Source organism: Apteryx mantelli, chromosome 4, assembly GCF_036417845.1.
Source record: "Apteryx mantelli isolate bAptMan1 chromosome 4, bAptMan1.hap1, whole genome shotgun sequence".
Taxonomy (NCBI): Eukaryota; Metazoa; Chordata; class Aves; order Apterygiformes; family Apterygidae; genus Apteryx; species Apteryx mantelli.
The window spans coordinates 15,607,817-15,679,594 of record NC_089981.1 but is presented as its reverse complement, the minus strand read 5'-3'; the positions used below and the strand labels follow the sequence as shown (position 1 = coordinate 15,679,594).

Below are 71,778 nucleotides of genomic sequence, written 5' to 3'. Positions count from 1 at the left end.
CCCCCGGTGGCGCCATGGGACCGAGTGAGAGCGCGGCAACAGTAACATTCTAGTTCCACATTGTCCTGAAATGATGTTTTGCTAAATTTAAGTCTAGTTTTAAATACAAACAGACTTTATCTCTGTTATTTCTGTTTTGTGTAACAGAGATGGTCTCTTTCCAAAATGTTGAGAAGATTTGGATTTATTCCTCTCTTGGTAATACCCAGCACTCTGAAAAAGAAGGAGATCTGAAAAGGCTTTCATCTGGTTAATGATGGAGCTTCTATATGTATGCATAGACATCTGGAGATCAAGGGTCTATAAGCAAATATGGTAAATAATCCAGTCCTTACCGAGAAAAAAAAAAAAAAAAGTCTTACAAGCAATTACATAGCAACTTATGCTTGGATCATACAAGAACTTCTGAAATGAACACAGATGTTACTTCCCAGTTGAGAAAGCAAGCAACTCCACCTGTGTTGAAATCCAGTGTTATAGCAGGCAGGATTAAGCAGTGGGTGTAAGAAAATGAATGGCCATCCTTCATAGCAAAGAAACTAGAGATGGGAAATAGATCTTTCAACCACTAATTTCTAAGGCCAGGAAAACGCAAATTTCATACTATCCAGTGTAACTAGTAAATCCCCTCCTACATAATGTAAGAGTTAGAAAAAAGAAAAAGAGAAGTACTTTTTTTTTTTTAATTTGATCTTAGTATGTAATGTGGCTCAGATATCTTTCTCAGCTCCAATATTTCAGGATACATGAGAAAGTAACCGGGTTATAATTACACTCTCTGACTTGGATTCCCCAGTTGGAAGGACAAGATGTGAGGTTTTTGCTGTCTGCACTTTGGCTGTCTATGGTGTAAGATATATGATCTCAGAAGTAATTGACTTCACCTAAGCTGTTCATCTTGTGTTCTTCATAGTTTACAAAGAAGATTCATGGATCCCGGGGTGTGAAGATGTCTCTTCTAAGAAAAGATGAACAATGCCCAAGAAGTGCCTTTTTTTTAAATTAACCTTAAAGGAAGATTAGATTGACGAGGTCAGATGAACTCAAATCTGCTGCAGAGGTTTAAATTTGGGTAAGATAAATCAATATGCTCAGCTATGACTGGAATAAGCTGGGACAGCCTTTTGCTCAAGCCTATGACTAGATGCATAGTCAACTATCTGAAAAGAGCATGTCGGATATTTTTGTGCCACAACACTCAGATATGATGCAATGCAATGTTGTTCAGTACAGTATAATACAAGATAATACATTAAAACAAGTAGCAGCAGTAAACAATAGGTATCACCTATTTACAAAATAGAAGCTCTCCAAATGATGTCTATATATAACTGATGGTATTATCAATAAACGTTGAAAAACGGAAACTTCCTCAACAATCTTACTTATTCATTTAGAATCCTCCTTTTCAAACAAATAGATAGGGTCCAAAAACTTTCTCAGCTCTGTGGACACGCTATGATCGTGCTTTGCCACCAGATGGCGAGGGCACAAACCTGAGTTTGTATAAATGTGTATAGACTGGTGCTGATGTTTTCCGGTAAGTTGAAGATGGCTATTTTATTTGCTGGATTTTCTTTAGCCATAGTAGGGAACTATTTTTTTAAAAAACTTTTCTGAAAATTGTCATAATTCTCCTGCACAAGTTAATTATGAAAAGTCATACAAGGGGACATCCATAGGTAAAGGAGGAAGTGACACAATCCAGTATTATATCTGGGGAGGCAGCACAAGTATTTTGGGAAGCAGAGTAAAGGGAAGACAAGAGGATTTTCTTCTGTGAGGTGAACTGAATAACTGTGAAACTTCCACCTTGCAGGAATTAAGTTACTGTGCTCCTTCAGCAAATTATCCATTATGAACGTATTAATTATGTCACCAAATACATCAAAAGTTCAACATCTGCCACCAAGAGAAATACAGGGAGTTACATTATCTGTTTGTGTTAGAGTAACTGACTCTTAGGATTCAGTTCATCTCACCTAAATTCAGGCATCCTACTGAAGTACCTCATGCTGGTGCCTGGGTGGTTTGAGATCTCTCAGTAGAGATAAAAGGGAGAAATTAGGGAGGATTGTGGGAGAAAATGCTCATGTCATCTACCAGTAAGCATGTAGAAGCTTTGTCTGAATCTAATCTAGTCATCTAAACCCCCTCTGGACTCAACGGAGAGAGACAGGCAGTTCCTGGAGATGATTCAACCCATCCTAAGGAAGAAGGGCTCTGTGAAGATGCTAACTTCTTTCTCTCTGATGAACACAGAGGAAGCCTGATTAGCTTTAAATAGGTCACCTGCATACAGCTAAAGCTCAGTAAGGAAGTCTTCCTGTATGTTTTCCCCAAGTATTTCACACCTATGAGCATTTGAAAGAGTAATCATGGAGCCTGGCCTCCTGCATTGCTGTGGTATGGAAATACAGTGTGATGGCATGGCGCAGAACTGCAGGCTTGGGAGGGTAAGGCTGGTGGATTTCCAGGGAAGGAGGTTTTTTTTTGTTTTTACACATGCATGTGCAATTTCACACATGCTTTCTCCATGTCATGTTGATTAGGCTCAATGCATCCCAGATTTCGGGATGTGCATAGTTTACTGTGCACATAAAGACAGCCAGAACAGCACACGGTGCAGCTCAGTGTGATATTTCAGAGAATGTGAAATGCATCTCCTGGACAGAGCTGTGCAGTAGATCCAGACCCATCATGGATCTTGAGCACGTCACATGTCTATACAGCAGATGGGATTCATCTCCCTGCAGTTAAGCTATTTAAAAGTTAGGTGACTGAATCTAATCTAGTTGTCCAAGGTGCCTTTGTAGTGAAAGAAGGAGACAGGCCATTCAAGAAGATAATTCATCATCTCTCTCTTGCAAACTCATCTTACAGGGAAGTGGGACATTTTCCATTTCCACTAATTTTCTGCTGGTATTTTAAATGCTATTTTAAATTTGCCCTCACTCCCACACCTGCAGAAAGAGAAGGAAGGTCAGAAGCAGTGGGGGAGTCATTGATATTCCTGGTGGAGGCTGCTCTCCAAAGATCTCCCATCTTTGGGCAAATAGTGTTTCTCTTCAATGGTGAATTTCTACTTCTCTAATCTTCCTTTTGCATGAGAGAGCAGTGTTGAAACATTGAAATGTCTTCTGGGTCAATTATGCTAAATTTCAATTGAGAAAAATCAAAATGCTTCATTTTGATCGTTTTGAATCATTTAATTTCAATAAAGAAATTATTAGATATTTCAGAATGTATATCATAGACATTGTGATACAGTCATATAATATGTAATAATAGAGTGTGTTTTGAATTAAATGAAACTGGACAAGAAAGTAGGTATGAAAAATGCTTTGGAAACTGGAAGTGCTTCTCCATCTCAAACGTAACAATGGATCAAAGTCAAACTACACCAGCTGACTAGCTGGGCAGTTGGTTTAAAAGGAAGTGCTAAAAACCTGGGAATAGGAGCACTTACAGAGATGATTTATTTATTTATTTATTTTTCCTTAGGAGGTGCTGTGCTGGAAGCAGGAAGGGGACCTGTGGGAAGACGAAGACACTGTGGGATGCGTGGAGGAATACCGGGGCTATTAAGGTAGTGGTAATTCTGCATGTGTGTCCATCGCATGCATCTCTAAGCACATGAGGTTTATCAACTGGAAATAACTGAGTTTGTAATTACCTCACAGGAACAGCTTTTGGGAAAGAGGTCTTCAGATATGCATGGGGGTGAGGGCAGACTGACATAGCAGCAGGTGGCTATGGTGCAAAAGTGAAGGGGCTCAGCTGGACTTCAGGGAGAAATAACAGAATGGTGGAAACAGTGAATTTAGGAGCAGAGTTAGCCATCTACAAATGAGGGACATGTCTGCAGAGGATGCCTAAATGACTTTTTTGCAGTTTCTGATCACCTCACAGCCTGTCATTGCTTGAAACAAGGTAAACCCTGGCCTCAGCTCAGTTCTGCCATTACGAGCATTCACAGTCTGTGTCGTTACCTGTGGAGGCTAGGTTGAGTGCCAGTCTGGACTTCCAGCTGCTTGAGCTTATCTAGGTAGTGCCCTAAACTGCGCTTCTCACGCTCACTTCTGTCACTTGCTCCAATTACTCATTTCTTCTCCTCCTGCTACGCTGAGCCATGTCTCCTTTTAGTCCTCTCCTCCCTTCCTTTGCCTTCCCTCCATCCAGAGTCAGTGTCCTCACGCACAACCTAACCAGGCCACCACAGCAGGACCATTCTTTCCCCAAACAGCCCCTGGAGTCCTCCTCAGCTGAGTCCCTTGCTCCATGAGCTCAGCCAGACCTTGGCACTTACTTCACAGACCCCCTCGGTGTTGGCTGTAGCCTGTGCGGCCACCAACACATACAGGTTCCCCCACCCCCTGGACTCTACCTTCTTCAGCCATGGCCTTGCAACAGCAGCCAGCTTATCCTCAGTGCTGAGTTCTTCAGTTTGAAAGGCATTGCACTACAATAAGTTTAGAGCCCATGTACACAGGTGGGGGCAAGTGGTATGTCTGCATGGTCTGACATTGTGTGAAAATCGTCTGGGATGCCAAAGGTCTTTGCAGGACAGAAGACTCAACTCTCTATTTCCAAGTCTGTAGGTAGCAGCCCTCGCTTGGGTCTGTGAGTTGACACATGGCAGAGGTGGGCTGGAGGTATTCTTGATCTTTGATCTCATAGGGAACATGGCAGTGGAAAATAGGATTTGGGATCCTTAATGGAACTATGGGGTGCTTGTCAGGTAGGGTTTAGGATAAGAGTTGCACTGGCAGACTTGAAGGGTTGGCTGACAGGCTTCTCGGCAGTTGAATTTTGTTGCCAAACCTGAAAGGAGGCCACAGAGTTGTGCAGGGACAGCCCTGAAGAGCTGAAATTTACTACCCGCTGCTAAGGATACAGAAAAAACCAAGGACACAATTGCCAGTTTGGGGAGGGGGCTGTTCTTCCTTCCCTGCCCCACCCCTTCAGTGACCACCTCCATTTATGCCCCACTGAAATTTTCCAGGATTCTGCTGTGTTGGGGTCTTGGCAATTTTGCTGCCATTACTTAGAAACTCAATCTTTCATTTAATTTTAGAATAAAGAACATTCTGAGGGAGCCTAGCAGGGAGGATGGAGCCCACCTGCAATGTGAGCTGCAGGGAGGGATTATTCCCTTGCAACAGAACTACCTCAGAGCATCTTATCTCTATGTCTGAAGCACAAATGGCCATGAAAGAAAAAAGGATCGTTTTCAGCCCCATGTCTAAAGGCAGCAGCTAAGTCTGTAATTGGCCTGGGGTCATAACGAGCATCCTTAGTTGGACAGCTCAAGACCTGACAAAGCTCATTAATCCCACTATTAGTCAAAATCAGATTGCTTTGATCGCATTACTCCAGGAACATAGTCCTGGTGTGGCATGAGAGGATTGAACAAAGCCCTTCTCCAGCCAAACAGTTGCCCCTCTGATGCCTACATAAACCCCATAGTGACGGCTCCTCAGGTATAAGGCCGACGACCCTCGGTGGAAGCAACAGTCTGCAGGGTTACACAATGCAGTAGCATGCACAGTGCAAAGAAGAGACCTAAACAAATCTTAACAGCAGTATGGCATGCTTAAAAAGACTTTTCCTCTCCTTCTGAGCTCTCTATTTGCTTTGAGATCCAAAGCTAGGATGAAACGAGGCAGGGGCTGCCTGACACAAAGCTTCATTAAGCCAAAAGGCATCCTCCCAGGACTCCCTTTGGCTCCTGCATCTACAGAGCTCTGGGGATTACCCATGAACGGACAAGCTCTGCTGTGAACACTGAGGCTCTCCAGATTTCATATGGGCAGCCCCCTTTGCCCACAACACTCCTTGCCTGCTATTCAGGAGCAATGAACTGCTAAGAGGAACAGTGCTGGCTGGTGCTCAAATGGGTGTAAAGGTTGCCAGGTGAAAGCCAGTCTGCTGGTTTTGGAGACCACAAGTCATCACTTTGACTGGGGGCTGAAGGACACAGAAGTGCACCCCTGCACACTGGCGCCATCTGGTCCCAGCTGTCTACACGCTCACCTCTCAGCCCCACTCCCCCCTGCAAACCTGGCCTTGCTCATGTCACGCTGCACACTCCCTGCACGGGCTTTTCACAGAGGCCACAGTGGCAATGCAGTAGGCAATGCGGGCATGCCTGAAAACCGAGGGGTGCCTCTCCTTCCACTTCCCACCCCCGGGCTGGAGCCTGCCATTCCCAACAAGCATGAAGCCTGAGCACTGTGCCATAACGGCCAACTCTGCCATGTGACATGTCCCCACGACTCACCAGCAAGTGTCAACACACATGCCGGTGGGCCAGAGGAGGATGAGGCAATTCCTGCTTTTGGGGCACAATTCCTCCTCCGCCAGCTTCTTCATGCCCAGGCACCTCCTTCTCACCGCAGAGCATCTGCAGCTCCTGGGGCCCCAGCCAGTGCTTCAGGCAGAAGGTCCTGCCTCCTCTGCAGAGAGGAACAGCAGGGGCTGACGTGGAGGCTGCTTTCTTGGGGGCTGTGCTGGGAATCCCCCCAGCAGAGTCTGGGGAACAGAGGCCAGAGTGCATGGTGGTCGAAATCTGCCACAGTCACTGCCCCTGTGGGCACCTGCTGTGGAGGTTCGAGCTGGAGCCATGGGGCAGGAGGTCTGGGCTGGGGCTGGGGGGGCAGGGGGAAAGAGCTGGCCGGGGCTCCATGGGGGCCAGGGGCCACATCTCTGCAGGCTGAGCCATGGTGCCCCATAGCAGCCGTGCTCCCAGCATGCCGTGGGGATGCCCCAAGGCATGCTGGGAGTGTGGCTGCCACCAGCCCAGCCCTGGTGTGGCAGAGCCGAGGTGCTGGCACCCTGAGGGCGCTGCCTTCCTGGGATCTTAAAGCCATGGGCTCTATGCAGCCAGTGCGTCGCTGTCTGCTGTCCGGGGGCGTGCAGTCGTGTGCCTTGCAACACCTCGATCGCCTCCTTGGCGTACTCCAGGCTCCTTTGTGTGACCTTAGATCCCTTCTCCATGCATGCGCTGATGCTCTGGTCCCCTCACACCTGCTAAAGTCTCCTCCAGTCCTCTCCCTGCATCCTCAGGTTCCTTCCATTTCCGTCTGTGAGCACCCTGAGCCCTCTGGTTTCCCCACCCTCAGCACTCTCCTCCCTTCCATTTCCCACAACACTTGCTCTGATCCCCTCCGTTGCTCACCATGCGCACCCTCAGCCCCTCCGTTTCCTTCCCTCTGTGCTCCCGTCCCCTCCATTCACCTCCCGGCACACTCGCATCCCCTCCCTTTCCCCCACTCACAATCACTTCCCCTCTACAGCTTCTCTCTTCTGCAGTCAGTGCTGCTACCGAAGGGACAGTGCCCCTCCCACAGACCTCTGCAGCTGTAGAGTTGGGGCGGGGGGGGTCAATAGGAACTCAGCTCTGCTCCCACTGTCTTGCTCACTCCATTGCTTCCTTTGAAGCTCCCTCAGATTTGCAGGGTGGAAAATAATGTGCAGGGGATGCCTTTCAGGCACTCGGTGTAAAGCCACTCTGCTTTCCATGCAGCCATCTCAGCTATCTATTCTGCTCCTGCAAGGGGTCTCTCAGCCTGCAGTGCTTACCAAGCAGGTGAGAAAGCAAAGACCTCAGGCACCGTTTCCTTCCGAAGAGGCCAGAGGGCCGGCCGCTCCTCGGACCACCCTCAGGGCAGACTGAGAAGTAACCAGAGAGGGTCACCAGAATGTACTGCATGCAGGTATTATTCCCGTGCTTCGTTCGGGTGTGTGATACTGTATTGTCACGCTGTAGATGGGAAGCTGCTCTCAGTCTCCTCCACTGGGAACCCAAGCAGTGTGATGGCACTGCGAGTGTTGCAGGCTCCATCTGAGCATCACATTTTTCTACTGCAAAACGAGTGACTTTAGAATGGAAATGGGCTTTTGGTGTTCCAGTGATAATCTCCACCTGGCGCCACCCTTCTTTTGGTTTTGCCCTGTTAGGATCACATCTTCAAAAACCCCCCAATTAGAACCCACCCCAAGACCAGGATTCACAGATGTCGTCTCTAACACAGAGAGAATTTAGTGCCGAGGGAAAGAAATGACCTTTCTGATAAGTGCTTTTTTTTTTTTTTTTTCTTGATTTTTCCCAGGCTTTGACACTGTTTGGAGGCATTCATGGTGGATTTGCCTTAACACAGTTTTCAGGGTGAGAGAGCAAACCCCTCTGCTCCTTCACTAGGCCATGCCATCTACATGCCTGTGGCCTAGGGAAGCAACAGCTAGGAGTTGGCCCTTCCTCCCCAGAGGCTGAGCGAGTGCAGTCACAGTCTTCCTCTTTATTCATTCACTTGCTCACTTAGGCCTTCCTTCCTGAGCAGAGTCTCTCCCTGCCAGCAGTTGTAGCCCCGCAACCCTGATCTGGGGACATTGCGGGAGTGGCATGCCTGAGGTGAGCCCCAGCCTGGGGGACCCCTCCTGTGGCTCCCCGTGCCCCCTGCTGTCCTTGGGGAGTGGGCAGTGAGGTGCGGGCAGCTCCCTAAAGTGCCCCAGGCAGCTCCCCTTGCCCTTGCAGGGCCCACCTTGGCAGCACCTGGGGGGTCAAGGGGTCCCTGCAGCCCCTCTGTGACATGGCCTGGGGCATCACACAGTGCATCACAGCAACAGCTGCACCCTCCCCATATGGCCCTGGGAGCCTGAGCTGAGCCCAGGTGCTTGGGGCAGCTCTTGCCACGACTCTGCCCTGCCCTGCTCTGCTCTGGAGCAGCTGCTGTGCAGTGAGCAGGAGAAGGACAGAGGAGGTGGTGGGACAGTGCGAGACGCTGTTTGGTGACCTTCCCAGCAGGTCGTTGGAGAGGAGCGTTTTTTCCTGGCCGCAAGAGCTCTTTGGACTAACTCAGTAGGCTGGGAATTCCCTCTGTGCCCCTAGGGAAGTCCTCGGTGCTGCTGGGAATTGCTGCCTGTGGGAGCCCTCCATAATATGGCGCTGTCAGGGCTGCAGAACTTGCACGTTTAGAATCTTTGCTCCCCAGCAGCGCGTCCACCCCCGTGTTACTAGTTCCTTGTCAGCTGCGGTCATAGGACCTTTGGTCCTTGCTCCAATAACTCTTTCCTCCTTTGTCGCTGTCACACTTGTGGTCCTTGGCATTGTGGAGCCAACCTGGTTTGACAGGAGTGTTTTGGAGGTGGACAGTCACGGCTACTGGAGTCTTTAAGCACTGGGAAGGTGCATGAGAGGAGGACTTGTAAAGGTGCTTCAAGTCTGAAGAATTTGCAGACGGCTCCTGTGTATTTTCCTGTTGCTGCTGTTTTCGGTTTTGGATCATCTTTCCAACCAGACCTTCCAACTTCTGCCCCTCATCTCTGTGGGCTCAGTAATTTACGTATTCTCTTGTGAAACAAACGTTTGCTTCACTTGCAGGAGATTTACCTTGTCCTCTTCAGCAATTTTCTTTGCCTGAGAAACTTCTGCAAAAGTAAAGAGCTTTACTTCCATGCTTAGAAAAGTTCATTTGTGGTTCATATGCTCTTTGAGTTCAGGTTCTGAGGAAGAATGGACCTCAGGCAGACTGAGTGAGTCCTTGCAGAAGTCAAAATGGCTTTACCTTACTCCTTTTCGGTAAGTAATGGATTTCACACAGCACAGTGATGCCAGTGCACTTTTCGCTCAGCTGAGAAGAACTTCCTCCAAAGTGTACCACAGTCTAAAAGAACCTGCATCTTTGCTCCCTATAGGCACGCTATAGCGTGAGAGAAAGGAAGCCTGCTGTATGCTATCAAGCTCCACTGGAAAGTAGGTTATAGGCACAGCTTCTCGGAAGGGCTAATCTCTCGTGTAGAAGGGGGATAGAAGATGTTAAACGAAAATGCAGCTACGCACAGCGCAATCAGAAACTATGTCTAGGTTCTGTAATTGTAGGGCCATCAAAGGCCGGTGGACACCAAGAAGGGGAAGATGGCCAAGATGCTCACAAGGAGTATAACCTTCGGCGCAGGAATACTGTTGTCCAGTATCAAGAGCCTTTGGAATGCGGGTTACGCGCACAGTTTGTCAGAAGGGCTGATTCCTTGTGCTTAAGGGTGGAGCTATAAGTTCTTGAATGAAAATGTGCATATGCAGAGACAAACAAGAAATGATGTCCTGGTACTGTAATGACAGGGTCCTCAGAGGACGATGAAGAGCAGGAAGAGGATGACGGCGAAGATATTCCAAAGCCATCTAACCTTCGGCAAACTGCTGAAGACACTCAAGCCCCACTGGAAGGTAGGCCATATGCAGAGCCTCTCTGAAGGGCTAATTTCTTGTGCAGAAGTGGCATACAGGGTGTTGAATGAAAAGCTATACACACACAGACAAATAAGAAGTTCTCGCTAGGTTCTATAATCATAGGGGCAACACAAGAAGGTGAAGGCCGAGAAGGGGAAGATGGCAAAGATCCCTGCAAGGAGTATAACCTTTGACCCAGGAAGACCATCATGTACTTCCAGGATCCACTGGAAAGTAGGTTCCATGCACAGTTTCTCAGAAGAGCTGATTTCTTGTGGATAGTGGGCTAGAGGTTGCTAAATGAAAAGACATATACCTCCCACCCAACCCCCCCAATACCTTTCATTTAAATTCCTTGTCTTCATTCTGCAGGTAAAACTCTCCCTTTGTGATTGAGATGCCTGTATTCTGTGCACACTGCAGTTCTTGGCCAGTGTGCATGTTCACTGCTGCTTTTCATTTCTTCAGGGCCATCTTCTCCTGACAGGCAAAGGGCTGCTTCTACCCCTGCTCCGTTGCAAAGCCCATGTTGCAGAAGAACAAACAGGTTGGTGTACGGATAGTGATAGTTCTCAGGGATCCATAGCGGTGCCACTCCCATCATTCAGTAATGCTTGAAAAGATTTTCCGATTGATGGCCGTGATGGGAAAATTGCAGCATTGTAGCTGGCACAGCTGGAGGGTCTAGAGGAAGCAAGGCTTTTCCTTTGGGAGAGAAGATAACTTTCATTAGCCAACAGCTTTTAAAAAGGCAGGATTTGGGGGTCAGCGATGAGATGACTGCGGATTGTCCTGGCTGAGATTGGGGATCTGCAATTCTTCTGTTCTGCACTTGAAGCCAGAATCCCCTTCCACAAATTGTCATTAGACAATTTCATCGTGCAGTATAAAAAAGTCCACCTGCCTTTCTTCACACTTGCATAGTGAATGCCAGTCAAGACTAGGGAATATTTCACGGTTTGGGAAGTTTATGCCAGTGTATAAGCGCTTCTGCACTCACTTGCCAACATGAAAACCACAGCAATCCCGCTAACTGCATGTTCAGTTAGAAAGCCCCTTTCCCTTTCTCCTCCATTCACATCAGGTGTCTTCCCCAAAGCTCTGGGAAAGATGAATTCAAGGCAAAGCACGTGGATGGAAGGAAAACCGGAACCACCCTGCTGGAAGCTGATCCAGTGCAAATCCAGAGTTTGGTAAGCAGTGGTAACTCATTGTGTCAGTGGGGACTTTTCCAGGGGTCATGAAAACCTTCCCTACTGTGCTGCCGACAGCTCTTGGGCTTTACACTTTCCTCTCAGGGAACTTCAAGATCATCCTGAGCCTTTCCTTTGTGCTGGCATAGGAAGAATTTGGAGGAAGCCTCTTTTTTTCCAGGTGGCAGCTTTCTCTGACCTCTGACATGTCTTCTGTTGCATGTCTCTTTAGGTATGCTTTGATGGTGTGGGTGGTCTCTCTCACCACATTTCAGCCTTAAAGGAGATGGTCCTGTTCCCACTGCTTTACCCAGAATTCTTTCAGAGATTCCAAATCCGACCCCCCAGGTAACGGGCAGTGCATTTGAACTACAGAGCTAACTGCTGCAATATGCTTTTCAACATGAAAAGTATTCTCCTTTTTTTTTCCTTTTTTTTTGGAGGGGCAATATCTCAAGACGTAATGGTTAGCTTTATATATTCTTGGCCAACAAAGCTTGACTCACTGGATGTTGAAATATGACTTGAAATCCTTCCCTTTCCATACCTTTAAAAGTATGCAGATCTTCAGATGCTTTGCTGCTTTGGTCACAGGAATTCCCTTTTCTGGCTGATGTCTGGCTGAGACTCCAACTGTGGCAGGGAGAAAGACAGGCTTTGCTCTCAAATCTTGCCCCTTAGGAACACTTGCACCTCTTTGCACTTTCCTCACACTGCAGCTCTTCCTGCTGTCTAAGACGGGAAGTATTTTGGTTAGGAGGGAAGGCCACTTTGCTTTCACAACGGGGGCTGTCATGCGCACTTTTCCATGTTTTTGTTGTAGCTACGTACATCTCTTTTTTTCATGTTGCAGAGGCTGTCTGTTCTATGGCCCACCAGGCACTGGAAAGACACTGGTGGCTCGAGCGCTCGCAAATGAATGTAGGCAGGGAGACAAGAGAATAGCATTCTTCATGAGAAAAGGTGCCGACTGCCTCAGTCAATGGGTGGGAGAATCTGAGCGACAGCTGTGCTCATTATTTCAGCAGGTAAGGAGGAAATGCGCAGTAGGTTGGGTCAGAGTTGGGCCTCTACTTTTCCGAGGGGGACATCTTCCAGGAGGACTTGGCCTCTTGGGCAGTTTGGCAGTGTCTCCTGTTGAAAAGGGAACATCAGTGTTTCCTTTTCCCGTGCCGTGCTGCTTTGCCTGAGGGGCTGGAAATCTTGCAGATGTTGGGTCCAGCACAGTGCCAGTGCCTTTGCAGCCATAATGTTTATCCTGCATGTTCTCGCTGTGTGGTGCTCTGTTTCACATGTGTCAGTATGCCTGCATCTGTACTTCCCTTCCAGGCCTATGAGATGCGGCCTTCGATTATTTTCTTTGATGAGATCGATGATCTCGCTCCTGTGCGCTCCAGTCGCCAAGACCAGATTCACAGGTACTTCCTTTCGCTTCCACTTCCATGTCATCTGCTTCATCTCTAGGAAAAGAAGACCCACCTGCTTCCCTTTATAGGACACCCACACACACCCACACTCTGAACTCCTCGAGTACAATGACACAGAGCTTCATAGCAGTTTAAAGGCAGGAGCTGAAATCAGGTCACTAAGCTTGGTGTCCGGACAAGGTCTCTCTCGAGACCTTGCCTCGCTTTTTCTGTCTTACCATGAGTCCTTTCGCTAACAACGGCTCATCCAGAAAAGCTTCTCCTTTCTGAGTGACGTGACTTTGGAGAAAGTCGTGCCAAAGGTAACAACAGCTGCTAACCCAGGGAATCCAAACAACATTTTTTTGGTAGTTCTATTGTCACAACACTGCTGGCACTTATGGATGGCTTAGACAGCAGAGGAGAGATCGTGGTCATTGGAGCCACCAACAGGCCAGACTCCCTGGATCCTGCTTTATGAAGGCCTGGATGCTTTGACAGGGAGTTCCTTTTCACCTTGCCAAACAAAGAGGTAAGGCTGTTTCGTCAACCTTCCTGCTACTGGCACAAAGCCTTGCTTGACAAGAAAACCGGCTTACCCCACAGCATCTCCGAGAGCGAGCAAGGAAACAAGTGGCGTACGTGCTGCACACCTCCCAGTTCCCCACACAGAACTGGCAGGAAGGCTGCAAACAGGAGTTTCACTCCGCCTGGAGCACATGGACATTCTTCCTTGCCCAAGGGCTTGCTCTTTGCTTAGTTAGTGAGTCCACCTAGGCTCTTGCCTTCTGAGGTTGCCGCCTTGTTCTCAGTTCTCCAGTTGGGAAAGCCTCGGGGGAAAACTTGGGCTTGAGTGTGGCCGGGCTGGGAATCCTGGGAGCCGCCCATAAGCATTTAGGGACCTGACATTGTTACTGGTATTAGCAGGGAGCTCGGGCTCTTTTTCTTTTTTTTTTTTTTGTTTTCTGGCTACCCCAGATTCTTTTGTCTTTAGTTTGCATTTTGTGGGGAAAAGGAGAAAAAGGTTATTGGACTGAAGGCTAGTAAAAATGCACAACACACTATACTGGACAGAAACAGGAAACACTTCACTGAAGCTCTGGCAAAGAGCAGCGATGAACATAGGCACAGCTTGACATTTGCTCGTTCAAGGATAGCAGTTGGAGTCAGAATTCTTGCTCCTACTACTGTACTTACTCTTCCTATCTACTTGAAAAGTACTGAGCTTTGAAAAGCAGGCAGTGTGTTACTAGAATGTAAACATTTCTTAATTTTAGCAGAGGAAGACAAGCAAGTACGGGAATGTGACAGGGGGAGGGGGACTGCGCATTGCTTATTTTCTTTTTGAGAAAGAGGCTTAAGACAAACCACAGTGTGACCACCTGGTTTGTAGGCTCGAAAAGAGATTTTCAAGATCCACACCAGAGACTGGAGCCCTAAGGCCCTGGACGCACTGCTTGAGGAGCTTGCTGAAAAACGCGTCGGTAAGATGAAAAAACGCACCGAGTTCCTGCCTGTGCCTGGCTCCTGACAGCGTCTGAGCTTGTGCCAGGCAGTACCCAAGCTCCCGTGCCTTCCCTCAGAATTCGCCCACGAGCCAGGCGGCATGACTTGGTTGCTCTCAAAGTGGGATGCTTCTGTCTCCTTGCCTTCCCTTGTCTCTGAGAACATGGAAGGCTCTGGCGGGCATCCTCCTCAGGAGCTAAGGTTGGCTCAGAGGCCTACCTCTGAAGCACAGGCTGTAGGGTGCTGGGCCTCCCGTAATGCAAGCTCCCCATCAGGGCACTGCTCTGCAGTGCAGGAACTCTTTTGCCATTGCCCATGAAACTCTTCCCCTTTGGGCCACATGCAAAGACTTTGAGAGTGTCCCTCTGCAAAGCCTGTCCTTGACTGCTTTCTGCTGCCTGAGACTGACATCCCTTCTGATTCTGCTCTTGTTGCTCAGGATACTGCGGGGCCGATATTCAAGCCCTCTGCGCTGAAGCTGCCCTCTGTGCTTTGCATCGACAGTATCCGCAGATCTACACAAGCAGTCACAAGCTGCACATCGATGTTGCTGCCATTGAAATCACAGCAACAGATTTTCTTGTGACTATGCAGAAGACTGCACCAGCTTCACAGAGGGCTGTGGCTTCCCCTGGACAACCACTGCCACCCCTTTCCAAGCCACTGCTTCAGAACACGCTACAGAGACTCCTAAAAGGCGTGCAGAGGGTATTTCCCCATGCAGCACTTGCACTCCAGTAGGACCAACAGCCAGGCAGGGCTTCACTGCCTTCACCGCCATAAAACTCTCCCAAAGCAAACACTGCTAGTTTGTGCAAGCAACAGAAACAAACCTTTCAGTCAGGATGAGGTGAAACTGAATGGTAGAGAGGGCAGAGCCGGGAGCTCCTCCCACTTCACAGTACAGAACTCTATGTTCTCCACTCAAGCATCCAGTTTCTGAAGGTTGTCAGCATCATCTTTCCCATTTGCAAGGAGAAAAGGAGCTTTCACCACTAGCAAAACATAGCTTGCGCAAATCCAGACACTTAGGAGAACTCTGTAGAGACTGAAGGCTTTGGAAAATGGCATTCAGTGTATGCCCCGCAGACAAAGAAATACAAGGCCCCGGGTTTCAGCTCACATTTAGAAGCTGTCTTAGCGCAGGACAGGGTTGCAGACTCTTCAAGAAAGTTAACAAGCCTCTCTTGCCTTCTCATGGTACCACTCATTTCTTAGAAAATGACTGCATGGACAGTGATGAGGAGTCACCTTCTGGTCCTGAAGATGAGCCGTTTCCTCCAAGGCCTGGCCAGCAAAAGCAAACCTTCCTTAACTGTAACAGGTTCATTGAAATTCTTCTGATTGCTGGGGCTTTCCAAGCTGTTGTGGCCGTTGCAAGTGGGAGGGGCGTTAGATGAGGGAGGACAGAAGAGTTAGTCCAGGGTGCTTTGGTATCAAAAACTGCAAGCAGGAAGCACAGAGATATAACTAGGTGCTACAGTTGTAGGAAAGCAAGTAGCTCCAGCTGATCATCCGGAAGGAGCCAGCCTCCTTTTCCTCCACCAAAGACATCCACAGACAATTAGGGCACGCTGATTACATGCATGCTATTCTTCAAGGATTCAAGGCCAAAGAAATGTGTTGTCTCTCCTCTTAGCTAAAGAAATGCAATGTGGGTTTGTGGAGTCACCTAGCTTCCCAGATTGGGAATGCAGGAGTGACTCACGTCATAGGAAGAAAATTGAGGAATGGCCAGCTAAAAGGGCATAATAAAAACCCTGCAAAAAAGGGCTTCATTTGCGATCTTTAAGCCACTATGCTTACATTCATATTTTGATATTGCAATGTGAAAGTAATTCAATCCCACAGTGGAGAAGTTAGCTTATGGGGTCCCAGCTGCATCACTAATTTTTCTCACTCTCTCTTACTGTGCTGCTCAGGAAGGTTTCTGACCCACAGAACTTGGTCCAGTCTCTAGGCTCCTTGGCCTGAGCCAGAAAAGGTCCTGCGGTACTGGGATGGCAAAAAAGAAAAAAGAAAAGGAAAAAAAAGGTGCTATTCACAGATGTATTCCATGATAACAGAGCAAAAACCATGAGAAGGTTGTATTTGCAATCTAGGAGAGAGCACACAAGGAAAGATGAAACCATCTGAATGAAGGAATCTAATAAATATCCTCCAGTTCTATGGACTCACAGGAATGTTTTGCACTTTGTTAGATACAGCTAAGGCCTTTCAGAGCCCACGGCACTTCTTTTCCCACAAGGTTCTTCTGCTCCTTCCTGACCACCTTCTCCATTTCCAGTTGACCACTTGCACCTAAACTTGACCAAGGCAGAGACCTCAAGGCTGCTCAGTCAAGACATACTGAACATAAGAGCCTCACGGCTGGGGGGAAGAGATCCAGACCAGCGTGTGCTGGACAAAGAAAGATACCTTTAACATCTGCGTCTTGATCGATCACTTCCTTTGCAAACTTCTTGTTTTGCAGTTACGCTCCTAGCAATGCTTGTTGCCAGCCAGCATGTCACAGGCCCAGGTTCTTAATCGCTGGAGAGCCCGGGTACGGGCAAAGTTCCCACTTGGCACCTGCACTAATACACGCGCTGGAGAGGTTTGCGGTTCACGTGCTGGACCTGCCAGCTCTCTTTGCTAGCAGCACCTCACCCGAAGAAAGATGCGCACAGGTACCTCTTCTCTCTGCAGTCTCACAGGATGAATAGACTCAGGGGAAGCAGGCAGACCTCCCGCGGTTAATGGTGGTGGCCTGGCTTTCCTCTGCTTCCTGTGGTGTATATTTCGCGCTGAAAGAACACTTTTCTTGTATGCTGAACAATGGAGAAGAAGGACGTTGTGCATGAGCATCTTTTCCATTCCAGGCTAAACAGTAAGGTTGTTGCTAGCAGCTCAGGGAGCTCCAAGATGCTCTTGATAAAGCCCTCTGCATGGCAAGAGCTGCTGCTCATGACAGCGGGCTCTCCAGAGTCGTTTCCCTTGTCTCTTCAGGCTCTGTAGCTCCCAGGAGGTGCCTCTGCCTAAGCCTGACTGCACGTCATGCCCTTTCTCTAGCCTCCCTCTTTATAACACTGAAATGCAACCCAGGCTTGGGAGGGGGGAAGAAAAGGGTTTCTCTTCTCTCATCATACCGCAGGGAAGAGGCAAGAACACGCTTGTTGGATTCGAGCGGTGTAGCAGTGGCCCCAGGCTGATGTGGACCCTGCTGAAGGGCTGGGCCTGTTTTTTCAAGCACACTACCACTCGCACCGGGCGTGAGGCTCTGGGCGAGTTATCTGACATCTAAGCAGTTTGGAAATCAGGCAGAGATTCAGGCCTGCCTCTCGCTGTGTAGCTATGTCCAAGGAGTTGGGTCCAAGCAGCAATGTTACCTTATTCTTGGTGGCTTGTTTGGACGCTTTGTCTTTGTGCACTCCCGTTTTGCAGGCAATTTTGATTGATCCATTGTTGTTCAGCAGCAGCCTCTGCTACCCGCTTCAACAGTCTTCTCCAAACTTCCTTTTGACTAGTTGATCCGAGAAGCCCAGAGGACAGCACTAAGCATCCTTTCTATTCCACATATCCATGCCTGGTGGGAGGCTGCTGGACTCACCTTGAGAGCTACGCTCACAACATTACTAGAGGGCATTCCAGCATATGCTCCAGTGCTGTTGCTCGCTACGTCGGATGTTTGCCATGCAGATCTCCCGCCAGAGGTATTTCTATCACTGCCTTCCCGGCTTCTTTCAGTCTCATGTTAATTTATCACTCCATTAAGCACCGAAATACTGTGCTCTCCTAAGCCATTCAACACCGGCATTACTAGGGCACCCTGCTGGCATCTCTTCCCTCTGCAGTTGCCACAAGGCTTCAACCTGAAGGGCAGCAAGGCAAGTAAATCCAAAACAGGCAACCTAGGAGATGCTCAGTGTCCTCCCTTGGAGCACTGGAACCTCGGGTCGCTTCACAGAGCTTTAATCCTAGAGGTGTTCCTTAAAGAAGACGCCCTAAATTGCCCTGCCAACCCACTACAATCTCGCCTTTAAGGCCAAGAAGCAAACTTGTTCTGGTCTCTCCCTTATTCAAAGCATTCCTCAGCTTCACTGGAAAAGGAATTCATCTTTGTGGAGCAGAACACAAATTTGGGGGGGCCTTACGGCTGCACTGTCTTTTCTCCTCCCACCTCAGGTACGAGCTTTATTTTCTGAGCTTTACGGAGAAGTTTTCAATGTCCAGTCACCTAGCGAGGAGGAAGGGAGAAAGTTTTTCGAGGACTTGCTTGTCCAGCAAGCTGCTAAGCCTGCTGCACCACAAAAGAAAGCAGGTGAAGCTATTCTACAAACACAGCGTTGTTATCTCTAGCTTAGCAGCCATTCGGTATTTGCTTTGGTAATAGATTTCCTGGCATGAAGGTTTACTGTGCTTGTGTCTGAGTATCATCATTTGGCTAACCTTTTCTGGTTGACTGAAGCTTGTCAGGCACGGGAAGTCCTCCTGCCTGCGGCATCACCAACTGAGCCTCGACCGCTGACAGAGGAGGAAGAGAGGCAGCTCGAGGAGCAAGGGGACGAGACATGGCCAGCAGTGCCTGCAGAGTCCAGTACACCCCTCTCTACTGGCAAGTCCTTTCTTCCTTTTTTCTTTTTTTCTTTTTTCCTTTTTTGGAGAAGGTGCCAATGACATTGATATCTTCCCTCTTGTCATGGCATACCTGGTTTTGGTGATGCCGGTGGCTTTATGCCAAAGGCATTGCATTTCCAAATTAGGTGCAGCATGTGAGGTCAGTCCCCAGGACAGTCACTCAAAGTGCTTATGAAATAAAGCCCAGCCACAGAGCTTGGCTCACACTGTAAAACACTGGCCTCGATGGCCCCGCAACGGCTAACTCCTCAAATGTAACATGTTGTTTAGAGCAGTTGCTGAACACTGCACAAGTTCTTATGGTAATAGGAAACAGTGAGGATTTTTCCTGTGCTTTTGCTTCCTTTTTCTCTTCCTCTCCCTCTTGCCTTCCTGCCCACCACCCCCGTACCAAGTAATGGCCGTCTGTCTGTGAGGCTTTGGCAACCTCTGCTTTTGGAACACAGGGGAAGGAGAGCTTGTCTCCAAAGACTTTTCTGCTTCTCACTTCTTTTACTTCCTGTGATGAGAGACAGCCACCTGAGCTTATGACCTTGCTTTGTGCTCATGCCTTCAGTCTACAGTCTGCTCTGTGCACAAAATCTTCAAGGGCATTCTTTTATGCATGATATAATCTAACCAGTTCTTGCGCTTTTTAATTCTAATAACAATTGGACCCCCTTAGCTTGCTGCCCTCTCTCCCTCAACACATGCATGTAGTGAGCCAGCACAATGGTACTTCAGTCCCTCTCACCATTTCCCTTGTGCACCAAGTAAGACAACAGTGCTAGATTTTGCAGACAGAACTGCTTAGCTAATGCTTTGGCTTGCTTTTTCTCCTATCTCTGTGCAGCTGCCTGCAGACAAAAGCGAAGGAGGAACGCATCGCCCTCAGAGAGCCTAGCAGAGAAGAGGAGGAAATGCTCACCCCCTGCTGAGAAGGAAGCCAGCATCTCTCTCAGGGTAGGTTGGAGCTCACTGATCCACCTTTGCTTCCTGCTCTGCTGACGACCCTTGAGCTATCTGTTCTGCCAGCAGAGCTGCAGGCATGGGCAACATTCAGCTAACGGGGAGACAGAAGCACCTGAGGAGGCTCCCACTGCCAGCTGGCAGCCCTCTTTCTGGAGGCTCTGTGGCCTCTCTTCAAAAGATGCATTTCACAGGGCCCTGCATTGCAGCCACAGAAGCTCATCCAAGGCAAGAGGGGCTTTGCTGTGGCAGCCGCTGTCCTTTACTACAAAATGGGCCATGGCAGTTCCTGCTGCTCTCAGAGAAGTTCACTTGCAGTTAGGATCATGGAGGTGATAGCCTGAGGAGCAGCACAATGCCAGCTGAAACTGGAGCCTTGCTTTTTCTCGCAAGTCAGACACAGGAGCTCATTTCCTCCATGGAAATCTGCTGCAATATTTAGTCTGGTCTTGGACGTTTCACTCCTTTTTTATTTAGCCATACAAGGAAGGAGGATGCGAGTTGTGTGGGACCATTTTCTTTTGTGTCTGAACACATCGAGAGCCTATTCAAATGATCTCGTGCTAACGTAAACTTGTACTGTCTCCCTTTTTTCTTCAGCAACTGCTGAATGTCGTTGGCGATGCAGCAAAGGACTGCAACATCCGCCACCTCGAAAAACTACATCTGGTGCTCAGCCAGTGTGTTTACCGCCATCGGCAAGACGATGACAAAACGCAGTTGATAGAGGTACTTTGCTTACACAACACTTCCTGTCACTGTTCTGCACTTCTTCCTTGTGCACAGTGGATATCCTGCTTATTCGCTATTCCTCTCTTTCCTGCTTAGCAGTCTGTGTTACATACGAGTTGCTGACTTCCACCTGGAAGGCATCTACACAGACTTTCATTTTATACAAAGCAGCTAGCTACAGGATTTTACATTTCTATTCCAGCTTATAGCAAGTTTGCCTGTGTTTAGTTGGCAATTATTATTCCTTTTTTTATCTTTTTTAATCTTTTTTTAGGAAATGAAGGAAGAAATTGAAAACTTCTCCCGTGCTCAGTAACAGGAAACGTGCTTCTACTCTGCCATTCTTTTTCATTATTTGCTGTTTTGTCCTCAGTGCACAATTCAGTGAAGAGAGCCTGTAGTTATCATATAAAGACATCTGTTTGTATATATATCCAAATATAGCGAGGCTATACCAATAAAGCTCATATAAATCCTTTTAAGCTTTCTTACTGGCTGTTTGTTGCTGTTGTTGTTCCATACCTATTGCGTATACATACATGATCTGTTGACATCGAGGTGTTTGGCCTTCCTTTCGCATGTGCATTGCCTGAAAGTCTCGTGCCTGGCATTTTTAGGAGACCAATGGTCGTCAGTGCCTTTGACCCACACACATCTGGACGTCTTCCAAGTAATCTCAGTGCCTCTCTCAAAAGGAAGCAATGGAAAACTCGACCATCTTTGCCCAAAAAGTGACAGGCAGTTTTTCTGGCATCACCTGTGCTACTGCCTATGCCGTTGTCTATTAGGCAACGTTGCAAGGCAGCGCAGAGGTCATTCTTCTTCGGACCTGCTCGCGCCCCCAGGGGTTCTCAGAGAAGGAAAACAAACCTGCAGCAAGCATCGGGGAGGAAAACGCTTTCCCCAGGCAGCGGCACTTTTGCTGTGCTCGGGGCGCCCAGCGCCCGGGCATGTCTCAGCCCGCAGCGCTGCCTGCTGTCCGCTGCCCCCAGCAGCTCTCCTCCGCCCGCTTGGCGGCAAGCGGCGCTCGCGCTCTCTCGGCCCCTCGCCTCGGCCCCGGCCCCCCTTCTTGGACCGCCAGCGCCCCCAGCAGCTGCTCCGCCACCGGGCACGGCTCTCCTGGCACAGCTCTCCGCCCGGGCGGCCAAGCCGCGCCGAGCTGCGCCCACCCCCACCTGCAGCGCCTGCCCAGCCCCCAACCGCCTTGACCCGCCGTGACCCCCAGGCTGCCAGCAGCCGTGCTCCGCGCCGGGAGCCACCCTCGCGGCGGGAAGCGCCCCTGAGCCCTGCTGAGGCTGCGAGCCTGCCCAGGGCTGCAGCACCCACGGCACCGGCTGCCCCTGCATCCTCGCCCCCGCTGCGCCTGTTGCGCTCTCGGCTCCACGCAGTGACCCCGCGCCCCGACAGCTCGCCGCCTGGCGCCCATGCTCTGCCCCGCTGCTGCCCCGGCCCGCCTCGCCCGGCCGCAGCCTGTGCTAGCGCGCCCCGCAGCCGCGGCACTCCAGCCCAGGGCGCTGCTGTTCCCCAGCGCTCTCCTGCTCGTCCCTGCCGAGGCTCAGCGCCTTCGCCACAGATGCGACCAGCGTGTTCATTGCATTGCTTTAAAGGCTCGCGTCTGGCATTGTAGCACAAGAAATCGGCTTGGGGCAATGGTAACTCCCTTGCCAGGCTTGCTTACCTGGATCGGCAGTGGTAACGGGCCTTCTTCCCAACGGAGAGCTGCCAGAGGCTGGTCACAGCCTGCTTTTCTGAGCGCAGATCCAAAAGCTGCCCTGGCAGATGGCTGTTGGCAGACGTCCATTGCAGAGCAAGCAGCCATGGGAGCATCGTCTTTCTTTTCCTGCTTCTGCCTGCTGCAAACAGAAATCAAGCAAACAGCAGGCAAGAAAATCAGGAGAGAGCACTCCTGCCCTTCCCCTTTGTGCAGGGCAGTGCTGTGCGATGCAGGAGGAAGAGCCGAGAGCGAACAGCTGAAGGCACCACACACACTTTACCCCAGACTTTGGAGAAACTCCAAGGCAGCTAAGCGCTTATGAAGGAAACAACCACCCGAGCTGTAAAACTGTGAGCATCCCTCAAGGGACACAACCTTTGCTGATCTGGTTTTACATTTGACTCACTGTGTCCTCTCAGAGAGGGCTGCTGCCCAGGCACTCCTGCTCCTCCTCATCTTCTACCCTTTCACTTGAAAAGCCCTCCCTCCTGCTCTCTCTCCTTGCTGCTAGCACTGGTGTCGAATGGTAGTACTTCGAGTGGGGCTGCTGCTTGCCTAGGTGCTTGCCCAGTACTCCCTGGCAGCGCAGCGCTACCCAATGCAGTGCACTTGCCCCAGACGACGGGAGCATCAGTGCAGCCCTCTTTGGCTTCAAGAGGTTCAGAAACCTCTTAGCCTGGGATTTGCACCTGCATCTTAGGGAGGAGTGTGCTGGGAACTGACAAGTATCGACTCTATGGTGTGGCTGTGTGTTTCCTTCCCCTTCGGAACGAGCAACAGATGAATCCTCTTGCTGAAGGGCCTACAAAAGCACTTGCCTCCTCCGCAGAAGGCATCCACCACTGCCCCAGAATGAAATTGTCCCACACCAAGAAGAAGCTCTCAGCACCTCTATTTGTGGCTCAGCACAGGCCCTGGAGAGAGAAGGGTTCCAAGCCATGTCTCTGCAAAATAATTTCTCTTTTCCTGCTTCTGATGCTGTGGAAGTGAGTATGCCATGACAGCTTCCTCCACATCTGGCCCTGCCTTGCTGACCGTCTCTTCCAAGTTGCTGGCTGTAGCAGAGACTTGGCACAGCCAGAGAAAACAAGTCCTGCTGCTGCTGCTGCTGCTGCTGCCAAGAGGGTTTCCTTGCTCTGGAGTTTATCTTCACTGCCTGGTGGGACCAAGGGAGGGCATTTCCACCTGCTGGTCTGCAAGAAACTGTCATGCTTACAGTGCAGCCTCTCAGTAGTAAGGGCCACCAGTGAGCAGCATCAGCAACTCAGAAATCTGGGAGAGGCTCCAGGGAAAAAACAGAGAGAGCCAAGCATGTGCTGGAGAGACTCCTGGGCCCAGGAAGGAAGCTGTGGCTCTATATCCCGCAGGGAGGTTTGTCCCAACGGGTTGTGCTGCATCCATTTTGGTGGTCAAGGATCTGGGAGCCCAGGTCATCTTCTCCTCAATCCTGCCAGTGAGGGGGATGGATGAGAGGAGGAGGAGACGGACTTTCGAAGTTAACGACTGGCTGCGCCACTGGTGTTGGCAACAGGGTTTTGGTTTCTATGACCATGGGACACTGTTTGAAGATCGACAACTGCTGGGGAGAGATGGTATCCACCTCACTAAGTGGGGCACGTGTCTTTGCCAACAGGCTGGCCAAGCTGGTAAGGAGGGCTTTAAACTAGGAAAGACGGGGGAAGGGGAGAGTTATAGTGCCAGCGTAGGTGCCAAATACAGCTCAAGTCAGGACACCTCCAGCAGGTGAATGCAGCCAGGGAATGCCTGTACACCAATGCACGCAACATGGGGAATAAACAGGAAGAACTAGATATGTGTGTGCTGTTGCAGGGCCATGATCTCATTGCCATTACAGAGACATGGTGGGATAGCTCACATGACTGGAGTGCTGTCATGGATGGCTACGTGCTTTTTAGGAAAGACAGGCCAGGAAAGTGAGGTGGTGGAGTTGCTCTTTATGTGAGAGAGCACTGGAATGTATTGAGCTGTGCCTAGGGGTGTATGAAGAGCGAGTCGAGAGCTTATGGGTAAGGATTAAAGGGCAGGCTAGCATGGGTGACACTGTTGTGGGTGTTTACTACAGGTCACCTGATCAGGAAGAGGAAGTCGATGAGGCCTTCTACAGACAGCTGGAAGTAGCCTCACAATCCCAGGCCCTGGTTCTCATGGGGGACTTCAACCACCCCGATATCTGCTGGAAAGACAACACAGCTAGGCACAAACAGTCCCGGAGGTTCCTGCAGAGCATTGGTGACAACTTCTTGACACGGGTGGTGGAGGAGCCAACAAGGAGAGGTGTGCTGCTGGACCTCGTACTAACAAAGAAGGAAGGACTGGTGGAAGATGTGAAGGTTGGGGGCAGCCTTGGCTGCAGTGACCATGAGATGGTGGAGTTCAGGATGCTGCGAGGAGAAGGCAGGGCACTAAGTAGGATCGCAACCCTGGACTTGAGGAGAGCAAACTTTGGCCTCTTCAGGGACCTACTTGGAGGAATGCCATGGGTTAGGGCCCTAGAAGGAAGGGGTGTTCAAGAGAGCCGGTTAATATTCAAACACCACTTCCTCCAGGCTCAAGAGCGGTGCATCCCTATGAGTAGGAAGTCAAGCAAAGGAGGCAGGAGACCTGCATGGATGAGCAAGGAGCTCCTGGCAAAACTCAACCAGAAGAAGGAAGTCTACAGAAAGTGGAAAGGGGGACAGGCCACTTGGGAGGAATATAGGAACATTGTCAGAGTATGCAGGGATGCAACGAGGAAGGCTAAGGCCCGTTTGGAATTAAGTCTGGCAAGGGATGTCAAGGACAACAAGAAGGGCTTCTTCAAAGACATTGGTAGCAAGAGGAAGACTAGGGAAAATGTGGGCCCTTTGCTGAATGGGGAGGGTGCCCTGGTGAGGAAGGATGCAGAGAAGGCAGAGTTACTGAATGCCGCCTTTGCTTCATTCTTTACTGCTCAGGCCAGCCCTCAGGAACCCCAGACCCTGGAGGCAAGAGAGAAAGTCTGGAGAAAGGAAGACTTTCCCTTGGTGGAGGAGGATCGGGTTAGAGATCATTTAAGCAAACTTGACACCCACAGATCCATGGGCCCCGATGGGATGCACCCACGAGTGCTGAGGGAGCTGGCGGACGTCATTGCTAAGCCAATCTCCATCCTCTTTGAAAGGTCATGGAGAACAGGAGAGGTGCCTGAGCACTGGAAGAAAGCCAGTGTCACCCCAGTCTTCAAAAAGGGCAAGAAGGAGGACCCAGGGAACTACAGGCCAGTCAGCCTTGCCTGCATCCCTGGAAAGGTGATGGAGCAGCTCATCCTGGAGGCCGTCTCCAACAAGAAGGTGATCAGGAGTAGTCAGCATGGCTTCACCAAGGGGAAATCATGCTTAACCAATCTGATAGCCTTCTATGCTGGAATGACTGGCTGGGTAGATGAGGGGAGAGCAGTGGATGTTGTCTACCTAGACTTCAGCAAGGCTTTTGACACTGTCTCCCATAGCATCCTCATAGACAAGCTCAGGAAGTGCGGGCTAGATGAGTGGACAGTGAGGTGGATTGAGAACTGGCTGAATGGCAGAGCTCAGAGAGTTGTGATCAGTGGCACAGAGTCTAGTTGGAGGCCTGTAGCTAGCGGTGTCCCCCAGGGGTCAGTCCTGGGTCCAGTCTTGTTCAGCTTCTTCATCAATGACCTGGATGAAGGGACAGAGTGAACCCTCAGCAAATTTGCCGACAGTACAAAACTGGGAGGAGTGGCGGATATGCCAGAGGGCTGTGCTGCCATTCAGAGAGACCTGGAGAGGCTGGAGAGGTGGGCGGAGAGGAACCTCATGAAGTTCAACAAAGGCAAGTGCAGGGTCCTGCACCTAAGGAGGAATAACGCCAGGCACCAGTATAGGTTGGGGGCTGACCTGCTGGAAAGCAGCTCTGTGGAGAAGGACCTGGGAGTGCTGGTGGACACCAAGTTAAGCATGAGGCAGCAATGTGCCCTTGTGGCCAAGAAGGCCAAAGGTGTTGGGGGTGCATCAGGAAGAGTGTTGCCAGCAGGTTGAGGGAGGTGATCCTCCCCCTCTACTCAGCCCTGCTGAGGCCCCATCTGGAGTACTGCGTCCAGTTCTGGGCTCCCCAGTACAAGAGGGATGTGGCACTACTGGAGCAAGTGCAGCGAAGGGCTACAAAGATGATTAGGGGATTGGAGCATCTCTCTTATGAGGACAGACTGAGAGAGCTGGGCCTGTTTAGCCTAGAGAAGAGAAGGCTGAGAGGAGATCTTATTAGCGTGTACAAGTATCTGAAGGGAGGATGTCAAGAGGATGGAGCCAGACTCTTTTCAGTGGTGCCCAGCGACAGGACGCGAGGCAACGGGCACAAACTGAAACACAGACAGTTCCATCTGAATATGAGGAAAAACTTTTTCACTGTGAGGGTGACAGAGCACTGGAACAGGTTGCCCAGAGAGGTTGTGGAGTCTCCTTCTCTGGAGATATTCAAAACCTGCCTGGATGCGATCCTCTGCAACATGCTCTAGGTGACCCTGCTTGAGGAGGGGGGTTGGACTAGGTAATCTCCAGAGGTCCCTTCCAACCTCAACAATTCTGTGATTTTGTGATCCATTCTGCTTATCACACTTATCTTAGGATGGGATGAATGGTCCTTTAAAGGTGATATTGCTTGCTTTGTCTATAGGGGGAGCCTAGAATAGATGTTGACTAGACCCCTAACCAAGGGTAGGGGAAATTAATTCACAGAAAGATTCTTCATTACAGTGCACCTGCTGAGACTCCTAATTAAGGCCTGGTGTCTTGCAGGAGATCTAATTTACAGACATTAAACTGCATCGAGAGTCATAAATACACCAAGTACTTCAGTAACACCATTTTTCTGAAGAAAGAATTCCAAAGCGGCAAGCTGAGTGTTAGAATAACACATTTAGAATATCACATTTCATATTGAAGTTGTTTCTCAGCGTGTCACTCCACTAATGTTTCACAACCCCCAGGCTGCAGGTCAGCTGCAACATATAGGGAAAAGAATGAGCTGTTGCTCCAAAGGCAGTACTGAATTGCGTAGTTCTGCAAACTTCTCAGCAAACAACCTTTATCTGGGCAGGTGGAGCAGGGAGGGGCTCTACTGCAAGTGTGAAGTCCTAAAGTTTTTCTATTTAGACAAATCTTCTGATTAGTTTCAGTAAGATGTCTTTGTAGTGAAGAAGGAAGCTACTCACTATTATGAAGGTACATGAAATGTTTGTAGCTTTTGAAATAAGAGTTTATTTCTGAGATCAATACTGCCTAAAATATCTTGCACCTTCAGGCAAGGAAGGTAGGCCTATTTCTTCATTTTAGAGATCAAAAAGATCGTTTTCAATCTGCAGATAGAATCATAGAATCATTTAGGTTGGGAAGGATTTAGTCCAACCTCCTCCTCAAAGCAAGTTCAGTCAGATAGGATTGCTCCAGCCCAATCCAGTTGAATTTTAAATGTCAGCACAGATGGAGATTCTACAAATTTGCACCTAATCCAGTGTTTGATCACTCACGTTGGGGCAGGAGAGGGAAATTTCCTCCTTCAGTTTCCCAAGTAGTCCATGGAAGAGAGCAACATGTCGATAGCAAGCTCATTGAAGCCATTTTCTGAAAATTAACTAGGCTAGTTGCTGTGCTTTAGGGCAGAAAGTGTTTGGTAGGTTGGAGATAAACAACAGCCAACTATTGAAAGATAACTCAGTGTGTAAAGGCAGTCTGGTCTTTTGTGCATCTAAGCAGGGTAAGCATTTTGCTCACGTAAACTGCGTACCTAACCATTATAGGCTGGTTTTAATCCTGCTGTCTGCTTCTTGAAATGGGCAAGTACTTCTGAAGATTTGGCTCAAGGGGGGAATAAACTGGCTTGGTATCTGCAGTGTCTACTCTTGCCTTTCTAGATAAAACAGGTCAGTAAGAGTATAGTTTTGTACATATGCAATACCTTGAAGCCTGTGCTAGAAACAGACCCCAGCAAGAATTGAAACCTCCATTCAGTCACCCACATGATAAAAACTCCGCTTTGAGAGCGTCAGCCAGGTTACTGGTAACCTCCAATAGATTAACAATAATTATTCATGTGAGGTGAAGCTGGTAGAACCTTTACAGGGATGACTGATTCCCTTTTTGTTCAGGATTCCTTCCCTTTTAGCATGAGATTTTTCACCCTCTAAATGGAAAGTATTTCATTTGGTGACTCTTCCCAATTTATTCCTGAGCAGAAAATGGCCACTTTTCCTTGACAACAGGGATGCAAGCAAGTGGGAAATCCTTTCTCAGCCAAACCTGGAGGATCTTGTGGTATCTGCTCCTCTTTGGGAAGATGCAAAGCTGAGTTTTCCTGCTGCTGTTGCCATTTAGTGCTTGCCAACACTTCATTCAAGAGAGGAAACTCTTACTTTCTTCTGCCAGGATGTGGATGTGTTATTTGTATGTTTACAAGTTGCAGTCCCAAAGGTCAGGCTGGTGGAGGTCCATGTAATTAAGGCAGGTCTTAGCAAGTTGGCACAGCTGCAGCCTAACCATTATATTCCTATTTCAGCAAGGCTGAATGGGGGCTGCTTTGCCCTGTTAATGGACTTTGTGGCCCATACTGAGCTCTAACTACCCTGCTACCAATGCCCGGGGGAGTTAGCTAATAGGCAAAAAATGTATTGGTGATTGCAATACAGGAAGAATGATGTCTGAACTAGTGTCAAGACCATGTATCTTCAGGAACAAGTGGGCCATTGCCCTCGGAGTGGGCCATTTGGATGATCCTGTACACCCAACCCTGGCCATGAGTGAGGGGAGAAGAGTGCTCCATAGATGTCCTCAAGAAAAGCAGACTTTTTTCCTTAAAAAAGGCACACTAAAGGTGGGCACACGAAAACCATTGTAGTGCCAGACTAGGACTTGTGTTTCACAGTGCTGCTGTTGCCTTTTGAATAAATTATTTTATCTTTCTGTGCTTTCTTATCTCACCTGAAAAACAGGAACAGTACTCCCTTGTAACACAAGTCATTTCAATGTGTAATTAAAGAAGTCTAGTCAGAAGCTATGATGAAAATGCTCTGTACTTCCTTGTGGCTACTGAGACAATCAATTGTGTGTTGCCAGTTTCCCATTACTTCCAGGCATTGATTCAGTTTCTTGTCGGGAGATAACATGAGTGTGCTAGCAACATGCCTGAGAGGAATCACTGTGTGGCCATTGAGTTCATCCTCTCTGGACTAACAGAAAGCCAAGAGGTGAAGGTAACCCACTTTTTTTTAAGCACATTAATAGGGAATCTTGGAATGATCATGTAGATGAAGGTTGATCCCCCGGCTTCACACACTGTGTACCTTTCCCTCAGTAACTTGGCTTCTGTGGATTTCTGTTACTCCTCAGCTATCTCCCCGAGGTTGCTGGTGAACTCTTCAGCAGTGAGGAGAGCCATTTCAGTCAGTGCCTGTGTGGCACAGCTATTCACTTGTCTCCTCATGGCTAGTGTTGTGTGTCTCCCACTGGCAGTAATGGCATATGACTGCATGTGGCTCTCTGTAACCCTCTCCTTTATGCAACTGTCATGTCCTCAAAAGCCTGTACACAGATGGTAATCATCTCCTATTTCACTGGCTTTGTCCAGTGTCCACGCACTTGCGCAAACTATCTCCACCTTGACATTTTCTTTCTGTGACTTCAGTGTTATCAGTCATTATTTCTGTGACATCCCCCTAGGATCCAGCTTTCATGCTCTGACACCTACAGCAAAGAGATGGTACTTCACATTTTTGGTGTGTTTCGTGGCATCTTCACATCTCTGGCAATTCTCATCTCCTCCATCTACCTCATCTCCACCACCCTGAGGATCCACTCCTCCAAGGGCAGATGCAAAGCCTTCTCCACCTGTGCTTCCCATCTGAGAGCTCTCTTCTTGTTTTATGGGAGCACCGTTTTTATGTACGGTAGCCCAACATCCAGCTACTCATTGGACTGAGATAAATGGGCCTCTCTGTTCTCTACAGTGGTGACTCCAGTGCTGAATCTTATCAGTTACAGCCTGAGGAATAAGGAGGTGAAGGATGCTCTGAGGACAGTTTTAGGTCATATCAGAGAAACTTCAGCAGACTTGTTAGAAAGAGAACTTTGTTTGGGGAAAATTTATCAAAACCTTGGTACAAAGAGTAGGACTTCCAAGGAAGATTTGATCGTCTTCCAAGGGTGAGATTCAGAAAGGTACTTAATTGTTAGAAGTGATTTTAGGTGGACTTTTAACTGGTTGTATCTGCAACTTCTATCTTGAAAGACTGTATTCCTCTGCTGCTGAAAGCTGGAGGAATCCTGACTTTTAACTTGCAAGTTCCAAGCACAACCAGGACTCCTGCCTGAGGAGTGCGTGGCACAGAATTGCAGTTCTCTGTTCTTTTAGGAACGTTTGCTCATGTAGGAAAACCACCAGTCCGTCAAGATGAGAGAAAGCTTTCAGAGATATTCAAGAGGAGAAAAGCAATGTGATTTGAATTTACGGCCATTTCTGCTACATCTTCAGTATTTGAAAGGAGTAGCCTCTTCCAGTGCAACACACAGAACCTGAAGTTCTGGAAAGGAAATCTTGGAGAACAGACACCTGTGTTTTTGCCCCCCAAACACTAGGGAAAGTAACTGTCCCTCTTCTGTTAAATCTCCCTCTTCTGTCACTCATTACTACCTCCTTTTTCCCCTTCTGCCTGGAAACATGAAAAAACTACAGAAATGCAAAAAAGGTTGACTTCTAATTTTGCTACCATTGTGAAGTAACAAGAACTTATTCCTGCTTTTCATCTCCACATATCAGCAATCCACTTGAGGCAACTGAGTGAACTGGTAGTTATTTTAAGGACATTGGACATAATCTGAAAGTTAATCAAGCTGCAGTGTTCTTTCACTTAAAAGAATGCTGAAATAAGATGGTGACTTACCAACTACATGTCTGTCATCAATGTGATTTTGAGAATAAACGACCAATCATTTCTGGGAGATGAGAAAGTTGGGAAAGGCTTTGGAATCCTTTTATCAATTCAACTAAGCTAGCTCTAAGGATAGGTGTTCTAGCGCTAATAGATGTTTCATCCCTTCTGGCTGAGTTTACAAATGCTGTCCCTCAGTTGGCAGAAGGAGTTGAAATCTTTATTGAGCTGAAAGTGACAGAATTAATCTCAGACAGGTGAGAGGTTCCTGCCTCTGCATAAGGTTTACAGTCAAAGGGGGATGGAAAGAGGTCTTGTGGATTCCCTTTGCATTTCACTGCAAGCCTCTTAGGGCTGTTATTTCCCCTGACTTCCTCTCCTTAAAGCTGTGCATAACTGTAGCAAAGATTGTGTCCCTATGATCATCTATGGCACCCTAAAGAAGGATTTTACAAGTCTCAGGAAAATACAGCCTTTTGGTCCTGCTAGTTGTCATCCTTCTGTTGCTGCAGAGGCTGAAGCTCAAGGTTTATCTCTTGTTTCTCATCATTACATATCATCAGATATGTGAAGTTCACCGTTTTTGCACATACCAATGTTGCGCTGTCCTTATCTTGAACAGAGATGTGAGATTTTTAAACCAGATTTCTGAGGTGTCCAAAATTGTGTCTTTCAGTGGACTCCCAGCTCAAAGGAAGGAAATAGCTTGAAAAGAAATCACAGGCATCATTTTATTTTCCTGTGTATGTTTACAGGTCTCTGGGAAGAGCAATGTACACTACTACTCTTCCAGAAAAAGACAGGTAGGTTGTCATCAAAGAGCTTCCCTGCAGAGCAATGAGTCATGTCTGCACACCTCTCTCTGCGCTGATGTTTAAGATGGTCAAAGCCATCTAGAGCTAAGCATCAGCAGAACTGGCAGCATGTTTCAATCAAGAATCACAATCTCAAACCTAAATATGCTTTCTGACAAATATCATCAAAAAGAACAGATTTTCATAAGCCTTGCATTCACCTATGCCTTAGTCTCCACCTCGAGAAACCCAGACAAAATTAGGGAATTTAAAATGTTAAAGAGCTGCTGTCTCTTCAAATCTACAGTTTGCTTTTCTAAGAAAGCCTTCTGATCCAACATCCAGAATCCTGTTCCTCTTCTTCCCTTCCCCAAATCTCAGTTCCAGGAGGAGATTTGGGAAAATCCCTGCCTTGAATCACTTGTCATGACAGCAATGCTAAAGTAAGTCCATTTGCGGTAGAACAGCATTGCCCAGAGTCAGGAGGTCCTAGGGGCATTTGGGGGTTTCCCTGCTGCAAACAGTTGAGGAAAACTCAATGAATCAAGAACAGTACTGTTAAGAATTTTAGGGAAATTTTCAGTGTTCAGCTAGGAACTAGGTTATATTGTGTGGAGTATGGAGAGATACTGGATCCCCGTATTTCCACTGAGATACCTATTCCTTAGATCTTTATAGTGTAAAGCACCAGACGACTGGCCAAAGTACGAAACTTCATCCAGTCTCTAAATAAAGCGGTGAAAAATGTCCCGACAATTGAACTGGATTGTGGCTCCAACATTGACTATGGTATTTAACCATGCTTGGATTGCTGCTCTGATAGATTATAAAGCTCAGCTATGACATTAGGTCAAGGCCTTGGAAAGGTGTTAGCAGAGCTCCTTTAAATGAAGCGTTCCCAGAGACACCAGGTTGGCACAGACTGATGAAAATCAGAGTTAATGCCTGGCATCGGGGAACGGCTTCTGTGGCCATCAGTGTTCCTGAGAGCCTTGGAAAGTCTAGTACAGTGTATGTCACCCTTCACTGTAAGGCAGACACCTAGTGCAGCATCCTGCTCCTCTCATGCTCCTATTTTACCATGCAATGAATCTCAGTCCCCTCAAAGGTCTCTTGCTGTCTTCAGCAGCTCTCTCAAGTTGAGGCACCTCATGTCAGCACACCAATATATGTGAGATGAAACCTGCTTGTGCTGTGCCATCCTGAAGGATTTGCTTTCTCTTGGAAGCTTAGCACCACCATCACTTTTTTTCTGTGGAAACGTGAGCAGACACCACTCTCTGAAGCTCGTAGGAGCTAGTAGGAAAGCATAAAATAGCTGAGAGGTCAGCAGGGTCTCCACCAGGGAGTGCACACAGCCTCCCACCAACGAAGCTGCCACCAGCCGGCCACACACATGCTTGTTCATAACGCTTGTGTAATGAAGTGGCTTGCACATAGCAGTGTAACAATCATACGCCACTGCTATGAGGATGAACATCTCCGTGCGGGCAAAGAGATGGACCCCAAAGAGCTGTGCTATGCAGCCCACAAAAGAGATGGTCTTCTTTTCAGCAAGAAGGTCACAAATGAGTTTGGGAACTGTGACAGTAGAGTAACTGATATCTACAAAGGACAAGTAGCTCAGGAAGAAGTACATGGGAGAGTCCAGCTGTTGACTGTTCTGTATAGTGATGATGCTAAGCAGGTTTCCAAGAATAACAGTGGCATAGAAGACTAAGAAGAATGTGAAGCATACTTTTGCTGATGTATCATCTTGTGTGAGTCCCTGGAAGACAAACTCCATCACATTGTTCTTGTTCTTCATATATGTCACGTAGACAGGACCTGAAGCACAGAATAAAGCCACCTGTGATGGCATTAGAAACACAGTGTTATCAGTACACATCCATACTGATCACTGGTAGGATCAATATTAATGTATTCCCTTTATGTCTTTTGGGGAAAGTTTCCTTTCAAAGTCAATGCTTCTCTCAAGGAGTGACAGTTGATATCTGACTCAGAATGTATTACTGAAGTGTGTAATAGCAAGCCCCGTTTACTTATTTGAGGGAGTTGGTGGAAATATCCTCCAGATTCATATTTCTGATCTTTGCCCCTTTTAAAAAGGAAGACTAGCTACTAGGTTGCCTAAACATCCACTTTTGTTGTGTTGATTTGGAAATGAAAAACTGACTGAGAAGGATAGTGCATGTTTCCATTTGAGTCTCAACACGTTAGTCATCCCCTAAGGAATTCTGCTCAAGCAGTGAATGTACATTCTTTTTCAACCCTCTGAAGGAATTCAACAGAACTAGTCCTTACTCCTGCTCTCTGACTCTGGTAGAATGTCCATGCATTTTTGTGCAACCATCAGTGTTCACATCATGACACAAGGCAGCTGGCTAATTAACATCACTTCAACTATCAGCGTAGATCCTTCTGGAGGAGGTAAAGTGGACACCTACCTCATGTCTGTTTAGCAGAGATGTGCCTTTAGGCACAAACCGTCTTTAAGGCGCCCTAAGTGAAATCAGACCATGTTCAAGGCATGCCAGGAAACCTGAAGCAGGAGAGTCATTGTCCTATATGTGCTGTACTGGGCTACATCTTGTGTGGATGGGTTCCAGTTATTGCTCATGAGTTTCTGGGTTGAGACCTCAGTCTCCAAAAGAGCAGGCTTGTATTTCCTCAGACCACCTTTCACACAGTACATGGGTGAATACTGGAGATAATCTGCATTAACAATGTGTTAGTAAGGTTTTTGTACACCTCAGCCAAGTTCTGGACTGGGCATGGAAACCCCCATAAATACACCTGTGATGCCATTGGGGTAATAAATACACCACTGCTGAATCTCCTTTACTCACCAACACCCTTGTATTCCGCTTTGCTGCATTCTAGTGCAGTACGCAAGTATCACTAGTGTTCAGTTTCTGCATTGAAAAGATAGACAGCAAGAGCTGTATAACAATGTCTACAATACTGGCAAGTCCTTTGGGACCTTAATCCTGTTCCACAATCACAGGTCAATCAGTTCTTTCTCACGAGATCTCTGCCTCTTCCACCCTCCAACTTTAGCAGCAGAGGAAATATTCTTTCGTGTCTCCAGCCCTATCTCCATGCCACTCCATGGGCAGAGGGAAAGCAGTGTGGGGAGGCCCAAAGCGTGTGTGTTAAGAGCATTGTTGCCACGATGTGTACAGCTAGAGGGGACAAGTTAAGATTGAGTACATAGGCAGTGCTGCAGCTACCTATGGACTCCTTGACTCTGTAGCACCAGAAACATCCTTTTGACAGATATTTCTGGAAATGGCATATAATTGAAAAATAAGCAAAGAAGACACCAATTAAAACAAAGGGTAAAAAGAATTGAGTTCTTTCTAATTCATAAAATTCACCTCACAAAAGTCACTCAACAGTAATGTCTCTTTTCAAAGGCAGGATTTCCTGCTATTCTCCTCTGATGACCTTCTCGGACCACTTTAGGTAGTTTCATCAAAACCTCTCAGGTCCAAGCTGCTTCTTATGTGTCATGAGAGCAGTCCACATCTCTGCCAGGGCTGAAAACTACAGAGGATGAAACGGACAGCCTGAATGTCTAGCTCCATTTCTCATTCTGCAAAAACAACTTCCAAGAGCATCTGCAAGAACAACTCTCTCTCTCTCTCTCTCTCTCTCTGTCCCTCTCTCTCTCTCTTTCTCTCTCTCTCTCCAGATGGGGAAGTTGTGGCAGAAATATTTCAAGTAAATTGCACAGCAGAAGCACAAGCTTACCAGAAGCAATGAGATCGCAGAGGCATATGAAGTTTTCTTTGTCAGAAAGAATCAGTGGACGGGGAGCTGAAATATATATTTTGGACAGCTATTAGAGTAATCTCTACAGGGTGACTACAGGTGGAGCGTGATCACCTAGACCATGTCACATTGTGTGGGAGTTTGCTTGCTTTCTTGCTTGCTTTCCAATGCTGTCCAGATAAATGGACTTCATTTAGTACTAGCTATGTGCTTCTTTTGGAAACATTTCTATTTAAAATCAATGCCATGGCTGACCATTTGCAAGAGTTTGTGTTCACATTGCCCTTACAATCAAACATTTTTGAGTAAAGATGTCTCTTACATGTGTCAGATATTTTTTCCCTTCCAAGCCAATATTTCACATATGCTTTCTTATTTCTTATAAACGTCCTCTTACCATTGCATGTTTGCAGCATAAATAAATATCATAACTGTGCTATATGACTGTTGGCACTTAGACATCTGGTAATAATAACGGAGAGAAAATTAAATTTCTACTCTTTTAAATGAGTTGTTTTAATTAGAAGTGCAAGAGAGACATAGCTCCCAAATGACATGTGCATGGATCCAGTCCTCATTTGAGACAAACAAAAATGTCCTTTCCAGCAAAAAAAGCCTCTTGTGGATGTCTGTGGGCACCACTTTCTTTTGAACCCCATGTGCACTGAGCTATAACAGTGATTTCTGGAGTGCTCAAAGCTTATTTACAGGCTTTCCACAAACCCGTCATTACATTGTTTGAATACTTCCTAGACATAGAGGAGTTTATCCCAAATACATCTGTCTGTAACTATCCTATTTTGGAAAACAAAGTAGAGTAATGGAATCTTAGAGAAGTGGTTTGTAGACCACTGTGTCAAACTAGGACTAGATCAGCTACTTCAGCAATGAGATCAAACACAAGATCAACCAACAATAACATCTTCCTTTTTGATCTCCCTCTTTCTCCATCTAACTCCATAGTTGCCAATACAGACCACACCGACCACAGTCATGTTCACCCTGATGAGGTGGCTTTACGGAGTAAGGGATTTGACGATGCCTCACACCCTATGATAGAAAAATCCTGACTTTTTCATTCCAGCTCTACTTGCTAAGCCCTTTAACAGGGGCATGGGGGCATGGACTACCAGGACAGACAGTATCCATTTGTTTTGTTTTCATCTTTGTGCATCCTCAGTTATTTATGATGTTCCACTTAGAAATGGTTGGGCAGGATGAATAACCTGGGAAGGACAGGAGATTGTGTCTTCTTTTGGGAGGCAACTGAGCAGCAACAAAGGAGAAAAGTTTGAGACACCACAGGGGGCAATAACAAGAACGAGGAAATTATTTCAAGACTTTAAAAATGTTTGTGGTCAGGCCTCACTACTTGCCAGGTATTTTTACTCAGGCAATGCAAAATACAGAAGCAGCTGGTTAGTCCTCATATTAAGTCATTATAAGAATCTGGGCCAATGTGTAGAGGAATCAAATGTTGTTGTTGTTGTTGACGCCTTCCATAAGCTATGGTCCCACTGTTGCCTGCTGGCATCTGGCACCCGGAAATCAGAAAAATCATGGCGTTCTTCCCCAAAACATTTTTTAAAAAATAGTTTTTAAATTATAAGCCTTAGCTTGAACTGGCCGTGTGCCCTAACCCCTTAGCCGTTTCAGTATGAAGGGGGTCAGTGGGCCCCATCTGTCTTTCTACCTACCCCACCTACGGTGAGACAGACCAACCTCTGAAGGCGCCTGTCCCTCTCTGTTGACAAGGGTGCTGAGCTAGACAACTGACCTTCATTGCATGAAGAATTTAGACTGCTACAAATAGGTGGGGATGGTCCCACCTTTAGCTGTGTCCACAGAGCGTGAATGCTGGGTGAGGGACATGCTGGCCCAGGCCTGAGGGCCACTATCCCTGTAAGCCTTGAGAATCGGGATTTATCCCAGTTCCGTCCTGCTGGCTGCCATCCACATAACCCACCATGGTGAGGAGAAGACACTGAGACATCTGCAGTGTACTGGTGCATGCCTGTGAAACGGGAACCCACTCTGCCACCCCCTGCATAGAGCAGAGGACATTTGGGGAACCAGAGCATTTCTGACATTGTCCCAGGGTTTGGTCTGTAGATCCGGTGCTCTCCTGTGCAGGGAACACCTTCTTATCTTGAATCACACTTAAGCCATGTTAAGGTGCAACACAAGTGCAAGCAAGTGTTTATAGGGAACATGAAGTGAAGGAAGGAAAAAGAAAATGCTTTAGTTACTTTCAGAGTGCATTACGCAGATGTCTTTCTCCCTCACGCAGCTGATTTGCTCTTTTCCTCCTGGCAAGGTAGGAGTCAGGGTCCCGTGGCTCCTCGTGGCTCCTTTGTCCTCGTGGAGAACCTTAGCTGCTATAACTAACCTCCCTGTTGCGGCTTTGACTGGCTCTGAGTTGATCTAATCTTCCATCTTCACATTTCTTCTCTTCCCTCCTGCAGTAGTAGCTGCTTCAGCTATTCCCTTGGAATACATGTTTCTTCCTTTGCCTGGGCCTGTAGATGTGCCCTGTTGTGCCAGGAGTTATCTTGAGTATAGGAATTATTCCCAAATAACTCTTTTTTTTCATTGACACATAAAATTGTGCCCCCCAACGCTTTCTTTGTTGGCGACAATTTCCTACGGTGAGCAATTTATCTTTCACTTGGATCTTTGATTCTCTATTAGTCTAAACAGTAAAATGCAAAATCTGAGGCAGAGATGAAGGGCAGAGGGGATGGTTAGGAAGGAGGGCATTAGTGATAGGTGAACTACTGCAGAAAGGCAGAGAGTTGCACTGGAATGGGAAGGGGAGAAGCTTCTCCTCGTATCATCTGCATCAGCAAATGACCCAACCAGCGTCTAGTATCAGCAGTTTAATTGCTAACCCATGGATTCAGCATATGACAATGCAGTACTCCTAAGAAGGCATTTACTCCAAAGTAAAGGGGAAGGAAGCCTTTGGCACAATTGCTTCCAGCAGCAGGTGACCAACAGCCTTGCAGACACCTTGGGCCATCGTTTCCTAGCTGAGTAGACTACAGAGTAGACGGAGTTTGTCTGACGGAAAGTTTACACCTGGGAGAGCTCGGACTAATGGGATGCTCTGCCTGGAACACATTTTAATATTTTTGATAGCATTCATTTCTTTATTTGCTGGTGTCTCGACAGTGCTTGGAAGCCCCAGTCCTGGGCCTGTGCTCTTCAAAAAGAGAACATAAAGGGAATCCCTGCTAGTCACAGAGTTTACAATGCCATTCCAATCAAAACATGAACTTTCAGTGTCTTCCTAATTATTGCAACAGCTAAAACCAAGCTTTTCTTCAAAAGGGAGCTTTCAGTAAATTTTCCAAAATGGAATTATAGTGAGAGAGACTTGATTTTCTCAGCTCCTGAGAAAATGTTACCACAGTTCTACACCTCACCCTTTTCACTCCAGACTTTTCTATTCCACAGTTTTCTCATGGCACTTTTCATCTCCTCATTTCTCAGTGTGTAGATGAGTGGGTTCAGCATGGGCGTGATGACAGTGTAAAACACAGCTACGCTCTTGTCCTCTGAGAGGCTGCTGGATGGGCGTATGTAGGTGAATGTGCATGGCCCAAAGAAGAGAATCACCACGGTAATGTGGGACCCACAGGTGGAGAGGGCTTTGTACCGCCCTTCGGATGTTCGCCTTTTCAAGGATAACAAAATGACAATGTAGGACGTGACCAGGATGACGAAAGAGACCAAAGTAATCATTCCACTATTGGCAACGACAATGATGCCCACAACATAGGTGTCTGTACAGACCAGTTGTAGTAGGGGGTGGACATCACAGAAGTAGTGGTCAATTTTGTTGGGACCACAAAAAGGGAGGCTAACGGTTATGAGGGTCTGCACCAGGGAGTGCACAAGGCCCCCCACCCATGAACCCATCACCATCCAGCCACACACACGCCTGGTCATGAGGGTGGTGTAGTGGAGGGGTCTGCATATGGCAAAGTAGCGATCATAGGCCATCACTGTGAGGATGAAGATCTCAGTGCAGCCAAAGAAATGTGATGCGAATAGCTGTGCCATGCAACCCACAAAGGAAATGGTTTTCTTTTCAACAAGGAAGTCAGCAATCATTTTGGGAGCTGTGACAGAAGAGAAGCAAATATCTGCAATGGACAGGTGGCAGAGGAAGAAATACATGGGGGAGTTCAGACTTTGACTGCTAACTACAGTGACAATAATGAGCAGATTTCCTGCCACAATAACAATATAGAAGAACAAAAACACCACAAAACATATTTTCTGCACCCCTTGGTTCTTTGAAAGGCCCAGAAGAATGAATTCCTTCACACTGCTTACGTTCTCCATGTTGATCAGTTGGGTGCCAATATGCAATATACAGCTTGTACTCCTGGGAAAATAAAGACAGACACATGATTCATCAGCATTTTTTCATTATTAATAATGAGTTCTATTTCAGAAGTCGATACAAAACAAGCAAGATATAGCATTAGTATTAAGCTTATGAAGTGTTTAGTTTCTGTCATGTATTTTTTTTTAACAGCTATTTAATTCTCCACAGTACAAAGCTTCTGCCATGGCTTTGGTGGCACAGAGATAGGTGCACTCTGTGATATGTTCCTTAATCCTGGTCCTCCAGGATTTGGAAGGACTGGCTCCATGGCTGGTAGCCTTCCATGCACTAAGGACAAGGCCAGAGTGTTCACCTTGGGCACTACAAAGCAGATAATGCAGTATGTTTGCCCTCAGGGGAGACAAAGTCCCTGACAGCAATCTTTGTAAAATGGGTGTCTTTAAGAATACCCGGAAATATTGCTCAGAATGATGATTTGCTTTATAAGTACACATGATCTTTGAATTCTTATTTAGAAGGGAAATGTACCCACATGCAGAGAAAAGAACTCTCTTGTGTATAGACATTTTGAAACATAAATATGAAATGTCACAGGCTGAAAAATGAGTTCTGGGAAGGTTATCTATCATGGAGGGGAAAAAAATTGCACATATGACTTAATGTAGTATTTCACATTGTTCTAAATCTCAGCATTGTTTCTGTCAGAGGAAGGAAGAATGAAAGACTCTTGTGAGATCTTCTGTCCCAGCACTGTACTGATTTTACCTAGTGTGATTTTTGATACGCTCTGCGTGATGCTTTCAAGGGTTAACTTAGCTTAATGAAGCTAATCTAACTAAACTCCTTCAACAGCCAGTATAAGTCTGATTCATAGGCTGATTCAGAATGACTAAATTAGGGTCCTTTGCAGAACCCTTTTTTGGGACTTCTTTGGTTCACCCTGTATTCCAGCTACAACCCATCGAGCATTACGTGTCACTAATAAATGAGTAGCCTACATCTTCAAAAAGAGTGTAATGTCTCTAGCTTGCCATTATGCACCCAGACCACCAGAATTCCCTTGGTCAGAGAAGTCTGGGAACCACCAGATTAAACTCTTCACAGAGAGTTTAAGGTCAGCCAAAAGCAGGCACTCTTTTAATAAAAATATCCACTGTATGGGCTTCCTTCTAGGATCAAAACATTCCCCGTCAGCTGGTGTTAAAATGCACCATTTTAAGTCCTGCAGAATTACATCACAACCAGGTCTTCTCATTTGTCTTGGTGATCTGTGAGCAAATCTGTGGAATGCTTCAGTTAATCCAAGTTGTCTACCAACTACTTCAATCTGCAGCATAATCAGAAAGTCTCGTGCAGGCACAAAGTGAACAAGCATCCACAGGAAACACTGAAACTGAGGAAACCCAAGATTACTTTCAGACCCACAAAGTGAAGCTGAGAGAGGAAGTGGGGAAAGTTAGGGACTTTTCCTATGCTTACAGTTGTACTTACACTAGATGAAAGTTTTTCAAGCAGAAGGGTAAAATTTACATGGATGGTTCCCTTTCAGATCTTTTACACAGAAAAGGATCAGTAAGAACAACGGGAGGTCAGTTTCTCCCTCGTCTTACCAACTCGTGATCCTTTCTACCCCTCTTCCTTCTACTGAGCAATGATGTAGACTTCTCAACAAAATAAATGACAGGGATGAAATGAGCACACCTTTATGGCTGTGCAGTACCCAGTCCAAAAGAAATAGCTGGGCTCCATCCAAGCCAGAGCATGACTGGAAGCATACCACAGCAATCCCAGGGCCATATTTAGGCAGTCAGAAAGGAGTGACCAAGAGAGAAATGGTCAGGGGAAACTATATGCCTGAATACCAGCAGATGGCAAACTCCTGAGCTAAAAACAAGGTGTGCATCTACAAAAGGACCGATTCACAATTCAGACAGCTCGACTATGTATCTTGCTTGATAAGGTCCTTTCCATCACCACCAAACTGCATTTAACAAACTACCCACCTGTCTGATCTCATCTCATCGACTTAAGTCATGTACGCACCTGTACCTAAGCTAGGCATACTACACCTGGCCAGTCTACTTGTAGATGTGATGAATCATGTGCTTCAGGTACCCGTTTCTTGCTGTTGACTCCAAGAGGATTACTAGAATGACTAATTCAGTAGAGGATTCCCACCAGTTATGGCTTATCTCTTCAAGTGCCTTTGCAGGGGTAGACCTGAGCTATATGACATAATGCAATCAGCTGCAAAATAAAATGAATCTCATGTGTACTCTTAACATCTCAAAAAGGGTGAGAAATTGCACCATCTCCTTACTGCATGCATTCTTCCCTAAAATCTCCGGTGCTTATGGGAAACAAAAGAATAATTTCGAAGCAATCTGATCTGCGGCTGTGGAACTAGCTCTGTATATGATTCTAGCCAAAGATAACAAGACACAGTTGATAACTTCAGTGGAAGTTTCTTTCTGTATTTTCACATTTGTTCAAGAAGAAAGGAAAAGGAAGAGGAAAGCAAAGCAAAGCAAAGCAAAGCGAGAAGCCAGAGAAGCTGCAAAACTTACCTCGCCTGTGTTTAGAGATCCAATTTTTTGTGTAAGGGCTGTACAACCTTATCTCCTCAACCTCTGCCTTCCCTGGTATGAATGTGTTAGAGCACAGCGTCTTTAAAGAACATAGAATGGCTTCTGGAAAGCTTCCAAGACTTGCTTAGGAGGTGGCTGTTAGCGTATAATCCAATCCCATCTAATTTATTACTTGCTTTCATGTGTCACAAGTGTATCTTGATGTTTCCTGCCTGTGTGAGAAGTGGTTTAATAGGCTGTGTGGATGATGTGACCTGGGTGTGCTGAATGATGCTTTCGTATCCCAGCAGCTGCAAAAAGGGCTGAGAAGAAAACCATTTAAGTACCAATCTTTAACCCTCTCCCAGGAAATCTTCCACCTGAAGGGCTCTTGGGGCTGGAGGAGGGAGGGGTGGAGGCTTAGTGAAGGCAAGGCGTGAAAGAAAGGGGCAAAGGAGGAGAATGAGTTCTGTCTTGACTGAAAAGTTTAAGTAAATATATTTTAAAGAAACAGCTGTCAGTCAATGCTTTTATAATGATATCACAAAGGCATTTCAGGGTTTCTCCATAAGAAATAATAGTCCAAAGAGTAGCTGAATATTCAACTGGACAGGCATATGCATGGAAGTATCCAGTTAACGCTTCTCAGAGTCCTTCCTTACTCCAAGCTGATAGTTGTATGGATTTCCCCTGTGTAAAGGGCCATTAGGTCCACTGCTCTGGCTTCCTAGCATTGTGAATGCTAAAACAGTCCGTTTGTAATCCAGATATTTTCTCTCCTTTTTTAACTTCTGTGTATTCCAAAAAACATGTAAAAGAGATATCTTCATTAAAGGAAAAAAAGAAAGAAACCTCAAGCTGTAGGAAGAGTCACCATCCTCCAGAGATGGCAAAGAATTCCTATCACAGGAGTCTTTTAAGGACAGGTTGGGCTCATTTCTCTCCCGAGTGGTTACGATTAAGTTTTTATAGGGACAGAAGATGTCCTGGGTGACCTCTTGATGACCCTCCAAGTCCTATCTCACCAGAAATTTCATCACTGGAAATCCAGTGAATAAAGCCTCTTTGCAAGAATTTGCATGTTTTAACAGAGGTCAGTGAATTACAGAGTCAGTCAAAAAAAAATCCTCCATTTACAAATTGGGAAACTGAGGGAGGAAGTCACCCATTTAATGCCAATGGAAGTCAGTGAATTTAACCCTGACTTAGTCACTCTAGGCTCTTCTGCGGAAAAACATGAATGTCTCTGGAGGCAGATGCATCTGATCTACCTCAGAACTGATTTTAGGATGCGATTAGGTGTGAAATAGACATCTAGCTTTTAAACAAAGTAACTTAGGGCAGACAAATCTCACTGTCGTGATGGGCCCCGTCTTTCTTAACCTGAGCAGCTGCAGTCAAAGGTGAACCTATGAAATGAAGCCACCGTAGCAAATAGACATGCTGATTTATATCAGCATATCATCTCAACCAAGGCCCAAGTCAAATTCATCATTTCTCTCAACTCTACTGTGTATTTGTAGCTTATGCCTCACGGATGTCAGTAAAGACATTGTCTCAGCTACTGTCCTTTGCTTTCTTTTGCTGAAATTTCTGGAAATGTGGAATGGCCTGATAGCAACATAGTTAATGTCTCCATCTCCTCTGCACAGAATGCCAGCGATCTACACAGTGAAAACAGAAATCCTACAATTAATGAGAATAAATACTGGTAAAGAAATGCCTTGGTGAAAATAGTCCCCTAACTTAAATGTCCTTTTACGGTCGCCTGGAGTCTTGGGCGGCTTAATGAGGGGTAACAGTAGTCACTACAGGAAACAAGAGTATTGGGTAAGAAGGTGAACAAAGTCTTACAGTCTTTGGGAAAGGAAGAGGAACAACAGATGACAGAAGCCAGAGATCAGGCCAATAGTATCTGGCCTGCTAGCCTAGTATGAGTCGGCCTGCCACTTTCTGTACCCAGTGGCACACATGGCAGCAACTTGGCTAGCATCATATTCATGTCCTTTTGTTTCCCTAGCCAAATGGACTACCAGAAGTGACTTAATGCACAAGTCCAAATGAAGAATTGCTGCTGCCTCCTGCTGCAAAATAATTCCCCATAGGGGTGTGCTTAGTGCCAGCAAAGGAGAAAGGTCTTTTCTCCATTTTCATTCCACTTACCTTGGCATCCGTCTCTGGACACCACTATGGCAGCAGGTCATGCTCAGGGGAGCTGTGATTTGGACAAGGAGGGACTGTGCATTGTGAGATGAACGAGGTTTTGCAGCTGGATAGTGAATACTGGCAAGGGGGTTTGTTGATAGAGCCATGGTGAATGTGTGTTGTGAATTTGATGATGGGCAGGATGGGGACAAGGCACGGTGTAGAGGGAAGTTGTGAAACTTGAAATGGATGCTACATGGCCAGGGACTGTCTTCATGGAGTTTGTGAAATCAGAAGTGCCTGAGGTGTGGTGAGGGACTGTGCTGAAAGACAGTATGAAGTGGCAGGTAATACTGTGGGTGTTAAGTTGTGTTGAAAGACCTTGTGACATCAGAAGTGGACATCTTGTATTGAAGGGTAACACTAGGAGAGGTTGCAGAATTGTGGCTGCTGAGGTGTCATAAGGCTGGCTACAGAGTTCAAGGAGACCCTACGGTAGAACAGGTTCTGTGAAGTAGTAGGGGACAATGTTTGGTGACAACTTGTGTTGGGAGAGGTTTTGCGGTCAGAAGAGGACACTCGGTAGTGATGGGTGTGCTAAGGGAGGTTCTGCAGTGACAGTGGACCCTTGGGGAATGAGAAGTTGTGTTGAGGGAGGCTGTGAAATCAGCAGCAGGCATTAGGGAAGAGGACTGACAATTTCTCAATCTGTGTGACCCTGAACAGCAGTAGAGCATCTTCTGCAGGGTCTGTGAAACTAGAGCTGCTCATGGATGCAGCTGGGAAGCAAAGCATCGGTGCAAGAGTCAAGCTATAACTTTGGACAGACAGTTCTTGTGTTCTTTATATCGTGAGACTGTCTGAAGAAGGGAGAAGTAGTGAAAAAACATTTTCTAAGCCATGACAGTGACAGGTTCTGTGCTGGGAGGGAAGGGGGAAGTGGCTGAAATCTAAGTGACCACATGCAACAAACTAGACATTTCCCCAAGAGAGTGAGTGGCTGTTTCTCCAGACGTCACACTGAAATGACCGTGGCTTTTTTAACAGTGTCTAAATAGCCCAGCACCAGGATTTGATTTTACAGCACAAGGATTTTATCTGGACCATCAGTCACAGAATTCAGGTGACAATTTTCACCAGCAGACCCACACCAGGCAGTTGCTGCAAATAGTCCCTGAAATACCAAGGAACCCACAAGAAGGTGAGAAAGTCCTGGATGGCTGCAGCGGTCTTTGCCATTGCCCTCTGTCTCTTGCTTTCTGCCATGATTTTGGAGAGATGGTGAGGGGAAGGGAGGAGAAAAAAGAACGGGGGGAAAGGAGCTCCAATATTTTCCTTTCCTGCTGGTTAGAGAATGGCTATAGCTACACAATTGTCTTGATCATCTTCAAGATAAGGAGATCTTCTTTCTAGGGATCTTTTTCCAAGAACAAATGTTATTGCATTGCCCTAAATGCCCATCCGTCATAGAAGGTGGCATTCTTCAGAGATCAAGCAGTAGCAGTTTTGGTCTTAGATGATCAATTAAGATTAGCTGAGAAAACACAACAGCATAACTCTGTGCCCAGACAAGGAGATGTCTTTGTGGTGTCAAGTTTGTTCAGACTAACAGCTGCCACAAGAACTATACTGTACTCAGCATGCAAACCACAGGAAGGATATTTAATCTCAAGGGAAAGAAAGACCAGCTAGACTGCTGCTATTTGATGCAGGCTTTCATTAATTAATTTCATTAAGGAAGTAGACTCAGGTTTTGAATATGCTTTGGAGACAGGAGATCAGTCTTACCAAAGTCTTATAATAGATATACGAGAACTGTGAGTGACTTTTTCAGCTTGCTTTTGCATGGCCTATGGAAGTCATAGGATGGTTACTTCACTTGCGTTATATGGAATGCAAAGTTTTTGATGATTCGGCATATCTCCACAGGGCGTCCATTACAACCAGTATGACAGTACATGGCAGTACACTATCAATGGCCCAGGCTGATGCTATTTAACATTATGAAATCTGATTGAAATGCCTTAGAGAGAAATGTAATCACCTGATGTTCCCTGAATGCCCAATGGAGAGAGAGGCACCTCCAGAGGATGACCCACATTTCAGGTGGGGTGAATTGCCTTCTGGAGATGATGGCAGCAGGGAGGTAAAACCACCACTTTCTTAATGTGAGCACCTGGTCAGAAGGTTGGAGTGGGCAAAGGCAGAGGTAGGTGCCACTCAGATAGTTGTGTCCTCTTTAAATCAGTTGGCAAATTGCTTCAGGTCACACAGAGAGATTGTGGCAGAGGAGTGTGCTGCAACTGGATTCTCCAAAGGGTAGGTAACCACTAACCATTGGGTCTTCCTTTCTCCTCACAGCAGACTTGGTTCACAGAATTAGCGGCTGCTTCAGGTACTTTCTACTGTGGATCAAGGTCTGATAATTTTTCATTGTGGGAGATCTGCTGCCACCCCACAACCAGATGGAGAGGAAGTGGACACAGTCATAAGGCCATATATTTTCAGTGGGCTTGCTACAGATGTTCAGGGAGGAGGTAGCCTTCTGAGTGTTACTGGGCAAGCAGTAAGCTACTCTACTAAGATAAAGAAACAGAAGGTGAGTTTGGACTCAGATGTTACATGCAGGACTTACCTGCCTGTTCTGAAACAAACTGTGCTACAACAGACATTCCTTGCTTTCTGAAAGAGACAATGCTTTTTACTTCCCTTAGTCCGTTTCAGAAGTACGTACTTAAATTCTTTCTTGGATCTAACAGGCTCTAAAGGCTTGATGTTAGAAACACTCGAGGTCCCATAATGGCTGAGGATGGAATCTTCTAGCTCCCTACAAAAGAGTATGCCACAGTGCCAGAAGTTCCCTGGGTTCAGTCAACCCTAACAGACACATCCTGCAAGCTGTGGTGATGAAATTAAGGGTGCAATTCACCTCACCTGCTTTTAGCCATCCAGATGTTAAGCCACTAGGTGAAGCTAGCACCATGGGAAGTGCCTGCAGTCAGCAGAGAAAGACAGGCAGCTGACTGTGCACACCTAAGACACCTATCGTAGGGTCAAAACATTACCCTTGCAGGTGCTCCTAAACCTCCATTAATTCTAATGGTAGCTTTAAAAGCTAAGTGTAATGAGACGTTTGTATTCTTAATGCATAAAGTTAGGTGCAATGGTTCCACTTGGATTCTCAACCAAGCACTGCCAGTGTATTTGCCTGTCACAGACTCATGCGGCAAAATTATCCCCACTGCCCCAGCTATCAGCTGGACGAGGAGATTACCTGCATAGTCTTTCCATGTTGCACTGGAGACAGGGTGGGCTGTTGAGACAAAACAATAATGTTTCAATTTGTCACATTTCACCCATTCAGGTAGTCTGTCCCCCCCCACTTGCTGTGGCATTTGACAAAGGGGTAAGGAGCTATTCATGCCATTTAGATTATCCCATGATTCCCTCTTCACCGCTGTCCTTATTTTGACTTGTTTCTCTCTTCTTTTTGACTGTCTCCTGCTGTCTTTCATGGCACTTCTCTATCTTGTCACGTCCAAATTAACAGCCGGCAGGGCGAGTAGGAAAGCGTCACACAGTTTGACCTCATGGGACAAAAATGGAGTGAATTTTATTTCTGGACCTTTGGTTTTTTGTTTGTTTTTTTTGGCAAGATTCTCATTCAAATCCCAGTATCATGGGGGAGGGAGCAGGGTGAATTGACAGAACGGTGTGAAAGAATTATTTAAGCCATAATTCCAATGTCATGTGAGGGTCAGACACTTTCTCCTACACATGGTGCTTAAAATTTCTGAGAAAGAAATTAGTAAGGCCTGACTCTGTCAGACTGAATTATTATCTATACATAAGGCTCCAGAGGCCAAACCAATCACATTAAACTACATTTCATTAAAATAGAAATCAGTCATCAACATAAAAAACTACCAGCTATTATGACTACTCGACGATGTTTTCTGGGAGTATGGATAGGAAAAACTCGGTCCGATTTAATGCTACCTTAGTTTGTATGTTGATTGTCTACAACTTTCATACACTTTTGACAATATTCATCTCTCCTAATTCTAGCTATATGAAGCAAAGACAATTATATCTGAGCTAACATCACTGGGTTCCCTCTTTATTAAGACAGGAAAATGAGGTACTTTTGGGGTATGATCAATCTGAGCTAACATTGCTTTATTTTAACGTACTTGTTTCCCACCACTGGCTGTAAAAGGAGCCTCAAGAAATAAGTTCAAAAAGAGACACATACATTGCAGTCTAGCTTTTCCTGCATGCCACACACAATTTGGCCTCAGATATGATGTTTTAAATGACACGTAAAAGCTCTGTGCTCCAAGTCCAAAACCAGCAATCCTTCCCTGAATCTACCTCTGGCTACAAAGAGCTGGAAAGACATTGCAAACACCACCAGATGATCACGAGAGAAAGTCACACGAGCTACCACCTCTGTCCTCTCTGCTTACAGGTCTGTGTGAAATCAGAGACAGTGACAGATCAGTACTTCACAGTGAAGCCCTCATTGTGAGTACTAAAACTACATCAACCTTCCTTCCAAATACAACCAGCCTGGCTCATGGAGCTAATTACAGTGGGACTGTGCAAAAGGCAGAGCCGTCATATGTTCTCCTCAAGTTCATGGAGAGCTTCTGCCTCATCAGCTCTGCCTGTGGCATGGTGGGAAATGGCATGGCCCTGTGGTAGCTCGGCTTCCACATGCGGAGGAACCGCTTCACTGTCTACATCCTGAACCTGGCTGCCGCTGACTTTGGCTACTTGCTCTGCATTGCCATGGAAACAGTTCAGTACCTGATGCAGTTCAATGTGGGAGTGCAGTTTGGGATACTCCTCTTGCTGGATCTTTTCACATACGGGACTGGCTTGTATCTCCTGACAGCCATCAGCATTGAGAGGTGCCTGTCTGTCCTCTGTCCCATCTGGTGCCGAAGCCATCGCCCAAAGCACTTGTCCGGCATCATCTCCGGCCTGCTCTGGAGCCTCTCGCTGCTGCTGAACATGCTGGGGTACGTTTCTTGCACTGTTCGCCCCTCTAGCAACTGCCACATACTCCTCATCACCACTGGAGTCCTGGACTTCCTCTTCTGCATGCCCCTCATGCTGGTATTCAGCCTCACCCTCTTCCTCAAAGTCAAGTGCAGCTCCCAGCACCTCCAAACAGGCAGGCTCCTCACCGTGATTATGCTCACTGTCGTCTTCTTCCTCATTTTTGCTGTTCTGCTGAGCGTCCTGATCCTCTTTGACTTCTGGGGCTATAAATTTCTCTGCTCCCCAGAGATTGGTTTTGTGTTGTCCTGCGTCAATAGCAGCCTCAGTCCAGTTCTTTACTTCATCGTGGGCAACTACAGGGATCGGAGGATTCGGCTCACCCTCAGGCTGGCCTTCCAGAGGGCCTTTGAAGACTCAGCAGATGACAAAGATAAACGGGAAACCCACAAAACAATAACTACGGCCTCTTACATTCATCCCTTCTTTTGCCTGAACACCTTCTGCATTGGAGACAAAAGGAAAGAGAGAGGAAGACTATGAAGATTCCTTTAAACCATTGGACTCTAGAAATCGGGGGGGGGAAAGTGAATATAAGGCTTTAATTTAGGGTTATCCCAAGCCATGTTGCTAGTCCCCTACATTGAGCCCATATTCAAATGCTCTTTGTTCATTTAGACTCCTGCACAATATGGCATGAGAAGCAGGCTGCATAGCTTTCTAACTCTGCCTACTGTCACTGTCCTTGGGTGCTAAACTTATTAAACACCTTTTTAAAATGTATCAGCTTGGTCTTTGTTTGCTTCTTGCTTTCAGCCTTCACACTAACTGAGAGCAAAAATCTCAGCTCCTGTTCCATCAACTTTCTTGTTCCAAAAGCCATTGCATAGACCGCATATTGTCAAAAGTGTCTGGTCAAAAACAATTTCAAAAACAATTATTTTGGGCAATAAACCATATAAGGGATCTCTCCCCACCTCTCAACATTCATTTGGGGAAAAAACAAAACAAAACAGTTTTTCTAAAAGAATCGTGGAAGAAAGAATGGCCACAATGTATTGAAGGAAGGGAGAGCTATACGGGGATATATGTTCTCCTCTGCTTGAGCGCTTTTCCCCAGGTGTCCGCCTGGATGCTGTCCCTGCTTACCAGAAGGAACAGGCCAACCTCCCTCCAGCCACAAACTGAAAGCTCTCCCTGAAGAAGGAAGAGATTCAGGGTGAGGCAGGGTGCAGGTTGTGGGCATACAAATGAAAAAAGGGATGTGAGTGTGTCAGAGTTCAAAGGAAGGAATCCTAAGGGAATAACAAAGAGAGTCCCCCTGCTGCCACAAAACTCCCACCATCTGTGGGGCACAGGACTGTGTAGGAAGTTCCTCCGGGCAGAGAGAAGGGAAGACTGACAAATTCCCATCCCAAAGAAGCCACTAGGGGTAGGAGAGAACTTGGCTAGCCCTGACCTTGCAAAGGAGGTAGTAGGAGGTGCAGTGGGTCGATCACCTGATTTGCTGGCAAAGGTTGCTGGGTAGAGTCAATCCCCCTTGCAGGCCAGAAGCACTCCTGTAAAACAGCAGCAAGCTGGGGAGGCAGTGAGGCTCTATCAGACACACAAGAGCCTGCGGGGGCAGCTAAGGAAGGCATACACCAGGCAGTCCCCTTTCTCCTGCAATCTGCTCCAAAGACCTGCGAGGGCCCTGTGAAAACCTGGCCAGAAGTAATTCAGAACATCTTTTGAAGGATCACAGGGAGAATACAGGCAGGATCGACCTGTCAAGGACATCATCTCACTCTGAGCATGACTCTCAAGTAGTGTGACGCATCCCTGCAGTAAAACAGTAAAACGGGCTGATAGGGCTAATGCAGGAAATTCAGCCAAATAGAGAGCTGGGGCCAAAGCTGACTGCATGGTCTCTTGTACACCTTCCATGTCATCCATCATTTCAGAGGTAATCCTCAATAGGCCATTCGCTCTCTTTCTCCTTAAAAGAACAGATGTGATCTGAGAAGGGAAGTAATATGCTAATGCTATTTAAGATGACACAATTACACAAAACTTAAAAGTACAGATACTATTTTTCTGCTTTTCCCGTTCAGCTTAGTAAACTGCGAGTACATCTGTCCTGGCAGTTAACTGGTCAGGACTTTGGACTGTTATGAGTTGCTGCTTATCTCCTCCTGGGGATTTTTGTCAGCTCTGTAAGGATACAAGGACATGGAAGAGCAGGGAGGAGAGTGCTGGAGGGTGATGGAGGGAGAGAGGCAGTGGAGCAGTAAACACAGAAAGAAGCAGAGACTTGGGCCAGCAGTCCTTCACATTTTTCCCCAAGAAACCCTGCAGTCTGTATTGCATCCTTATGGAAACTGGCCTAAAGCGGATTGGCCACACACTCCCTGTATAGCTCAATAACTCATCGTAATTCTTACTGGAAGGTTGCTCTGGGCTACCCACATTCAGAACGCCCTTTCCAGGAAAAGCAGCCAAATCCTATCAGAGGTTGTCCTTTCTAGGCTCTGCAAGGTTGGACACCAACTTAACCTTACATTTTCTGAACACTAGATGGCTTCCGAGCTTGTCAGGATTACTGTTCTTTTGAAACTGATCTCTAACAGGAAATCACAGAATCACAGAATCACAGAATGGCTGAAGTTGGAAGGGAGCTCAGGAGATCATCTAGTCCAACCCCCCTGCCCAAGCAGGGTCACCTAGAGCAGTTGCCCAGGATCGCATTCAGGCGGGTTTTGAATATCTCCAGAGAAGGAGACTCCACAACCTCTCTGGGCAACCTGTTCCAGTGCTCTGTCACCCTCACAGTGAAGAAGGTTTTTCTCATGTTCAGATGGAACTTCCTGTGTTTCAGTTTGTGCCCGTTGCCTCACGTAAATAGATATATCTCAGTAGACAGATACTATCAAAAACCATTTTTACCTGTTGTAGACAGAGTGCAGTCCAAACGCGTTTGTTAGCATGAAAATTAGAACCCTTGTACAAATTATACATATGCAAAGAGGAATTAGGGACACATTTGTCCAATGATTTTAAAAAGAACTGATGATTTTTGTCATGTTCTCACATAGTGAATCGATCCCTGCAGCTCAAACCTGTCTCTGTCAGAGGCAAGGACTCCTTACAAAGCTTTCCTTGCTGGTGTTTCTGTCCCTGCTTTTCCCCTTCCTCTCCCATCCCTTAAGCAACCTTGTCACTTGGAAAGCTAGTATTTCCCAGCTGCATGATAGCTGGAATTTGTCCCCTCAACATCCCCCAGGACTTTTCATGAAGCTCTACACCAGCTCAAACTGAAGGAGAATTGAGCTCACAGAGTCTGGTTTTGTCTGAACATGGAGCAAGTTTTAGGGCATTCAGCCATGCTCTTGACTTCTAATCTTCTCTGTGTAGAGGAAATGACTCACGGAAAGAAAGTTCAGAAGACAAACAGGACCGAAAAAAAAAAAGTTTTTAGCTGACAGAGATTCCTATTTTGTATAGATTGTTTCTGTCCTGGTAATTAGATGAATATTAGCACCCACTTAATTGTGAGATTTGTTGTTGGTGGTGGTGTTGTTCTCTGCTCTTCATGGATCTCGTGCACATTTGGTAATATATTTTCTCCATCTGAAAATCCATCTGATTTTCTCAGTCCATTATGCATTTTCTGGAGCTGCCTTAGGATGTGTTTCTGTTACAGCTGTGCTTTGCATTAGAGCAGCAACATATGCATCACCCATTTTGTGGGAAGTTCCTGACAAAGAAAAGGGATCTGAGAAGAACCCTGAGAAGAATACTCATCATACAATGTGTGGTGGAGGGAATACTCTTAAAACTACTGTCGAAGAGAACCCTAAATATAAGGCAAATCATAATGAAAAGAAATAAAGGGAAAACAAAAGGAAAAGGAAATGGGGACTGGACCAGGTAAATACTTTTTTATGTAAGACACAGGAAAAATCTTTGCTGAAAGATTCAGTGTGGGCTGAAAAAGGACAAAAAAAGCCAAGGTTATTTGAGAAGAGCTAATTCCAGCCATGCTAGTCTGCTATTACACAGCTGCACTTGCTCTTTGGCAAGGGAATAACATGTCCTTCAGTGATTTCAGAGGGAGCAGGACCAGTCCCTATGTGATTCAATGAACTACATATGAGGATTTAGCATGCTTGGCATATTCCCCTGCAGCTGGCCTGCCCAAGTGGATCTTTTGTCATGCAAACAATTTATAGCATCCCTGTTACCCAATTCCACCCTGTGACATGTTTGATCTGGGTCCCAAGATGGCTCTTCATGTTCTGCCTTTACCACATGGGCCTCAGTCCATCCTGTGCTTAATAAACTCCAGGCCTCAAGTGCTCCTCCCGTGCCATCCTCCTGACCTCATCAGACATTTGCACTTGGCTGTTGGTCACAGCTTCTTAAGGCTGCCTCTGGTTCACACAAGAGCAAGGCTTTCATGTAAACTGCGTTTGTGTGAGCTCCAGCAAGGTGCAGAGGTATTACCTAAACCTACAAATCCCCCCCGAGACTATCACAAGAAACAGCAACGTTTCTACTAGTTATGGTCATTTTCTCTTCTCTTGTATTGTTCAAGAAAACTGCATTTAGAGATAAAATAAACGTAAAGTATTTAGGGTGGGAAGGATTTATCTTTAGTCTTGTAAAAGCTAAGGGTAGGATTTAGATCACCGGACTTTGGGTACTCACAGTGTTGGTGTGCCAGGTGCCTAGGATCCCACTACAACCATGGAGATCCAGGAAATGCAGTCAGTGGAGCTGAAAGAACAAGTGGACATAGAAGGAGGACAGCAGAGAGGTCTCATGGTTTCCAGTGAAATCTCTGCTAAAGCAATATTGTAATCAACCAACAAAGGGCTTCTCCAAACCTTGTTAACTGACACGAAATGGCTTCAGGAATACTGTTACTCTGTAAACTTAAAACAAACAAAAAAGAAAAGTTTTGACCCCTGTTAGTTCACTGAATGTTCTGGTGCAGACATTTTCCCTTCTTTCTCTGCCTTCAACTTAATTTCAAAAAATCAGATTTAGATCCATTCCTTTTAAATCCAGCCCTTCACTTGCTCATAAACTGTTTTAGTGTTAATTCGATCCATGCACCAGCCAATCCAGAAGAGAGTAATGGAGAAACAAAGGAGGGAAGGATTGAGGGCAGGAGCCAAAAAAAAAAAAAAAAAAAAAAAATAGAAAGTCTGGAGAGCTGGATGGAGAGGCAGAGAAATGCCCTTTCAGCCCTGCAGCAACAGGCAAGTGCCAGTGCCAGGAAGAGAGGTGACCCTCCCAGCAGCTACTGGGAAGACAGTGAGATAAGGTGCTGTGGCTGGGAGCTGAAAGCTTTCTCAGTAGGAGAAGGAGCAATTTGCTAAGATCCCGCACACCAGTACACTGCAGGAATCTGCCGGAGCATATGGACTGCTCAACTTTGCCTGACACTCAGGCAAAGTCTCTGTGGTCCTGGCACTTCCTATCATTGACTAGGCAAGAGAACAAAGACTGCACGTGGGAAACGCATGCAGTGCTTCATTTTAGAAATCACTGCTTTCCAAAGTCACTCTGCTGGTGCAGAGGGAACTGTAAAGGCACACCATTCTAGTGGCTTACCTCCAAGCCAAGGAGCTTAACTGAGGGAAGTCTGGTCACTCTGGTTGCCCCTGGAGCAGTGATGTACAGAAGACATCTACCAGGTGATGTTTCCATGTAGCACAGGCAATGGACAAAGGCGGAGCTCTGTAATACCAAGCCCTTCTTTTCCCTCTCTCCTGCAAGGCAGCAGAAGGTTTAAAAGTGCTATCCCACACTGCAAGACATCCTGCAGCAGGCAGGAATCCAGCTGTGCTCATGGAAAGCCCCTCTCTGCCATGTGCTCAGGGAGCTCTGCATGTTTACACATGGACTCTCTGGGCCCAGAAGAGGCTGTGGACTTAGGTGGATCTTGTGGGACCAGCTCTCCATTGCTCTTGGGACTTCCTAACAGGAGGCTGCCGTTGCCCCCAGGAGCTTATGGTGTGAAAGGGTCAAATGAGGTGGGGTGGAAGAAAGCAAGAGTTCCTCTTCTCATTTGACAGGTGAAGAACGGAGGGGCTTCAAACAAGGCAGGGGCTGCCTGACACAAAGCTTCATTAAGCCAAAAGGCATCCTCCCAGGACTCCCTTTGGCTCCTGCATCTACAGAGCTCTGGGGATTACCCATGAACGGACAAGCTCTGCTGTGAACACTGCGGCTCTCCGGATTTCGTATGGGTAGCCCCCTTTGCCCACAACACTCCTTGCCTGCTATTCAGGAGCAATGAACTGCTAAGAGGAACAGTGCTGGCTGGTGCTCAAATGGGTGTAAAGGTTGCCAGGTGAAAGCCAGTCTGCTGGTTTTGGAGACCACAAGTCATCACTTTGACTGGGGGCTGAAGGACACAGAAGTGCACCCCTGCACACTGGCGCCATCTGGTCCCAGCTGTCTACACGCTCACCTCTCAGCCCCACTCCCCCCTGCAAACCTGGCCTTGCTCATGTCACGCTGCACACTCCCTGCACGGGCTTTTCACAGAGGCCACAGTGGCAATGCAGTAGGCAATGCGGGCATGCCTGAAAACCGAGGGGTGCCTCTCCTTCCACTTCCCACCCCCGGGCTGGAGCCTGCCATTCCCAACAAGCATGAAGCCTGAGCACTGTGCCATAACGGCCAACTCTGCCATGTGACATGTCCCCACGACTCACCAGCAAGTGTCAACACACATGCCGGTGGGCCAGAGGAGGATGAGGCAATTCCTGCTTTTGGGGCACAATTCCTCCTCCGCCAGCTTCTTCATGCCCAGGCACCTCCTTCTCACCGCAGAGCATCTGCAGCTCCTGGGGCCCCAGCCAGTGCTTCAGGCAGAAGGTCCTGCCTCCTCTGCAGAGAGGAACAGCAGGGGCTGACGTGGAGGCTGCTTTCTTGGGGGCTGTGCTGGGAATCCCCCCAGCAGAGTCTGGGGAACAGAGGCCAGAGTGCATGGTGGTCGAAATCTGCCACAGTCACTGCCCCTGTGGGCACCTGCTGTGGAGGTTCGAGCTGGGGCCATGGGGCAGGAGGTCTCTGTGTTGGGCTCTGTGGGGCACCGGGACAGAGCTGTGGCCTTGGGGCAGTGAGTGGCAGCTGGAGCCATGGGGCAGGAGGTCTGGGCTGGGGCTGGGGGGCAGGGGGAAAGAGCTGGCCGGGGCTCCATGGGGGCCAGGGGCCACATCTCTGCAGGCTGAGCCATGGTGCCCCATAGCAGCCGTGCTCCCAGCATGCCGTGGGGATGCCCCAAGGCATGCTGGGAGTGTGGCTGCCACCAGCCCAGCCCTGGTGTGGCAGAGCCGAGGTGCTGGCACCCTGAGGGCGCTGCCTTCCTGGGATCTTAAAGCCATGGGCTCTATGCAGCCAGTGCGTCGCTGTCTGCTGTCCGGGGGCGTGCAGTCGTGTGCCTTGCAACACCTCGATCGCCTCCTTGGCGTACTCCAGGCTCCTTTGTGTGACCTTAGATCCCTTCTCCATGCATGCGCTGATGCTCTGGTCCCCTCACACCTGCTAAAGTCTCCTCCAGTCCTCTCCCTGCATCCTCAGGTTCCTTCCATTTCCGTCTGTGAGCACCCTGAGCCCTCTGGTTTCCCCACCCTCAGCACTCTCCTCCCTTCCATTTCCCACAACACTTGCTCTGATCCCCTCCGTTGCTCACCACGCGCACCCTCAGCCCCTCCGTTTCCTTCCCTCTGTGCTCCCGTCCCCTCCATTCACCTCCCGGCACACTCGCATTCCCTCCCTTTCCCCCACTCACAATCACTTCCCCTCTACAGCTTCTCTCTTCTGCAGTCAGTGCTGCTACCGAAGGGACAGTGCCCCTCCCACAGACCTCTGCAGCTGTAGAGTTGGGGCGGGGGGGGTCAATAGGAACTCAGCTCTGCTCCCACTGTCTTGCTCACTCCATTGCTTCCTTTGAAGCTCCCTCAGATTTGCAGGGTGGAAAATAATGTGCAGGGGATGCCTTTCAGGCACTCGGTGTAAAGCCACTCTGCTTTCCATGCAGCCATCTCAGCTATCTGTTCTGCTCCTGCAAGGGGTCTCTCAGCCTGCAGTGCTTACCAAGCAGGTGAGAAAGCAAAGACCTCAGGCATCGTTTCCTTCAGAAGAGGCCAGAGGGCTGGGCGCTCCTCGGACCACCCTCAGGGCAGACTGAGAAGTAACCAGAGAGGGTCACCAAAACGTACTGCACGCAGGCATTATTCCCATGCCTCATTTGGGTGTGTGATACTGCGTTGTCACGCTGTGGAAGAGGAAGGGGGTGACGTGGCCAACTTTTGCTGACAAGATCACTGGACATAGGACATGTGAGGGGAAGTTGTCAGTGGTGTGATGAGATTGTGAGGAGAGTCTGCTGCTCACGTAAAGTGATCTGTGGCCAACGGTTTTCATCTTGGTTGCCAGGGAGGAGGCAGAAGCAGAGTCGGGTGGCCTTGGCTGCCGTGACCTGCCCGTTTCTCCTGGGGGGTGCTGGCACGGCAGAGGCCCCCCCACCCCATGTGCTGGTGCTCCTGGGGGGAGCGGGCATTTCTGAGGAGTGCCAGGAAGCAGGAGTCCGGGGACGAGCATGTGAGCAATGCCTGCTGGCCAGGGAGGGGACTGGAGTGGTGGGGGGTGCTGGGGAGGCAGTAGTGAGGTCGTCCCCAGGCTCTCCGCTGGGGTGCGAGGCGTGGGTGGGAGGAAGGGAAGCTTTGCTTTATGGGATTTTGTCCTCAGTGCCCACTCCTGCCCCAGGGCAAGTCGGTCTCTCCCACGCTCTCCCTTTCTCCAGGACCCCTCCTTTTTGACATCCCCTGTTTGCAGCGATACCACCCCATCCCCACTGCTCTCTCTCTCTCTCTTTTTCTCCCAGATGTCCCTTGCCCCAGACCTGCAGCCTGTCTCCACCTCTCCCTCCTGCCCCAGGACAGTCTCTCTCCAGGCCTTTCCCGGTCACTCGCAGGGGGAGGTGGTCCTTCCCGCCCCAGTCCAGGACTTGGCGTGGGGAAAGAAGGTGAGCGCTGGGAGTGCTGATGCCCCAATCTCTTCTCTCCTTCCTTGTCTCTCCTAGGAGGGGAGAGGGACAAGATGACACCAACAGCAGGGGCTTCACCATGGTGGACACCAACACAACAGCCCTTTCTCTGAGCTACACGGCCACAGGATACACAAACTCTCAGAGGACTGCAGAATCTCAGTGCATAAGCGATTACAGAGTGGTGATAATTTCGAGTGTCTGTGTGGGCTAGTGGGGAATGGGATGGTTGTGTGGTTCCTGGGCTTTCACATGAAGAAGAGCCCCTTCAACGTCTACATTCTGAACCTGGCCATCACCGACTTCTCTTTGCTCCTCTTTCTTCTTGTTATATTACCACTAGACATGGTTATAGAAATCTCTTCTTCTCCATCATATAACTATATCTTTTCCAAACATCTCCCACTGGATCTGTTTCTCCTGTGGTACTTTACCAGCATGTATCTCCTGGCAGCAATGAGCATGGAGAGGTGTCTGTCTGTTGTACTCCCAATCTGGCACTGATGCCGTCGCCCAAAGTGCTTGTCAGAAATTGTGTGTGGGGTGATCTGGTTTCTTTCTGGACTTTTTGTTTGCTTGGTTTTTCTGGATTGTTATTCCCCCTCTAATATGAACTGTCGACATATATTTCTACAACTAGGCATTGTGAATTCCTTCATTTTCTCTTTTTCCCATTCCTTTCCATCCTGACCCTGTTCATCAGATTTTGATATGGCTCACAGAGGCGTCACCCTGGGAGACTGTTTGTTGTGATCTTGCTCAATGTGCTCTTCTTCTTCGTCTTTGGGTTTCCTTTAAGTGCAGTGATGTTCCTAGATCCTATGATTGATTTAAACATATTTTACCTTTATATTTCTTACCTGCTGGCATCTCTGAACACTAGCATCAACACTGTCGTTTACTTCCTTGTCAGGAGCTGCTGTCAGCACCGGTTGCAGGGCTCTGTGAAAGTGGCCTTCCGGCGAGTGTTTGCAGAGAAAGCAACATGTGAGGAGGGCAGCCAAGGCCCCAGCGACACTGCTGTGGAGACCACTGTGTAGATCCCTGCTGGCAAGGCAGGAGTGGAGATGCTGATCTCCACAGGCAGCCCGGGAGGAGACGGAGAGCCCCACGCCATGGGTGGTGCCCCTCTTGCTGCCAGGGAGGCGACCAAAGCTGGGTGTCAGGCGCTGCTGTGCAAGGGGAGCGTGGTGTGGGGACAGGGCCACAAGCCTGGCATAGTGCTGCTCTGCTGGACTTGGTCCCCAAGCACTGCTTGTATTCCCCTTTGCAATCTCCACCACGGTCCTGGTCCTTGCCTAATAAACTTTGGCTTTCTTCTGCCAGCAAACAAGTCCTTGTGGTCTTCTTGGGGCCCTCTCACTCAGGAGAAGTGAGCCACATTCACAGGAAGGCTCTGGTGGAGCTTTGGCCAACTCGGGGAAACAAGTTTTCAGGCAGGGTGAAAGCAGCAATGCCAACATGTGGTGGTGATGCTGTTGGTGGATCACCAGAGGGGGATTGCCTCTTCCTGCTGTCCCTGTGCTGAAGTGCAAGGCTGAGCAAGAACTGGAGGGGAACCCTGCCAGCAGGAAGCAGAAATGCAGCTGGGTCAGCATTTGGTCAGTGGTCACCTCCCTCGGGCCCAGGGAGCAGCGTCTGCTGCTAGAGCTGCTCCCTGTGCCCACCGTGCTGCCCCGGCACGGGGTTCTCCACTGCAGCCCCCCTTTGCTGGTGTAAAGAGCAGGTGAGCGGCTGGGCTGGCTCACTGCAGGCAGGCCCCGGCCCCAGCAGCACGGCTGGGGGTCAGTTTGCAGGCCATCTCTTGTGGTCTGCCAGGCTCTGCACCTCTGGCACCTCCTTGGCTGCCCACACACCCCTGTGAAGAAGATGTCCTGGGATCTTTCTCCTTTGAGCTCGGCAGGCAGGGTCTGGGCTTCTCGCACACATCTGGCACCCTCAGCACCCCACGGCTGTGATTTCCACGGGCAGTGACCGGCTGTATGAGAAAGCCCCCAGAGCTGTGTTTTGAACCTGCCCCCAGATCACGTCTTTTTCTGATGCCATGTCCTCGTCACATTTGAAGCAGGGAAGAAGTATTCCCTCTTCCCCTCCCACAGAAGTGTGCAGCCCTCACTCAGAGGTCTTTGTCTTCTCTCCCCCAGCCTGGGCATGTCCCCCTCACTCTGCAGAGCAGCCCCTGCCAGGGAAGGTGGTGCTCTCCTTTGCCTGCCCTTGTTCCCTGTCTTGGTGCCTTTCCCACTTCTCCCATGGCGTTGCTGTGCTGGGGGGTGAGCAGGGCCTGCAGCACATGCAGTGTGTGTGCAGGCTCTTGAGATCTCCATCTCCCCCCCAGGAAACACCTCAGAAAGAAGGAGTAAAAATGGTAAATTCCCATTTTTGATGGTCCCTGGCTCATATCTCTGGGACCAACCTGGTCATTTACCTCCTGGTCAGGAGCAACTGTCACCACTGCCTCCATGGCTCTGGGATAGTAACCTTCTGACAGGTGTTTGCAGAGAAAGCAACATGTGGAGAAGGAAGCCAAGTGCCCAGAGACACTGCTGCAGAGACTGCTGTATAAATCCCTGCAGGCGAGGAGGTGTGGGAGGGTGGGGCAGCATGCAGAGGGGACTGAGTGGAGGTGGGCAGCAGTGCTCAGCCCTAAGGGGAGCCAGGGCATCTCCACCGCGGTGGGAGCAGCTCAGCTGGTGATGTGCCCCTTCCGAGCAGGGCTGTGCTGGGGACCAGAGAGCTGGGTGAGAGCGATCCTTGTCTGCACACCATGCCAGTGCCTCTTCCCATTACATGGTCTCCCCTTGTGGAAGGGGACATGGTGCATAGAGCATGGCTATGCAGAGCATTCAGAGCGCAGGGAGGAAGAGTGACCCAGGATGCTGGGCATGTCTTTGGGACCCTGAACCTTACAGGGAGTCTTTTCCCTCACTTTGACTTGAGGCCAAGCCTGCAGGACTCCAGGGCATTCTGGCAGCTCCTGGGAGGCCATTCTCAGCAGGCATGAGTTTCATCCTGGCTATTTTGGGCTTGTATAGAAACATCCTTCAGGTCTGAACACCTAGGGGACCGTTCAGCTGGTGCCATGGCTGCTCTGGTCAACACACAGGGGTCCTGGAGTGATGCGTGGTGCTTCTGTGTGTGTAAAAAAGAGCACCAATTCCTCACCTACACCCTGAGTCTCTCCATCGCTGTCCCCAGAGGGCTGGAGGGGGAACTCATCTCTCCCAGCTTTCGCCCAAGGTGGACATCTCCAGATGAGTTAGTTGCCCTAGGCTGCCTGTACAGGCAGTGGAGAGAAAGGTGCTTGTAAGGAGCTTTTCCCTTCCCTATGTGGCTGCAGCACACAGCTCCTGCTGAGCCATCAGCCACCCTCCTGTCCCTGTGCCAAATCTCTTCCCCACCACCGTCTCGCCCCACACTGGGGATGCCTCGTTCCCCTTACGCAGTGCCATGCAAGGCCTCTCACCCTAGTGCTTCTGAGAAAGCTCTCAGCTCCCAGCCACAGCACCTTATCTCACTGTCTTCCCAGTAGCTGCTGGGAGGGTCACCTCTCTTCCTGGCACTGGCACTTGCCTGTTGCTGCAGGGCTGAAAGGGCATTTCTCTGCCTCTCCATCCAGCTCTCCAGACTTTCTATTTTTTTTTTTTTTTTTTGGCTCCTGCCCTCAATCCTTCCCTCCTTTGTTTCTCCATTACTCTCTTCTGGATTGGCTGGTGCATGGATCGAATTAACACTAAAACAGTTTATGAGCAAGTGAAGGGCTGGATTTAAAAGGAATGGATCTAAATCTGATTTTTTGAAATTAAGTTGAAGGCAGAGAAAGAAGGGAAAATGTCTGCACCAGAACATTCAGTGAACTAACAGGGGTCAAAACTTTTCTTTTTTGTTTGTTTTAAGTTTACAGAGTAACAGTATTCCTGAAGCCATTTCGTGTCAGTTAACAAGGTTTGGAGAAGCCCTTTGTTGGTTGATTACAATATTGCTTTAGCAGAGATTTCACTGGAAACCATGAGACCTCTCTGCTGTCCTCCTTCTATGTCCACTTGTTCTTTCAGCTCCACTGACTGCATTTCCTGGATCTCCATGGTTGTAGTGGGATCCTAGGCACCTGGCACACCAACACTGTGAGTACCCAAAGTCCGGTGATCTAAATCCTACCCTTAGCTTTTACAAGACTAAAGATAAATCCTTCCCACCCTAAATACTTTACGTTTATTTTATCTCTAAATGCAGTTTTCTTGAACAATACAAGAGAAGAGAAAATGACCATAACTAGTAGAAACGTTGCTGTTTCTTGTGATAGTCTCGGGGGGGATTTGTAGGTTTAGGTAATACCTCTGCACCTTGCTGGAGCTCACACAAACGCAGTTTACATGAAAGCCTTGCTCTTGTGTGAACCAGAGGCAGCCTTAAGAAGCTGTGACCAACAGCCAAGTGCAAATGTCTGATGAGGTCAGGAGGATGGCACGGGAGGAGCACTTGAGGCCTGGAGTTTATTAAGCACAGGATGGACTGAGGCCCATGTGGTAAAGGCAGAACATGAAGAGCCATCTTGGGACCCAGATCAAACATGTCACAGGGTGGAATTGGGTAACAGGGATGCTATAAATTGTTTGCATGACAAAAGATCCACTTGGGCAGGCCAGCTGCAGGGGAATATGCCAAGCATGCTAAATCCTCATATGTAGTTCATTGAATCACATAGGGACTGGTCCTGCTCCCTCTGAAATCACTGAAGGACATGTTATTCCCTTGCCAAAGAGCAAGTGCAGCTGTGTAATAGCAGACTAGCATGGCTGGAATTAGCTCTTCTCAAATAACCTTGGCTTTTTTTGTCCTTTTTCAGCCCACACTGAATCTTTCAGCAAAGATTTTTCCTGTGTCTTACATAAAAAAGTATTTACCTGGTCCAGTCCCCATTTCCTTTTCCTTTTGTTTTCCCTTTATTTCTTTTCATTATGATTTGCCTTATATTTAGGGTTCTCTTCGACAGTAGTTTTAAGAGTATTCCCTCCACCACACATTGTATGATGAGTATTCTTCTCAGGGTTCTTCTCAGATCCCTTTTCTTTGTCAGGAACTTCCCACAAAATGGGTGATGCATATGTTGCTGCTCTAATGCAAAGCACAGCTGTAACAGAAACACATCCTAAGGCAGCTCCAGAAAATGCATAATGGACTGAGAAAATCAGATGGATTTTCAGATGGAGAAAATATATTACCAAATGTGCACGAGATCCATGAAGAGCAGAGAACAACACCACCACCAACAACAAATCTCACAATTAAGTGGGTGCTAATATTCATCTAATTACCAGGACAGAAACAATCTATACAAAATAGGAATCTCTGTCAGCTAAAAACTTTTTTTTTTTCGGTCCTGTTTGTCTTCTGAACTTTCTTTCCGTGAGTCATTTCCTCTACACAGAGAAGATTAGAAGTCAAGAGCATGGCTGAATGCCCTAAAACTTGCTCCATGTTCAGACAAAACCAGACTCTGTGAGCTCAATTCTCCTTCAGTTTGAGCTGGTGTAGAGCTTCATGAAAAGTCCTGGGGGATGTTGAGGGGACAAATTCCAGCTATCATGCAGCTGGGAAATACTAGCTTTCCAAGTGACAAGGTTGCTTAAGGGATGGGAGAGGAAGGGGAAAAGCAGGGACAGAAACACCAGCAAGGAAAGCTTTGTAAGGAGTCCTTGCCTCTGACAGAGACAGGTTTGAGCTGCAGGGATCGATTCACTATGTGAGAACATGACAAAAATCATCAGTTCTTTTTAAAATCATTGGACAAATGTGTCCCTAATTCCTCTTTGCATATGTATAATTTGTACAAGGGTTCTAATTTTCATGCTAACAAACGCGTTTGGACTGCACTCTGTCTACAACAGGTAAAAATGGTTTTTGATAGTATCTGTCTACTGAGATATATCTATTTACGTGAGGCAACGGGCACAAACTGAAACACAGGAAGTTCCATCTGAACATGAGAAAAACCTTCTTCACTGTGAGGGTGACAGAGCACTGGAACAGGTTGCCCAGAGAGGTTGTGGAGTCTCCTTCTCTGGAGATATTCAAAACCCGCCTGAATGCGATCCTGGGCAACTGCTCTAGGTGACCCTGCTTGGGCAGGGGGGTTGGACTAGATGATCTCCTGAGCTCCCTTCCAACTTCAGCCATTCTGTGATTCTGTGATTCTGTGATTTCCTGTTAGAGATCAGTTTCAAAAGAACAGTAATCCTGACAAGCTCGGAAGCCATCTAGTGTTCAGAAAATGTAAGGTTAAGTTGGTGTCCAACCTTGCAGAGCCTAGAAAGGACAACCTCTGATAGGATTTGGCTGCTTTTCCTGGAAAGGGCGTTCTGAATGTGGGTAGCCCAGAGCAACCTTCCAGTAAGAATTACGATGAGTTATTGAGCTATACAGGGAGTGTGTGGCCAATCCGCTTTAGGCCAGTTTCCATAAGGATGCAATACAGACTGCAGGGTTTCTTGGGGAAAAATGTGAAGGACTGCTGGCCCAAGTCTCTGCTTCTTTCTGTGTTTACTGCTCCACTGCCTCTCTCCCTCCATCACCCTCCAGCACTCTCCTCCCTGCTCTTCCATGTCCTTGTATCCTTACAGAGCTGACAAAAATCCCCAGGAGGAGATAAGCAGCAACTCATAACAGTCCAAAGTCCTGACCAGTTAACTGCCAGGACAGATGTACTCGCAGTTTACTAAGCTGAACGGGAAAAGCAGAAAAATAGTATCTGTACTTTTAAGTTTTGTGTAATTGTGTCATCTTAAATAGCATTAGCATATTACTTCCCTTCTCAGATCACATCTGTTCTTTTAAGGAGAAAGAGAGCGAATGGCCTATTGAGGATTACCTCTGAAATGATGGATGACATGGAAGGTGTACAAGAGACCATGCAGTCAGCTTTGGCCCCAGCTCTCTATTTGGCTGAATTTCCTGCATTAGCCCTATCAGCCCGTTTTACTGTTTTACTGCAGGGATGCGTCACACTACTTGAGAGTCATGCTCAGAGTGAGATGATGTCCTTGACAGGTCGATCCTGCCTGTATTCTCCCTGTGATCCTTCAAAAGATGTTCTGAATTACTTCTGGCCAGGTTTTCACAGGGCCCTCGCAGGTCTTTGGAGCAGATTGCAGGAGAAAGGGGACTGCCTGGTGTATGCCTTCCTTAGCTGCCCCCGCAGGCTCTTGTGTGTCTGATAGAGCCTCACTGCCTCCCCAGCTTGCTGCTGTTTTACAGGAGTGCTTCTGGCCTGCAAGGGGGATTGACTCTACCCAGCAACCTTTGCCAGCAAATCAGGTGATCGACCCACTGCACCTCCTACTACCTCCTTTGCAAGGTCAGGGCTAGCCAAGTTCTCTCCTACCCCTAGTGGCTTCTTTGGGATGGGAATTTGTCAGTCTTCCCTTCTCTCTGCCCGGAGGAACTTCCTACACAGTCCTGTGCCCCACAGATGGTGGGAGTTTTGTGGCAGCAGGGGGACTCTCTTTGTTATTCCCTTAGGATTCCTTCCTTTGAACTCTGACACACTCACATCCCTTTTTTCATTTGTATGCCCACAACCTGCACCCTGCCTCACCCTGAATCTCTTCCTTCTTCAGGGAGAGCTTTCAGTTTGTGGCTGGAGGGAGGTTGGCCTGTTCCTTCTGGTAAGCAGGGACAGCATCCAAGCGGACACCTGGGGAAAAGCGCTCAAGCAGAGGAGAACATATATCCCCGTATAGCTCTCCCTTCCTTCAATACATTGTGGCCATTCTTTCTTCCACGATTCTTTTAGAAAAACTGTTTTGTTTTGTTTTTTCCCCAAATGAATGTTGAGAGGTGGGGAGAGATCCCTTATATGGTTTATTGCCCAAAATAATTGTTTTTGAAATTGTTTTTGACCAGACACTTTTGACAATATGCGGTCTATGCAATGGCTTTTGGAACAAGAAAGTTGATGGAACAGGAGCTGAGATTTTTGCTCTCAGTTAGTGTGAAGGCTGAAAGCAAGAAGCAAACAAAGACCAAGCTGATACATTTTAAAAAGGTGTTTAATAAGTTTAGCACCCAAGGACAGTGACAGTAGGCAGAGTTAGAAAGCTATGCAGCCTGCTTCTCATGCCATATTGTGCAGGAGTCTAAATGAACAAAGAGCATTTGAATATGGGCTCAATGTAGGGGACTAACAACATGGCTTGGGATAACCCTAAATTAAAGCCTTATATTCACTTTCCCCCCCCCGATTTCTAGAGTCCAATGGTTTAAAGGAATCTTCATAGTCTTCCTCTCTCTTTCCTTTTGTCTCCAATGCAGAAGGTGTTCAGGCAAAAGAAGGGATGAATGTAAGAGGCCGTAGTTATTGTTTTGTGGGTTTCCCGTTTATCTTTGTCATCTGCTGAGTCTTCAAAGGCCCTCTGGAAGGCCAGCCTGAGGGTGAGCCGAATCCTCCGATCCCTGTAGTTGCCCACGATGAAGTAAAGAACTGGACTGAGGCTGCTATTGACGCAGGACAACACAAAACCAATCTCTGGGGAGCAGAGAAATTTATAGCCCCAGAAGTCAAAGAGGATCAGGACGCTCAGCAGAACAGCAAAAATGAGGAAGAAGACGACAGTGAGCATAATCACGGTGAGGAGCCTGCCTGTTTGGAGGTGCTGGGAGCTGCACTTGACTTTGAGGAAGAGGGTGAGGCTGAATACCAGCATGAGGGGCATGCAGAAGAGGAAGTCCAGGACTCCAGTGGTGATGAGGAGTATGTGGCAGTTGCTAGAGGGGCGAACAGTGCAAGAAACGTACCCCAGCATGTTCAGCAGCAGCGAGAGGCTCCAGAGCAGGCCGGAGATGATGCCGGACAAGTGCTTTGGGCGATGGCTTCGGCACCAGATGGGACAGAGGACAGACAGGCACCTCTCAATGCTGATGGCTGTCAGGAGATACAAGCCAGTCCCGTATGTGAAAAGATCCAGCAAGAGGAGTATCCCAAACTGCACTCCCACATTGAACTGCATCAGGTACTGAACTGTTTCCATGGCAATGCAGAGCAAGTAGCCAAAGTCAGCGGCAGCCAGGTTCAGGATGTAGACAGTGAAGCGGTTCCTCCGCATGTGGAAGCCGAGCTACCACAGGGCCATGCCATTTCCCACCATGCCACAGGCAGAGCTGATGAGGCAGAAGCTCTCCATGAACTTGAGGAGAACATATGACGGCTCTGCCTTTTGCACAGTCCCACTGTAATTAGCTCCATGAGCCAGGCTGGTTGTATTTGGAAGGAAGGTTGATGTAGTTTTAGTACTCACAATGAGGGCTTCACTGTGAAGTACTGATCTGTCACTGTCTCTGATTTCACACAGACCTGTAAGCAGAGAGGACAGAGGTGGTAGCTCGTGTGACTTTCTCTCGTGATCATCTGGTGGTGTTTGCAATGTCTTTCCAGCTCTTTGTAGCCAGAGGTAGATTCAGGGAAGGATTGCTGGTTTTGGACTTGGAGCACAGAGCTTTTACGTGTCATTTAAAACATCATATCTGAGGCCAAATTGTGTGTGGCATGCAGGAAAAGCTAGACTGCAATGTATGTGTCTCTTTTTGAACTTATTTCTTGAGGCTCCTTTTACAGCCAGTGGTGGGAAACAAGTACGTTAAAATAAAGCAATGTTAGCTCAGATTGATCATACCCCAAAAGTACCTCATTTTCCTGTCTTAATAAAGAGGGAACCCAGTGATGTTAGCTCAGATATAATTGTCTTTGCTTCATATAGCTAGAATTAGGAGAGATGAATATTGTCAAAAGTGTATGAAAGTTGTAGACAATCAACATACAAACTAAGGTAGCATTAAATCGGACCGAGTTTTTCCTATCCATACTCCCAGAAAACATCGTCGAGTAGTCATAATAGCTGGTAGTTTTTTATGTTGATGACTGATTTCTATTTTAATGAAATGTAGTTTAATGTGATTGGTTTGGCCTCTGGAGCCTTATGTATAGATAATAATTCAGTCTGACAGAGTCAGGCCTTACTAATTTCTTTCTCAGAAATTTTAAGCACCATGTGTAGGAGAAAGTGTCTGACCCTCACATGACATTGGAATTATGGCTTAAATAATTCTTTCACACCGTTCTGTCAATTCACCCTGCTCCCTCCCCCATGATACTGGGATTTGAATGAGAATCTTGCCAAAAAAAACAAACAAAAAACCAAAGGTCCAGAAATAAAATTCACTCCATTTTTGTCCCATGAGGTCAAACTGTGTGACGCTTTCCTACTCGCCCTGCCGGCTGTTAATTTGGACGTGACAAGATAGAGAAGTGCCATGAAAGACAGCAGGAGACAGTCAAAAAGAAGAGAGAAACAAGTCAAAATAAGGACAGCGGTGAAGAGGGAATCATGGGATAATCTAAATGGCATGAATAGCTCCTTACCCCTTTGTCAAATGCCACAGCAAGTGGGGGGGGACAGACTACCTGAATGGGTGAAATGTGACAAATTGAAACATTATTGTTTTGTCTCAACAGCCCACCCTGTCTCCAGTGCAACATGGAAAGACTATGCAGGTAATCTCCTCGTCCAGCTGATAGCTGGGGCAGTGGGGATAATTTTGCCGCATGAGTCTGTGACAGGCAAATACACTGGCAGTGCTTGGTTGAGAATCCAAGTGGAACCATTGCACCTAACTTTATGCATTAAGAATACAAACGTCTCATTACACTTAGCTTTTAAAGCTACCATTAGAATTAATGGAGGTTTAGGAGCACCTGCAAGGGTAATGTTTTGACCCTACGATAGGTGTCTTAGGTGTGCACAGTCAGCTGCCTGTCTTTCTCTGCTGACTGCAGGCACTTCCCATGGTGCTAGCTTCACCTAGTGGCTTAACATCTGGATGGCTAAAAGCAGGTGAGGTGAATTGCACCCTTAATTTCATCACCACAGCTTGCAGGATGTGTCTGTTAGGGTTGACTGAACCCAGGGAACTTCTGGCACTGTGGCATACTCTTTTGTAGGGAGCTAGAAGATTCCATCCTCAGCCATTATGGGACCTCGAGTGTTTCTAACATCAAGCCTTTAGAGCCTGTTAGATCCAAGAAAGAATTTAAGTACGTACTTCTGAAACGGACTAAGGGAAGTAAAAAGCATTGTCTCTTTCAGAAAGCAAGGAATGTCTGTTGTAGCACAGTTTGTTTCAGAACAGGCAGGTAAGTCCTGCATGTAACATCTGAGTCCAAACTCACCTTCTGTTTCTTTATCTTAGTAGAGTAGCTTACTGCTTGCCCAGTAACACTCAGAAGGCTACCTCCTCCCTGAACATCTGTAGCAAGCCCACTGAAAATATATGGCCTTATGACTGTGTCCACTTCCTCTCCATCTGGTTGTGGGGTGGCAGCAGATCTCCCACAATGAAAAATTATCAGACCTTGATCCACAGTAGAAAGTACCTGAAGCAGCCGCTAATTCTGTGAACCAAGTCTGCTGTGAGGAGAAAGGAAGACCCAATGGTTAGTGGTTACCTACCCTTTGGAGAATCCAGTTGCAGCACACTCCTCTGCCACAATCTCTCTGTGTGACCTGAAGCAATTTGCCAACTGATTTAAAGAGGACACAACTATCTGAGTGGCACCTACCTCTGCCTTTGCCCACTCCAACCTTCTGACCAGGTGCTCACATTAAGAAAGTGGTGGTTTTACCTCCCTGCTGCCATCATCTCCAGAAGGCAATTCACCCCACCTGAAATGTGGGTCATCCTCTGGAGGTGCCTCTCTCTCCATTGGGCATTCAGGGAACATCAGGTGATTACATTTCTCTCTAAGGCATTTCAATCAGATTTCATAATGTTAAATAGCATCAGCCTGGGCCATTGATAGTGTACTGCCATGTACTGTCATACTGGTTGTAATGGACGCCCTGTGGAGATATGCCGAATCATCAAAAACTTTGCATTCCATATAACGCAAGTGAAGTAACCATCCTATGACTTCCATAGGCCATGCAAAAGCAAGCTGAAAAAGTCACTCACAGTTCTCGTATATCTATTATAAGACTTTGGTAAGACTGATCTCCTGTCTCCAAAGCATATTCAAAACCTGAGTCTACTTCCTTAATGAAATTAATTAATGAAAGCCTGCATCAAATAGCAGCAGTCTAGCTGGTCTTTCTTTCCCTTGAGATTAAATATCCTTCCTGTGGTTTGCATGCTGAGTACAGTATAGTTCTTGTGGCAGCTGTTAGTCTGAACAAACTTGACACCACAAAGACATCTCCTTGTCTGGGCACAGAGTTATGCTGTTGTGTTTTCTCAGCTAATCTTAATTGATCATCTAAGACCAAAACTGCTACTGCTTGATCTCTGAAGAATGCCACCTTCTATGACGGATGGGCATTTAGGGCAATGCAATAACATTTGTTCTTGGAAAAAGATCCCTAGAAAGAAGATCTCCTTATCTTGAAGATGATCAAGACAATTGTGTAGCTATAGCCATTCTCTAACCAGCAGGAAAGGAAAATATTGGAGCTCCTTTCCCCCCGTTCTTTTTTCTCCTCCCTTCCCCTCACCATCTCTCCAAAATCATGGCAGAAAGCAAGAGACAGAGGGCAATGGCAAAGACCGCTGCAGCCATCCAGGACTTTCTCACCTTCTTGTGGGTTCCTTGGTATTTCAGGGACTATTTGCAGCAACTGCCTGGTGTGGGTCTGCTGGTGAAAATTGTCACCTGAATTCTGTGACTGATGGTCCAGATAAAATCCTTGTGCTGTAAAATCAAATCCTGGTGCTGGGCTATTTAGACACTGTTAAAAAAGCCACGGTCATTTCAGTGTGACGTCTGGAGAAACAGCCAC

General features: G+C 47.4%; 1 pseudogene; it reads left to right on the top strand.

Annotated features, from left to right (window-relative positions):
• The first annotated feature begins 49,623 nt into the window (after positions 1-49,623).
• LOC136991809 (mas-related G-protein coupled receptor member D-like) lies at positions 49,624-60,333 on the top strand (annotated as a pseudogene).
• Positions 60,334-71,778: the final 11,445 nt, after the last annotated feature.